Source organism: Cynocephalus volans, chromosome 12 (genome assembly GCF_027409185.1).
Source record: "Cynocephalus volans isolate mCynVol1 chromosome 12, mCynVol1.pri, whole genome shotgun sequence".
NCBI classification, from domain to species: Eukaryota; Metazoa; Chordata; class Mammalia; order Dermoptera; family Cynocephalidae; genus Cynocephalus; species Cynocephalus volans.
Genome location: NC_084471.1, coordinates 68,002,121 through 68,071,005, shown reverse-complemented (window position 1 = coordinate 68,071,005; position 68,885 = coordinate 68,002,121). Strand labels below are relative to the sequence as shown.

Here is a 68,885-nt window from a genome sequence, read left to right as displayed (position 1 = left end):
TTCCGGCCCGGCGTTTCGGTTGCGGGCCCCTCAGGGAGGGCCCGCGGGGCCAGATCTGATCTCTGGCGACGAGGAGAGAAATCTGGAAGCCGACACCAGAGGATTACTAAACTCTTATTCCTCTGGGAATGGAATTCCGGGCTTCTCACTTCGTAAATCACGCAGTTCTGTAACGTTTGCATTTGTTTACAACGAGGATGTTTGATTTTGTAATTTAAAAAAGTTACAGAGGATTTTATTTTGTTTTTAATAAAAAGCCCTGACTTGGACTTTAGGGGAAATCTTGCATTAATTCCAGTTCCGCCATTTCCGGCCTGGTGACCTTGGTCACTTTCTCGTGCTGGCCCTGGCGGCCTTCCATGGCAACCAGGGAGAGCGAATGTGGAAACACTTCACAGAGCACCAAGGGGGGCCTCGTCATCCTTATGTAATTCTGAACATGTAGCCCCATCCAGGTGGTGTCCCTGGATGGCCCCTGATCTCTGGGACAGCCCCAGGAAGGCCCTGTCTTTGTGCCCCCATTTTTTTTTGCCCTCAGATTGCTCTTAAATCTGGGGAGAGCTGGGGGACTCCAGCCAGGTAGTTCTTGATCCTCAAGATGAGGAAAGGAACCACGAAGTGAATCCCTTCCACAGCCCTGCTCCTTATTTGGCCCCAGGGCCTGAGCAGGGGAGCCCCTTCTGGGCCCAAATGGGCTAGGGAACCCCCTTGGCATCCTTTACCCCCACCCCCAGTGGGCCAGCATGGAGGTGGAGTGGAATGGTGTCTCCCTGACTGGGTGGAGTTGCATCAAGAGTTTCTGATACCGTGAGATGGAAGGGCATAAGGGGAAGACCGCTGAGAGGCTGGCTGATGGTCCTGTGTCCTGTGGCTCACTTCGGCTTACTGCTTCCCATCCTGAGGATTTCAACCCTGCCCCTGCTCCATACCTGTGAGCTTTGGGGGAAGCCTCTCTCCTCCATGGGATCCCTCCCTTCCCTCTACCCTGCCTTGTCCTGTCTCTCCTTTCTCACTGTGCCCCACATTCTCTTCTTCCAGGGAGGCCTCTGAGATTAATTTTCTAGATTCCACCCCAATGCCGGCTTGAGGCCTCTGAAGTCTGCTTCTTGCATCTCTGGCAATGCTTTCATATCTATTCTTGTGTCCTACCTTCCCATCAGACTAGGAACAAGCTTTCTGCTGCAGGACCTTGTCCTGTTCTTTTATGAATTTCCCAGAATGTGGAATAGCACTGGGCAGGGTGCTGTGTCTCCCCTACTCCTGGCTCATGAGCCTCTCTCCTCAGCTTTTCCATCTGCAATAGGGTCTGTGTAGTAGTTCCCCGAATTTGTGAAGAAAGAGAATGCTAGGTATGAAGGAGCAAGATGGTGGGTAGAAAGAGCACTGGTCTGGGAGCCAGAAAATGGCAGCTGTGGTTCTGGCTTGGCCACTGATAATCTAAGTGACCTTGGTTAAGGAGACCACAATAGGGCTGACATTTACAGGATATTTTTAGTGACACTAATAGGTGACATTGCCCCATCTGTGCTGCCCCCAAGCCCCCAATTAACATACCAGCTGAGCAAAGCTAGGGCAAACACCTTGTATGTACAGCTTCAAAACGAGGTCCCTAGTCCTGGCTCTCTCCCAAGTCCTCCTGTATGGAAATGACAGATCTGCCACTATGTGCCAGACTCCTTGCTGCCCGCTTTATGTTCACTATCAAAGATGCACTCTTTGTGACAACCCTGTGAGATAGGTATGTTACCATCCTTGTGTTTCAGATGAGAAAAGTGAAGTCCAGAGAGGTCAGGTAACTTCCCTAAGTCATACATTTGGTTAGATTTGGAACCTCTTGTGTACTGGGGAAGTCAGACTCCTAGTGGAGAACAAGGAGGAGAACTAACTCTGAGTGCCGCTGTACACAAGGCACCTCCATGCTGTTCAGTCCTCCTGATGACTGGTATCAATTCCAGGCCTCTTGAGCCTACGTCCTTCCACCACTTCATGCTGCTTCCACAAGCCACGCAAGCATGTGCGTTTTAGTATTAAACATTTTAACATGTTTTATTTGATTATAGGAAAGTGTATAATAAAGACAAGTTGTGCTAAAAGTATTTATGGAAGGGAGAGATCTCTGTGGGCTGGAAGCCTTCATGGAAAAACTGGTAATTGAGCCTTTTTTCCCCCTTCCTGTCTAAATAAATGTATTTCTCCTACACAAATATTTTAAAATGTGTTTCAAAAGTTAGACTTCTGGGAAGAGAAGGAAGAGGAGAGGGTGGGGTAGCTACTTCTTTTGAAAGGAACTGCTGGGGTAGGAAGGAAGGGAGCATGGGGCGAGTGAGGAAAAAGCCACTCCCATGGCCCCCCCTTGCCATCTTTGAAGCCTTGGTTTCTTTATCTGTAAATTGACCCAATACTTGTATCTAGGAGAGATATGCACAGGTTCTGAGAAGGTGATTTTGAGACAAACCAGAAGTTCTTGGGATCTTTACTTTAGGATGGGTCTAGAAAAGGATTTCTGGGGGTGGAGAGGGGGATGGGGAGAGGAATGTGGTCCCTGGAATGAGGGCTGAGTGGGGGTGTGGGACTTCTTTTGGAGAGTTTTGAATGCAGAAGAGATTCTTTGCTGCGTGGGGCCTGGCCTGGGTGCTGGGGATCGTATAGTATGTTCATAATTTAAGGTGACTCCAAAAATGAGCAGGGGCTGGTGACTGGTGCATCAAGGCACAGGACTGGATCTTTCCTAATGGCTGTTCCCCAATGGCTTTGCCTGTCTGACATTACAGGCACTGTAATCCCCAACCCCACTCAGCCAGACCCCAGCCCCATGCTTCAACCTTGACCTGGCTTTTCTGACCAGTGGCTTCCTGACCAACCACTCCTGAGTGGACAGCTGTTGTGGGAGAGGGATTTGCTCAGGACAAGATGGTTCTTGCATTTCCAAAGAGGGCTCCAATCAGGTGGGAGAGAGAAACCTTCCAAGCAACCCCAACCCCAGGAAGTTCTTATTCGGTAGGCCTGTGCTTGGAGACTATGGTCAGAGGAGTGGGGGCCTCCCAGGGCTTCCTGGCCCCTGTAGTGGCCTTCTGAGTGTCTCCTACATTAAGCAGTCCTGTGGATTGGGGAAGTCAGACTCCTAGAGAAGAGCAAGGAGGAGAACTAACTCTGAGTGCCTACTGTGTACAAGATATCACCACAGCTGTTCAGTCCTCCCGACAGCCAGAAAAGATGGATCATATTATCATCCTCATAGGTGAGGAAACTGAGGCTCAGAGAGGTTAGGAGGGTTGCTCTAGGTCACACAGTAGTATGGGAGCAGCCAGATCAGTGAGTTCATCACTTGGGCTTTGCCCTTGCCTGCACCCTGCCTCTGGGAGTGCATCTCTTCAGGAGAAATTTCACCCTCCCAAGAAGTCCTTTGCTGGAAGCTGCCTTCTTGTGTGGAAGCTGGGTGTCCTGCTACCTGGATTCCTTGTCCTTGGGGTGGCATGCAGATCAAGCAATGCCTGTGGGGGTGCTCGCACGCTCAGAGGTGGGGACCCTGTCCTCTCAACAGCCTAATTGCTGTGTGACTTTGAGGCCACCGCCGAGCCTCTCTGGGCCTCACTTTTTCCACCTCTTTCACAGGGGAAGCCCGGGGCAAGTTTATTTATAACCCAGGTGCGAGCCCGCTGCCTCGGGAGGTGTTAGCAAGGCCTCAGAACCCTCACCTGAAAAACAGCTCCCCCCACCCCGGCCGTGCTGAGGCGGGTTATGTAACAGGGTGTGCAGCGAGTGTGTGTTGGGGGGAGGGGGTGCCGCGGGGCCAGGCGCTCGCAGCTATTTCGGGCGCCGCTATTTTTAGCCCCATTGATGAGGCTGCGTCGGCCGCCGCCGCCGGGATTCCGGAGACGTCAATGGGCGCGCGTCACGGTCCCCGCCCGCCCGCCGGGGGAGCCGCGCCGGGCTGGGACTACGCGCGGGCGGCCGCGGGCTGCGAAGGCGGGGGGCGCGGCCGCGGCCGGAACTGCGGGGCGGGGGGCGTCCCGGGGGTGGGGGACGCCGAGCCGCAGCGCGAGGCTGCAGGCGCGCGAGGTGGCTGCGGCGACGGCGGCGGCGGAACTGGCTGGGGCCCCGAGCGGCGCCCGCGACCCCGGCCTCCGGCATGGGCGCCCTGGCGGTGCAAAGCAGCTCCCCGCCGGCTGGTGAGCGACCCCGGAAAGCGGGGGTGGTGAGGCGAGTCGAGCCCGCCGGGCCAGGTGAGGGGCTGCGTGGGGAAGGGGTGAGGTGGTCCCCAGAAGAGACCAGGGACTTCTTGGGGCCTTTGCGGAAGCCCTGGGAAGGGCTCGGGGCCACGCTGGGAGTCCTACTTGGAAACAAGGGAGATTCCCAGCGGAACCTGCTGGCTCCGAGTCAGGCCCCCAGTGCGACGGCCAACGCTTTCTCTCCCCAGCCCGCCAGGGGTGGGGTTTGGCCCGCGAGGGGCGCTGGAAGTGGCCAGGCCAGAGAAATTCCTTCCATTTCCCTGCCGGCTTCGGGGAACGGGTTCCAGGAGCCGGGGAACTTCGGGCTGGGTTCCAGGAGCCCCAGCCGAGAGGGACCGGCATTGCGCGGTGCACCCCCTTTTTGGGACTGAGTCGAGAAACCCAGCCTGGGGAGGGTCTCACGGAGTCAGGCGCGGAGCTGGGATTTGGACTCGGGTCCCGTGTCTCCCAGGCGTGTTTTCTGTCGCAGCATTTTCTCTCCTGACAGTGGCCTAATACTTGGGGGAGAGCAGTATTTCCAGAGTGTTGAGGGCAGGGCGCAGTGCCTTGACTTCGGCACATTCCCTTTTTACGCCTCCACTTTTGATGGGTGACTTGGTGGACGAGAGAAATGCTGCAGAGAAGGTTGACAGTGAATTATTAATTTGAGTTTGGGGCTAGTATTATGGACATGCTGGGAAAACGCAGACTAGGCAGAGGTAGGTAGGTTCACAACAGTTATACCCAAAAGGTGCTGATGGGTTAGCGGGCTGCTGTCCACCTGGCCTGGGGCTCTAGGGCTGTGAACGTTTAGATCAGTGACTTGGATGAAGACTTAAAAAGGAAGGCAGCAGACTCTGTAGTGACCCAGATCTGAGAGAAATGACAAGTGTATAGTATGATAAAATCGAGATTCTGAATGATGGCAATGGGGCAGAAGGATGGGCCAAGACTAACAATATGACTGTGGCAGATGATGAATGTTGAGGCCTGTGCTGGAGTTAAGAAAATCAGCTCAGGAGGAGTTCAGACCTGTGCCTGGCTCAAAGGCCTAGCAACCTAGGCTTCCCCCTGTCCTTGGGGTGGCGGCTGTCAGACTGCTCTGCGCACTATGCAGGGCCAAGGGGGTGGAGGTAGGAGGAGGATGCCTGGTCCTGGGCTCCCTGGTTGGGCTCCCTGGGTTCTAATCCCAGCTTTTTGAAGTTCCTAGCTGTGCGACCTTGGGCAAGTTGCTTAATATTTCTGTGCCTGTTTCCTCATTGGTAAAATGTGCATAATAATAATCCCTTCCTCATAGTGTTGTGAGGCTGAAATGAGAAAATGTGTGTAAAGTGCTTGGTAATGTATCTAGCACATGTTCAACAAAGATTAGCTGCTGTTGTTATTATTAATAATAGTAATATGCCCATTTCTGGGTGGGGACATTGGCCAATGCAGAGCTTGTGTCCAGGAGGCCACCAGGATTACAGAGGGTCTGTCAGCCATGTCCTGTTGCAAGGGGGAGTTTAGTTAAGAAAAGACTCAAATACTTGGCAGGAAAGACTAGAAGGAGGTTTCTAGTGAGCCCATGCAGGGGACAGAGCTGGGATCCAGGGCTGGGATCTTCTGGAGTCAGGGTTGTGATTCAACATAAGGAAGAACTCTCTGTTGGATCTGCCCCAAAATGGAAGGAACAGCTCCTTAGCTGAAATGTTCTCCCCACCTAGCTGACCCTCCTCCCAGCCCAGCTCCAATGCAGGCATGTGTGTGTCCTCCCCTCCCCTCATTCCACAAACACGTACTGAGCAACTGCTAGTCCCGAGCAGGGTTTAGAAATTGAAGACTCTGCAGTGATCGAGACAGACAATGTCCTTATAGTCTAGTTGGATAGAGAGGTGATAAGTGAACAAATGAACATCAGCCCTACAGAGAGAATGAATATGGGTTAATGTAGTGGGGTGGGCTAGAGGCTCTTTGAGGATGTGAAATGGGAGTGGAAACCTGACTGATGAGGAGGAGCAGCCATGCAGACCTGGGGCAGTGACTTTCTGGGCAATGGGAGCAGCCAGTGCAAAGGCCCTGAGTGGGGAAAGAAGGCCCATGTGACTGCAGTACAGTGAGGGGACTGGAGCACAGGGAAGGGAGGGGTGGTGGGGAGGAGGAGCAGGAGCTGGGTACTGAGGTCTGGCCTGATGCCCCTCCACATTTCAGGAGATCACCACGTTTTCCTCCTCCAAGCCCACTCATCCCTTGGTTTGCCCCTGCACAGGCTGATTGTAATTGACTGTGGTTCATTCCCCCATCGTAACCTCCCGGGGCCCCTGGATCTTGGTTTGCTTATTTTTGGATCTCCCACTGTTCATGGCATGCTGCCCAGCTCACAGTAGGTCCTCAGTAAATGCTTGTGGTATGACTGCTGAGAAGGGAATTTTGATATGGGACAGGAGATGGGATCAGATACCTATTCTGAGGTGTTATGAATCACTTTCTGGGCACCAACTGGTCTGGCTCCTGTTCTCAGACACAGGTGGGGACAACCTGGACACTCAGGTTGGGCCTAACTATGGTGGGTGGTATCTGACCCTCCCTACCCTTCCTCCTTAGCTGTGGGTTGGTAGGGAGAAAAGGGAAGGTTGGGTGGACCTTCAGACCTATTTCTGAGATATAGGAGGATGACACTGTCATTTGGGGAAGCAGGTGTAGTCCATGGGCTGGGACAGGCTTGAAGCCTCATTTGCTTTCTGTTTGGGGTTGGAAGTGCTCCACGTGTTCCAGTCTGCCCTACCTTCCCTCCTCCTGTGGCCTTCCCTTCCTGCTCCCCATATACCTACAGGTGTGTGAGGGATGCTGGTACCTCTGTAAGGGGAGACTGGGTTCTCTGGGCCAGACAGACTCCCATTAGCCTGTGGACCCTGGGGCAGAGGTTTGGAGGGCGAGGAAGCTCATCACCCACCCTCTGGGGCCCTCGTCTTCCTTGCTTCTTCTACCTCCCATCATGGAAACATCTACTTTCCTTTTCCCAGACCTGGTCTTGTCTGAAGGGCAGTCCAGTAGCCAGTGGAGGCCAAGCTTGGCTGGTCCTGCCCTCACTCCAGGGCCCTTTCAAGAGAGAAGAGTGCTGAACGAGGGTGGGAAAAGGGAAGGGGAGATGTGTGGTTGGGGTCCCTGGCTGAAGCGGCCTTTGGCACCAGTGGGGTCAGTGGGGAGAGCTGAATAGGCTGGGGGGAGGGGGCGGGGTACACAGTTGGTTTCCACTCTGGAAGGAGCAGCCAGATGCCCAGAAGTGGCTTGGAATAGGAACCAGGGTCTGGAGTTACCTTTTATGTGTCCTCATTTAATTTCTTCTGATAATGATATATTGCACGTACTTGTATCCAGCACTGTTCTAGTCCTTTACACATATTAATTCATTTTAAGCCTGATGATAACTCTATGATTGTTAATTTTAGAGATGTCGATTACAGATTGTCATTTTTACAGGTGAGGTACATGAGGCACAAAGAGATTATGTAATTTGCCCAAGTTAGTAAGCAATGGAACCAGGATTCGAATCCAGACAGTCTGGGATCCGGCATCTGTGCTCTTAACCACTCTACCTAAGTTGGGCCTTCCTGTTTGGGGACTGGAGTCCCAAACCAGAAAATTCCTGAGAGTCCCCCTTGTTCTGGGCTAGAAGGTTAGAAGGCTAGGCTGCCTGAGACAGGGGCAAGGAGCCTGTGCCGTATGGGGGCCTCTGAGGCTTCAAGGGCTGATCTGGAGCCCCTTAAGAGGAGAGGGGTATTTTGCTGTGTCCTCATGATAGAATGAATACGTTTTGTGTGCACCAAGGACTGAGAGCCAGGAGTGGGGTGTGAGGCCAAAGGGCCAGGTCCTGGCATGTACAAGTATCTTGATGGCTCTAAGATGCCCCAGATGCTATCTGGAGCTCCTGGCCGCACCCTACATCCCCCAGCTCTGATTGCCTGGGGCATGGGCCCCCATGCTGTGCCGCCCAGCCCAGGAGGTCCTTGTCTCCCTCTTGAGTCCTGAGTCTTGCCCCTGCTACCACTCCTGTGTTTCCTGGCTGTGCTGTCTCCAGGGAGTGACCCTGCTGGCTGGTTTCTCTTCACTCACACTGACTCTCCCTCCATAGGCCTCCACCATGGGCAGAGGCCAGCTCCTGCCCCTCCCTGGTGTCCTGGTGCCTTTTGCCAGGCCCTGAAGGCCGAGGGGATGGTATGAGTGTTGACTGAGGCCTGTCGGTCCATCCAGAGTGGTAAGTGCTCTGCTGTTGTCCTTTGTACACCCTGGGGCCCCCAAGCAGGTGGGGTTGGGGGGCAGAGGTGGGTATGAAGCTGCCGAAGAGGATGTGGTTTGGGGGATAGAGAGGGAAGCCCTCCAGAGGTGGAGGTGAGGTGCTGCTCAGTGTGGGGAGATCTGATTTCTTTGGAGGTGGGGGTAATGGGGTGGGGATGGGGAAAGCCTCATTTTCTTAACAGGATAGGCTGGAGGGCTCTAAGACCGGGTGATATGGGCTGGTGGGGTGGGGTGGTTGGTGGGGGATGACAGCTGTTTCAAAGGCAGCACGTGCCTGGTTCCAGGAAGTGCATGGGGTGAGGCTGGGTAGCCCTGGGCTGGGCTGGGAGTACAGTGGGGCATACATGGCGGGGGGGAGCTGGCCAGACTCTAGAGTGTAGACATCACACCAGGGGAGTGCAAGAAGAGAAAAAAGTCTGGACTACCCCCTCCCTCTGGCCCCCTCCTCACCATGGCAGGCCTGTAGGTCCTGGGGAGTCTATGGTATGAGGAGGTGGCCTTTGTGAATGCTGAGGCAGGGACAGACCCTCCACTAGTCAGCCAAAATCCTTGAGAGGGAAAATTCAAACTTGTGGCTGTGGCCAGAGGGATCCTGGGCCATCTAGTGCTTCCTCTCTTCTCATAGATGAGGAAACTGAGTTAAAGAGGAGCAAAGTGACTTTTCAAGCCCCTGCAGTGAGGAATTGTAGAGCCAAGCCTAGCATCCAAGTGAGCCCAGAGGTGTAGACTGATGGTGGAGGACACACCTATCTTGTCTGAAGGTGCTTCCAGAGAAGGCACAAGCTGATCCATGGGTGATGGGTATGGGGCGGGAATGGGATTTCCACCAGGCTGTTCCCTGGGGACCTGAGATACTGAGATGGGGGGATGGGGCTAAGGGCACCATAGTCCTGGTTACTGTGCTTGAGGGAGCTGGAGTTCAACCTGGCACCCTGGACAGTGGCCCTGTGATTCCCTTCCTCCTTCCCTGGACGGAGGACCATCTCTGAGCATCAGTCCCCTCAGGCCTTGAGAGATCTGGGAAGAAGCAGGAACTGGCTCGGTATCTCACCCAGTCCCCCAAACACTGTTGCCTCATGTGGAGTTGGTATTAAGGGTGCAGGGTCCCAGAAAGATGGCTGGGATGGGAAGACAGGGTGTCCGGTCTGAGCCTAGATGGAAGGAGGGAAGCCCTGGGAAACAGGGCCTCCTGTTCCAAGGGCTGGGCTGGGTGTGCACCTGGCCTCCTGCTGGTAGCAGGCTCTGTGCCACCAACCTCGGCCTGGGGACAGGGAGAGGGATTACTGTAAGTGGGAGAGGCAGGTGTCTCTGGTCAGCTGGAGATCTGGACTTGGGAAGCACGTGAGTGAAGATGACAGCAGGGGCAAGATGTCTTTCCCTCTACTTGTCCTCGCTTCTAGCCCAGCCCAGACCCAGCTTCCCGAGCACCCAGCCTTCCCTCTGGGCACCCAGCAGCTCTGGTGGGCAGAATTCCTTGTGTTTATCCCGTTGTCTGGGTGATGATGGTGATCGGGTGGAATTCCCATGCTGGGTACACTGCCAAGGCCACCCTGAGGGGCTGCCAATTGGGGCCCCATGAGTGTTGGAGCTGCTAGTCTTGTGACGTGGGCACCTGTCTGCCAGGCCTGGGCATGGGCCCAGGGTCACGCTCACACTGGGGCTCCCATCAGCTGACTATTTTGGTCTCTTGCTGACCTGGGCCAAAGTCAGGCCCCAGCCAAGAGGGCCCTGAGGCAGCTCCCCCCAGCCCCAAGGGCCAGCTCTGGTTTCTGCTATATAAACCGAGGAGGACACGCTGGCTTGGAGACAGCCCCACATCCAGAGCCTGCTCGGCTGGTGCACAGCCTCAGCTGGGGAGGACAAGGGGACTGAGCAGTCACATCTCTCCCTACAGAGCTCCCTGAGGCTGCCAGCAAGAGCCCCCAACCAACCCTGGGATTCCCCCTTCCTGTTGGGATCTCTGAGGGTTAAAGCAGATTGTGAGGAAGAAGCTGGTGAGTCTTGGGAATGGGGACACTAAGAAATGGGAGCGGGGCTGTTTGGATTTTTTCCATTGTGACCATCATGCCAAACCTTTGGCCCTGAGAGGAGGGGGAGAGTAGGAAGCAAGAGTGGCCGACTGTCCCAGCGAATGAGTGCAGCATGACCCCAGTTGGGAGCTGGAAGTTGGACTTGGGACCACTTTGTGATTTAGAAACGGGGATGTGGAAATAGGTGATGCTGTCTGTCTCTTTCCTCAGAGATCTCCTACAGAGTCTTGATCCCTTTCTCCCATCCACAGGGCCTGGACGAAGCACAGGTCTGCATGAGCAGGGGAGGGACGCTGGAGTGAGGTTGGTGTCCATCAGGGAACCTCAGGATTGGTCTCTGAAAGGAGTCCCTGAGCCCCCACTGGTCAGGACTAGGTGGCTGGGGCCAAGGGCTTGGCTTCCTGCTGAGCCTGCAGCCCCTGCCTGCTCTCCTTGCCGGGCCTCCCAGCTGCTTTGGGGGCCTGAGAAGCAGGGCTGGAGTGAGGTCTGGCAAGTCCGCCAGCCGGCTTGCCTCAAACACGCTCCTGGGACCAGGGCCAGGGGCTTTGGCCCGGCATGGAATAAGTGGCGGCTCCTGACGTGGGAGCCTCGTGTGCTCTCCTCAGTTCTCAAAAAAAATTTTTCCCCTTTCTGAACGTGAGTCTCTAAATGAATCCAGAGCCTTCAACTAAAAATACTTTAACAATAGGAAAGTACATCAGTCTTTCCGGCTGGGGCTTGTTATCAGAGGATTTTTATTTTGGAATTTGAAATTTTGCCTGCGAAGTCTGGGTGGAGACTTTGGGCAGGGGCAGGGGAATGTGGAGGGTGTCTGCATTCTGCAAGGTGGTAGGGGACCCTCTGAGGCAGGAGGAGAGGAGCTGGCCAGGAGCTGAGCAGACTAAGCAGCATGGAGGGAGATTTGAGGAGGGTGCAAACGAGGCGAGGGCCGACCTTTCCCACAGGAACTCCATGATCTTGTCTGTGTCTTCCAGCTCTGTTGGCTGTTCTTCCTGAAGTCTGATCTTATTCCTTTAGCTGTATGTTCATTTCTTCTGGTCTCAGAGGGAGGTGGAGGGAGAGACATCTCTGGACTGAAGATAGCATCTGTGGCCATAGCCTAAACTCCTTAATTAAACAGCTTTCACTAGAGTGTTGATTGAGCACTTGCTGCATACAGAGTCTGGAAATTTCCTGGTGCTAGGTGGATCCACATCTCTGGGCGCACTCTTATTTCCTCTCACTCAGCCCTGGAGGGGGAGAAGTGGGGATGGGGTTACTGTTTATCTCTAGTTCTTGGAGAAGGAGGACAGCTGGCTCCCTGGTCCACCTGAGGACCCTGGTGTTTCTCGTCCCTGCCTGCCCCTCACCAGTCCCAGGCTTCTACTGTAGGTCCCTAGAGCCAGGCCCCAGACAGTGCTCCATTTTGATGCTGAACCTCTCCCTTCCGTTAGCAAACTCAGTTCTCCCAACACTGGGACTGTAATGTTGTCTGCATTGGGTAGATGAGGAAAGAGTCTTGGAAAGGGCAAGGCACTGGCCCCAGGTCACACACCAGGCTTGCTGGCTGCTGGTCAAAGATGTCTCTGATAGCTCTTACATCTTTTGCCCTGCTGAAAGTTGGGGGGAGGGGTGGAGGACACTGGCTGACTGGCCTGTGTCCTTGGGAACCTGTTTCTGGGGAGGTGAAGATATGTGTGATCATGGCAAGGCCTGAGCAAGGGCCATGAGATCAGAGGCCTGGGCCTGACCCTTCACCCCAGTTCCCAGAGCTGCCCATAGGAAGCCCCTGGGGCAGTAGGCAGTGCTTCCCTGCCCACAGCACAAATCCCCCTGCACATTGCCAGGGCAAGAAGAGGAAGTGGCCGTGTCAGGGCGGGTGATAGGCATGGGGCTGGGGAGGGGAAGCTCCCGGGGCCACTTCTTAGTGGGAGGAGGCAAAGCTCACTCCCTCTGCCCACCCCGTGGGAAGGGTGTGGAGGCCCATGGGTGGGGATGGTCTCAGTGAAAGTAGGGCAAGTTCCTGCTCTGCTCAGCTGGGACGGGATGGGGCCCAGCCCAAGGTGGTGCGGGGTGGGGGGAGACAGTGTGGGAAAGGGCTGTGCAGTTCTACTTCCTCCATCCCCTATTCACGAGCTACACACCCACCCTCTTGGCTGGGGAGTGATGGTGGACAATGGCTGCCCATTTGGGGCCTGCCCTGGGCTACATACTGTTGAGAATGCAGAAAGGGTCCTTTTGCCAAGGTGGGGAGACTGTGCCCTTGCCCTCATGTTTACACACTGGGGAGGGATGGGTCTGAGTGCCTGATACATTCCCGGGCCCCGTAAGACTTGACTGAGAGGGGTAAGGCTTGGGGAATGGTTCAGAAAACTTGTGTTGTCAGCATGAGGACCCCTTTCTAATATCAGATGTTGCAGCCCCTCCTAACTGTAGTTGTTCTCTATCTGTTGACAGAACAAATACATAATGAGAAACAGCCACTGTGATTTCAGGAATGCACACTTGAGTGAATTTGTACTCAGTAAATTTCAGTTGCATCTTTATCCATTTGAATAGATGTCTCTCCCATTTAGGTATGGCTATTTTCTAAATAAACTTTTTTGGGAAAGTATAACATACATACAGAAAAGTGCACACACCATAGGGGTACAATCTTAAGAGTATAGTTTGATGATTTTTCCAGAATGAACACACTTGGATGACCATTGTCCAGACTGGGAACTAGAATGCTTCCAGTGCCACCAAAGACCCCCTGGTAGGCACCTCTATTTTCAATTTATTTATTTTATTTTATTTTATTTTTTTGTGACCGGTAAGGGGATCGCAACCCTTGGCTTGGCTTCACCCACACCGCGCTCAGCCAGTGAGCGCACCGGCCATCCTTATATAGGATCCGAACCCGTGGCGGGAATGCCGCTGTACTCCCAGCGCTGCACTCTCCCGAGTGAGCCACGGGGTCAGCCCTCTATTTTCAATTTAGAGGCCATATGTGTGTACCTCGTTCTGTGGTGCACTTATAAGAATCAAGGCCTATGGGGCCAGAAGCCACAGCCTGTGGAGTTCAGTGTCAAGGGCAGTGGGCCCAGCACAAAATGGGGAGTTAGGAGACCTGAATTTGAGTCCTGCCCCTGAGCCTCTGTTTCCTCACTTACAAGATGCAGGTTGTAATTCCAAACTTGGAAGGGAGGGGAGAATGTTAAATGGAAGAATCCATGTGATGCACCCTGCCCAAGGTCTGACCCTTGATTGGTACTCCCTCTCCCTTCCCCACCTTCTTCCCCACCCCCAACGAGAAGGTGCTTATTATTAGGAGTTGGACTGGTCCCGGGGGATGGCATGTGAGCCGGAGTCTTGGAGGATCAGCAGAATTAGAGTAGAAGGGAAGAAGAGGAACGATGTGCCCAGTGGGTGAAACAGTATGTGCAAAAGTGGGTGGTGGGAAGGGTCAGCCCAAGGTCCTTATATGGGGGTAGTGGGGAGCTGGATGATGAGGGCAGATGGGTAAGCCGGGCCATGGTGTGGTGGCTGACCGGGTGGGGCTGTCTCTTGTCTCCAGCATAACATCTCTCCCTGCCCTTGTGTTATCATGGCCTTGCCTTACCTTCAGGTCCTCATCTTTAGTTTTGGATACCTCTCCTATCATTGCCTGTTCTGGTCAACCCCCACATCCCCCCATGAGCTATTCACTCTGACCTGATTCTTGAAGGCTGGACTTGGGGGTCCATTGGAGGTTTGTGTCCAGTCTGGGACCAGCTTTTGCTCTAGGCCTCCAAAAGTCTGCATCAGTAATGCCTTTCCCCAGAGTTCCACCTTAGCTGGACTCCACCCCTGGAGAGCCCCAGGCCATCCTCCCTGGAGGGCCCATGAGGCCTGGGATCCCCAAGCCTCTCTGCCTTTCTCTCCTCTGTCTTAGGCTAGGTGCTCCATATGGGTGCCTGCCTGGGTGGCCCTGGCTGTATTTCCACGAAGGGACTCTGCCTTTTTCTCCTTATTTACTTATTTTCAGAGTGTGGTGTGTTCGAACCCCCCAGCATCCCTGCCTTCACAAGCATGGCCAGGTGGCAGCTGTAGTTTCTCACCCTCTTTTTGGCTTCGGGGAAGCAAGACTGTAGCCTCCACAACCTGTAGAAGCTTGGAGAGGTGGACCCTGGGCTGCAGGCACAAATCTAGAGACGAGATGCTGAGATGCTGGGGTTCAGACCAGGGTCCTGGACAGCTCCCTACCGTATTTGAGTTCCCTAGGACTCATGGGTGGACCTACCCCACAGGATGGTCTATGCTACTTTTTACGAATGCAAAGTTGTGGGGAGGGGAGGAGAATGCTAGGGCTCAAGGCTGGCTCAACTCTCTGAGTTGAACTAAGGCTGGGCTTGAGCACAGTCTGGTCAGCCACAAGTACTCCTGTTTTTGCAGGTTGGAGGGAAGAACATTGACTTGGCTAATCATCTTTTGGCTGACATATTAAAATTGGTCTTATTTTCTAAGGAAGGCCCTGCTGAGGTGGAGGGAGGCATCCCAGGGTAGATGGGGGGCTAGGTAGGGAAGCCAGCCTGTGACACATGGGGGGCCAATTTCACCCAGCACAGACTTGCTGTGTGCTCCTGAGCAAGTTGTAGCTCCTCTTGGAACCCTCAGGTTCTAAGCTGAAAAATGGGAGGTTTTGAATTATATTAGTGGTTTCAGACCTTTTTTTAGCTGTGGAATCATTTTCCACAAAAGGATTCCATAAAGTCCAAGCTAAATCTTATGCAAAAGCCTAAAAGAAAAACAAAACTTTGGCTGAAGTGGGGTGGGGATTCTGGATGGGTCTACTTGGCACCAGGGTCCTTCCTATGCTTCACCTTTACCCAGGTGGCCTTGAAGGTCTTTGGAAGGTAGCTAGGGAAAGCTCAGAGCTCTCTGCAGACTCATTCCATTCATATTGACATTGTGTGCTGGGGATGGGGGAGCTCTGGCAGAGTCTGTCCAGATCACTGAATGAGATTGGTATTACATGAAGACTGCTCCAGCCATGGTGGACAACGAGGATTTAGAAAGAGGAGCTAGATTGGTAAGGGGTGGTTTTCTTAATGGGCGTGGGCGAGGAGAAGGGTAGGTCATTGGGCGTACCCAATTGGTCTGCCGCACCAGTGAGGTGTGGGCTGTGGTTGGCAGTAGGAATAAGGGGGATCTAAGAGATGTTCCAAAAAAGAATTTCAGGAAAAAACGACAGGTTGCAAAGGGGGCATTAGGTGCAAGATGAGGTGGCAAGCAAGGAGTGCAGACATGCCAAGCTCTGTCTGGAACAGATGAACTTTGAGGTGCTTGTGGGACCTTTGAGTGGGCAGAAGTGGGAAAAGGTGTGGGAGGCTGTGTTGGGAGATATGAGCAGAAGTGAGGAGCAGGCAGTACCTCAAGGGCAAAGGGAAGTGCCATAGGGTGACCAGATGAGGTGGGAGCGGGCTTGGTGGATGCAAGCTCAGTGGAAGCAGAAACTTATGGATGTTGACTTACAGGGAAGTAGGGGAATGGGTGGGGGTCCCCGTGGGGTGGGGAGCTCTCTTCTCCTTGTCCATATTAGCCCTTCTTCCTTCCTCTCTTTCCTTGCTGGTGAGGGCTCCCCAGGGTTGGGGCGGGATGGCTGTGAAGGGGTGACAGCCAGACCAGGGAAGGCTGCAGGTGGTTGCAACCTGGTCTGTGCTCTGATACAGCCCTGGAAGGCTCTTCCCCTCCCCACGGGGCAGGTGACAACTGCTCAGAGCTGCTCTCCCCACGGCTGCTGGAGGTGGGGTGGGAGGGCCGTGCTCCTTCGTCATGGCCAGGGGGAGGGGGTATTAGTAGGAGGGTGTGAAAAGATTCCCTAGAGATGCAGTCCGAGGCCCTGGGTTCCACCCCCGTATGCCACCACCTCACTGTGTGACCTTGATTTGAGCAAGTGCCATTATTTTTCTGAGCCTGTTTATTTATAAAATGGGGAAGAGTTGGCACAAGTTTGAAAAGGTTTCTCAGACTCCACCCGGTTCTGAAATTCGGTAATTTCCCAACCAGGGTGCACTCGCCCTGTTAAGGGGCTGGGGAAGGGACTGGTAAGAACCAACTTCAGCGTGTGGGGCAGAGCTCACTGGTTGAGCTTGGGCCTGGAAAACCCCTGCCCTCGAAGGTACTTTGCTGGGACAATTGCCTGGAGGGACTACGCGGGGACTCTAACTGATGTCTCTGGGCTAACCTCTCAGCCTGAGACCCGGCTGGGGCAGACGCGTCAAGTGCACAAGCTGCGCCTTGGGCTGTGGTGGGGCGCAGGGTCCCCAGGCTATGTCCCTGGATTGGCCGCCCCGCACTCGGCCTGCCCTGGTCTCCCAGCAGCGGCAGAGGGCGACACACCGGGCCTCCCAGAAGGGTGCAAAGGCGGGGCCGGGTGAGCAGAGAGCGGGAGGGACCGGGCGCGGTTGGCTCCGGGGAGCAGCCGGAGGGTGAGGAGATCCTCGTCCGGGGAAGCCCCGCGACAGCGGCTCTGGAGCGCCCTCTTCTCGGGCTCCGGCCCTGCCGGCCGGTTATTTCGGACCTGGGGGCTCCCGGCCGGGTCCTGGGTCCGGCGAGGGGTAGCCTAGTGGGTCCAGGAGCTGCTATTTTTAGGTGGCGCGAGGCGGCTATTTATAGATCAAACAATCCGCGCTCCCTGCGTCAATGGAACCCCTCGTGCGTCACGCGCGCCGACATTCCAGGCCCCCTCTCCTCGCCCCGCCCCCTCCTCGCCCCGCCCCCTCGGGCTCCCCGTCCCCGCGCCTCCCCCTGGCAGGCTCCCGCCGGAACCGCGCCGCCCCCCGCGCCCTTGTATGGCCAAAGCTTGCCGGGCCGCGTGCGTCAGTGCCCCCGCCCCTCCCCGTGCGTCACGGAGCGCTTAAGAGGATGGTCTGGCTCGCCCGGGGAGCCCCACTGGCGGAGGCTGCGAAACTTGGGAAAGTGAGGAGGAAGGACCGCGGGAGCGCACGCGGGACCAAGCTGCGACTCGGGGCGCCGGTCCCGGGCAGGGGGAGCAGGAGCCGGCCGGGTAGGTACCCCCGCGGGGAGCGTGCATCTGTTTTTAGAGGTGGTGTATGAAGGAGTTGGGTGTACAGCGGGCAGAAGGGATGTTGCAGGCTCGGCATGCAGGAGGGCGCGTGTAGAGTGCAGTTCTGGCGGTGAGAGGTAGCGGTTGCAGCGGGATGAGGACCCAGATCGGACTGGAATCTGTGGAATGGGGGTGGAATGTCTTGCAAGGTGGAAGCCGCAGGGGGCTGGGGTTGGCGCCGGGAGTAGGGGCTTGTCCAGCTGTCTCCAGGGTGCCCAAGTGGGCACACGGTGCTCTGGACCTGGGTGCCGATAGGGGAGGGAGGTCTCAGTACAGTAGAGGAAAAGGTACATAGAGCTTTGGCACTGCTGGGATCAGTCCGACTCCAACCAGGATTGGATTTCCAAAAGGGTCTCCTTCCTCCCAGTCTGTTAGCCCTCCTTCCCCTCGCCCCTGTTGCTTTCCTCACACTTTAGAGGCTGTAGCTTAGTTTGCAGAGATTTCCCACCCAGAACTTTCTGCCTGAAGTATATTAAACCTCTAGATTGCCGAAGGAAATGGCTAGGCTGGTGGCTGAATTATGGAGGGTGTCTGCTGTGTGTTGGAATAAAGGAGACTTCTTGGGGTCAAGGGCAGGGTCTCTGGAAGCACAGGGAGGATTGTTTTAGCTGTGGTTTGGAGAGTGTGTATGTGTGAGAGAGAGCGCACGAGAGAAAGAGAGATGTGGAAACCCTCGATCTTGGGGATCCTGGATGGAAGCTGCTCATGTTGGAGTCTTGCGGTGGTCCTACCTGGAGGATAGTGCCGTTCCCCCTACCACCATTCCAGCTCCACATGCTGATCACCTCTGTGCCCCCTCCCCCAGTAGTCCCTGTTGGGTCTTACAGGTAGGGTGCAGTCTGAGGCTTGTTCAGCAGAACAGGTGCAAACCACATTGTTGCCAGGACCTGCCTGAAGCCGGATTCTCCCCACTCCCTTTTCAACCCCGCCTCTTCCTCCTCCTTGTGAGACTGCTCCCCCCCACCATGAGACTAAATAAATGTATGTCCACATTTTGTGTTGTTAAGTGCCTGCATGCAGGGAGGGGATAGGTTCATGGGGGTTGATCCGGATGTGGGACGTCCAAGTGGAGAAACAGGATTTGAATAAGGCTGGAACGAACACCTAGTTCTTCGAGGCTGCCACCTTTCCTCCTCCACCCCCAACCCATCCCTGCCCAGGCTGTTCTGGCGCAGGCAGACGTGGTCACCCTTATCTTGCAGGTGCTGTATGCCCATGGACGGATGCCACTGGGTGGGTGGGGCCTGGGCTTCGAGGGGCTCTGTCGTCAGGGTTGGTTGAGTGAGTGTCAGCTTAGGGGTGGAGCTACCCTGACCAGTGTCCACAGAGGTGAGAGAAGGGGCTAGGACCAGAGAACTTCCTGGGCTCTTGGCCGGGAGGTGGTGACAGCCTTGCCCCCATTGCTGTACCCCTTGATTATGGTACTCTCTGTTCCAGCTTGGTTTCTTATCCAGTTTCTTTCCCTGACTGGTGAGGCCAGAGTTATGCAGACCCCAGGCATGGAGATGGGGTGAGAGTGTGTCCCAGAGTCTCCTCTGCATTATTTTATTTTTTGACCAGCCTGTGAATTTAAGGATTTCCCCTGAAAGAAGCTATCTCTGTTCCTTCAGGCTCCTCAGGATTGGGAGTGTGTAACCTTCTTTGCCTGAGCCCCTGTATTCTTCAGGGCACAGACTCTCCTTTAGTAGAGGGACCCAGGCAGGGGCAGGACATCTTCCATCCACCCTCAACAGACTTTTCCTGCATAGCCACCTTAAGACCTCTGCAGGACTTCGTTCTTATAGAAAAAAACTGGGGATAGCAGAAAATTCCTCTTAGGGACTGTCCATTCTCCTGGAAGTCCAGGGGGCAGTTTTCTCTTCCTTCCTGCCAACACCCTCCCTGCCAACACCCTCCCCCACCCCCGCCTCCTTCCAGCATATGGCCTTTAGAGGTCTGGAGCCAGGTTACCTGCCCCTGGGGACCTGGGGACGGTGTAAGTAGGCCTGGGATCCCTTCCTCTTTGCTTCTGGGAGTGTCCCAAGCAGTGCAGAGTGGGTGCCCAGCCCCAGATGGCAGGACTGGTGTGCGCGTGGGATCTTCTGCCTTTGCTCAGTATGTAGGGTGGGGGCGGGGATGGGGGACAGGCTGGGGAGGCTGCATTGCTGTTTAGGTTGCCCTCTTAGACAGCTGGGCCCTCACTCCCAGCTCCTCTTCCATTTCCAGGATGTCGTTCTTCCCAGACACTGTGGGGGGAGGAGAAGAAGGGGTTTTGCAGAAGCTGGGGTATGCCTGGGAATATTCCCAGGAAGCGCCTGGTTGGAGAAACAACATATCTACTCCTGGGAGCTGGGCTGAGGCTCTGCTAGGCTGCCTCTCCCACCCACCCTTCTCCCAGCCCCCTCCCATGCCTTTCCTGGTGGGGGAGGGGCGGGGGGCTGGAGGAACACAGCTTCCCCCTGTTTCAGCAGAGAAATGCTGGCTGGATGCCTTCCCTAGGGTTCCCAGGCCGACTGGGGTGTGGCTGGCCTTCTGACTGAGCCCACTCACTGCCCAGGGGCTTTGTGGCTCATAGGTTGAGATGGTGCTCCGGCCAGGGGTTCCTGGGTTCTGTGGTGGGCCCTGGCCCTGATGTGTCAGTGTCCCGTCTCTAGGCTGGGATTCCTGCCACCTGGCTGTTCTGGGGCCTGTACTTTGAGATCAGGCTTCAGACTTATTTTATTTACTGCTCCTCTTCTTTGTTTCCCTCTCCAGAGATGCCCTGTATCCAAGCCCAGTATGGAACACCAGCACCAAGCCCAGGAGCCCGTGACCACCTGGCAAGCGACCCCCTGACTCCTGAGCTCAGTAAGCCCACCATGGACCTGGCCAGCCCTGAGGTGGCCCCCGCTGCCCCCACTGCCCTGCCCAGCTTCAGCACTTTTATGGATGGCTACACAGGAGAGTTTGACACCTTCCTCTACCAGCTGCCAGTAACAGCTCAGCCGTGCTCCTCGGCTTCCTCCTCGGCCTCCTCCACATCCTCGTCCTCTGCCACCTCCCCTGCATCTGCTTCCTTCAAGTTCGAGGACTTCCAGGTGTATGGCTGCTACCCTGGCCCCCTGAGCGGCCCACTTGATGAGACCCTATCCTCCAGCGGCTCTGACTACTATGGCAGCCCTTGCTCGGTCCCGTCGCCATCCACCCCCAGCTTCCAGCCACCCCAGCTTTCCCCCTGGGATGGCTCCTTTGGCCACTTCTCACCTGGCCAGACTTATGAAGGCCTGCGGGCATGGACAGAGCAGTTGCCCAAGGCTTCTGGGCCCCCACAGCCACCAGCCTTCTTTTCCTTCAGTCCCCCCTCTGGGCCCAGCCCCAGCCTGGCCCAGAGCTCCCTGAAGCTGTTCCCTTCGCAGACCACCCACCAGCTGGGAGAAGGGGAGAGCTATTCCATACCAGCAGCTTTCCCAGGCTTGGCACCCACTTCCCCACACCTTGACAGCTCAGGGATGCTGGATGCACCCATGACCTCAACCAAGGCCCGGAGTGGGGCTCCCAGTGGAAGTGAGGGCCGCTGTGCTGTGTGTGGGGACAACGCTTCATGCCAGCATTATGGTGTCCGCACCTGTGAGGGCTGCAAGGGCTTCTTCAAGGTACTGTGCCACACTGGGTGGGGCTTTTGATGGAAGTGGGGAGAAGATGGTCTCTCATCCCATTGGGGTCTGTAGTAGCCTCTCTTGGGTTCTCTTCCCAGCTAGTTCTGTCCTGCAGGAAAGGGGCAGGCTTGCCAGGTGGGCCGCCTTCCTAGGAACCCATAGATGCAGGGGCAGGAAACTTTCATTTGCTGGGGTACACAGAGACCTATGGGACTGCAGAGAGTTGGCGGCAGGGGTGAGATATGGGCAGAGGCTGTGGGCTGCAGGGGTGCCCAGGAGGGGAAGTTCTGATGGCCAGCTTCTGGTTCACCTCTGCCTGGGCTCAAGGTCCTGGTGGGAAGGGGTGCCCAGGCACTCATGTTCCTGGCATGAGATGAAAGGTTCTGGGCAGAGGGTTTGGTTCTTGAGGGCTGGGGGTGGACTTGGGAACAGGCTGTGTGTTTGTCCCAGCACTGGGTGCCTGCTCAGCTTCCTGTCCCCACCCCCAACCCCTTGCCCTCTCCTGACTGCCCTAGGGAAGGGGCAGGCAGACACAGGCACATTAAAAAGTAAAGGTGTCTGGACTGCTAGGAGCCCTGAGCCCGTAATCTTGTGTCCTGGGGTCTTCCTCCTGAGGGAGAAAACTCCCCCAATGTCTCCAAGACTTTTCTCTTTTCCCCACCCCTCCATCTCTCCCTCCCCGCCACCCAAATGTTAGAAAAATAGCTGTGAACAGAGAGTGCTTTTGTCTGTGATGGCAGCAGGATCTGGACAGTCCCCTCCCCTGGGCTTCCCCCCTCCCCACCCCAAACTCTGACAGCCTGTTCCGTGTTGCCCCCCCACCAGCGCACAGTACAGAAAAATGCCAAGTACATCTGCCTGGCTAACAAGGACTGCCCTGTGGACAAGAGGCGTCGAAACCGCTGCCAGTTCTGCCGTTTCCAGAAGTGCCTGGCTGTGGGCATGGTGAAGGAAGGTGGGTGGCTGGGATGGGCCCAGTGGAGCCAAGTGGGCCTGAGCGGGTTGTGGCAGGACAGAGACCCCCGGGCATCTTCCCTGAAGGGCCACAGGGGAGGACATGTCTGGACCTCATTTCCACCCCCACGTCTGGACCCCTGGGCCGGACAGGGGGAGGCGGCTTTCACCTTCCTGCACTGTGAGCGTGGTGGTAGGGGGAGGTCCCTATAGGGTACCTTGGGTTTCTGGGGCTCTGGGTTTTTGGGACTTGCGGGGAGTGCTTCTCAGCAGTGGTGTGCACAGCTTGGGCTGAGAGTCCCTTCCTTCCTCACCTTGCCCATTTCTTTGCAGTTGTCCGGACAGACAGCCTGAAGGGGCGGCGGGGCCGGCTACCTTCAAAACCGAAGCAACCCCCAGATACCTCCCCTGCCAATCTCCTCACCTCCCTCGTACGGGCACACCTGGACTCAGGGCCCAGCACTGCCAAATTGGACTACTCCAAGGTGAGGGCCCTCCCCTCCGCCCCCTGCTCCTGCTCCAGGGAAGACCACTGTAGGTACACGCAATGCCTTTGTGCACTTTAGAAAGAGCACCTCCTCCAGTTTGACAAATCGAAAAAAGAGGAGCCCCCTCTGGGCTGACCAGGTGGGAAAATGCACCCCCTTGGGCAGGTGGCCAGTTAAAAAAAATGTGTTCCTTCCAGCAGCTGCAGCCCTGGGTTAATATGCGAGACTTGGCAAGCAAGAGCGTGGGCTGAATCTCAGGTCCACTCTCATTCCTGGGTCTGGTGTCCAAGTGTCTGACACCCTACATGGTTGCTTGTGTGGGGCCCTGCCTGGGGTGCTGACCCACTGGACTGCCCTCCAGTTCCAGGAGCTGGTACTGCCCTGCTTCGGGAAGGAAGATGCTGGGGATGTGCAGCAGTTCTATGACCTGCTGTCGGGTTCCCTGGAGGTTATCCGCAAGTGGGCCGAGAAGATCCCTGGCTTTGCTGAGCTATCACCAGGTGACCAGGACCTGCTGCTGGAGTCTGCCTTCCTGGAGCTCTTCATCCTTCGCCTGGCCTATCGGTGAGTTGCTTGTTGTCTGCCCAGCCTTTTTTCCTGCTGCCTCTGTCCTTGGCCATCCTGACCGCTGTCCATGCCCCCCACCTGCTAGGTCTAAGCCGGGTGAGGGAAAGCTCATCTTCTGCTCAGGCCTGGTGCTGCACCGGCTGCAGTGTGCCCGTGGCTTCGGCGACTGGATTGACAGCATCCTGGCCTTCTCCAGGTCCCTGCACAGCTTGGTTGTTGACATCCCTGCCTTCGCCTGCCTCTCTGCTCTCGTCCTTATCACCGGTAAGGGGCCAGCACCAAGCTGGGCCCAAGGGGGTGGATGTCAGGGAGCTGATTGGCTCTCAGGAGGGCACTGTATCAGGGAGTTGGGTGGATTGGCATCTAGCACTTCCTCCTGGACCCCTACACTGCCCCATGCTTCTACCTGCCTTAAAAATAGGGACAATGAGAGTTGGAGAGGGGCTCTGCTGCATCTGACTCCAAAGCCCAAACCAGCCTTTGAATGCTCCCAGACTGCCCAAGGTACAGACTGCAGGTGTCATGTACGCAGCCTGGAATTTTGGTTTGTTTTTAAAATCTTCCTGCAGGGGGTTGGCCGGTTGCTCAGTTGGTTATAGCATGGTGTTGATAACACCAAGGTCAAAGGTTCGGATCCCTGTACTGGTCAGCTGCCAAAAAATAATAAAATAAAATATTCTTGCCAATTACGCTGCATACAGAAAAGTACACAAATGATTAATTTTTACAAACTGTACTTGTATAACCACCACCTTGGTCAAGAAACAGAACACCAGCACCCCAAACCCCTCCTTGTGCCCCCTTCCTGTCACTGCCTACCCCAAAGGTAACCACTATTCTGACTTTTTTTTTTTTGGTGGCTGGCCAGTACGGGGATCTAAACCCTTGACCTTGGTGTTATAACACCAATCCCTAACCAGCTGAGCTACCTGGCCAGCACCTACTCTGCCTTTTATTAGTGAAGATTAGCTATGCCTGTTTTGGACTTTATGTAAATGTAGTTATGCAGTGTGAGGTTTTCAGGTCTCTTTTTTTATTTTTTAAAGCCTCAGAATCCATCCCCCCCCTTTTTCCACTTAAATTTCACAGAGGACCAAACTGTGTAGAACAAAATCAGAGGTACTCAGGCTGAAGAGGGAGTGGTGGGTTCTGAGGCCACTCTCCTGGAGGCAGCCCCTAAAACACTGCTGCTTAACTCCAGCGCTGCTCAGAACAGTCTGGAAAAAACCACTGGCCTGTCCAGAAAACCTGGGTTAGGGTTTCTTTTATTTTTTATGACCTTGGGAAAGTCATTTAACCTCTCTGGAATATGAGGACAGGGAGTGGTACTGCCTCCTTAGACTTGCCATGAGGCTGGGACATGGCTGGGCTCTTGTGGGAACATGCTTTCGGGAAGTGCCAGACGAGTGTGGCAGCAGTTTGAGAGGCCTGGGGGAGGCCAGGTCTTGGGGAGGTCTGGTCCTCAGATGTGTGGCTAATCCTGCACTCTCCTTGCAGACCGGCATGGGCTGCAGGAGCCCCTGCGGGTGGAGGAGCTCCAGAACCGCATTGCCAGTTGCCTGAAGGAGCACATGTCGGCTGTGGCGGGCGAGCCCCAGCCAGCCAGCTGCCTGTCGCGTCTGCTGGGCAAACTGCCTGAGCTGCGGACCCTGTGCACCCAGGGCCTGCAGCGCATCTTCTACCTCAAGCTGGAGGACTTGGTGCCCCCTCCACCCATCATCGACAAGATCTTTATGGACACGCTGCCCTTCTGACCCCAGCCTGGGAACACATGTGCACACATGTATACACATGTGTATGCACTCTCTTATGCCACTCCACGTGCCTTTAGCCCATGGACCCCAGGAGCACCTCCCAGCATGGGCTTGAGCTGCAGGTCTGACCTACCTGCTCACCTGCTCTAGGAGGCTGGCAGGGGGCTGAGGCCCTGGGGGAGGGGGTGCATTCATGGGGGTGACCCCACTATTTGTCCTACCTTCCCCCCAGCCCAGCCCTAGCCTTCATGTTTTTTGTAAGATAAACCATTTTTAACACACACTGCCGTGCTGTAAATAAGCCGAATGCCACTGTAAATACAGGAAGGAAGAGGTTGATGTGGGAGTGGGGGTTGGGAGGGAGGGATGGGGCCCCCACGGGCCAGGGCAAGCTTTTCCAGCCTCCTTTACTTGCGCTCTCTTCCCACCCTCCTTCCACATGTACATAACTGTCTCTCTAGGAAAAAGACAAATGACAGATTCTGACATTTATATTTGTGTATTTTCCTGGATTTATAGTATGTGACTTTTCTGATTAATATATTTAATATATTGAATAAAAAATAGACATGTAGCTGAAACTGGGACTCTGTCTATCTCTGACCCCACTCCCCACCACACACACATACTCATAATTACATAAGAGAAGGGGTGGTTCTGGATAAATCTTGCATGTTAATAACTGAGCTAATAGGCCTTAGTTTTTAAAAGGTGGACAATAATGACACCTGCTTCCTAGGGTGGTTCTACAAAGCACTCCTACATGTACAAAGCCTCCACTAAACTTGCCCGGCCCACTGACCCAGGGATCAGAGCACTGTCCCTAGCAATAGATCTGGCTGCAGGTCTCAGGGTTGTCTCTTCCAGTTCCTAACCTGGGCAAACTGGTCTCTGGTTCCTGGTTTCCATATCTGTAAAACAGGAAAAGGAATAGACTCGGGCTCCCAGGGCTGTTAGGATTAGAGGGGCTTACATGGGGCTGGGTGTAAGCAAGCCCAAAGGGGTGGTAGCTGTTGTTACTCAGCTCAAGGGTTTTTCCATCACCATTCTCAACATTCCTCCCCACCCCGCTGCCACCCCAGCAACAGGATCCAGGGAGCTGGCAGCCCTTGCCTTGGCAAGAAGATTGTTCTGAGGTCCCCACCTGCGCCCAAGAGCCCCCACGCAGGATTGCCAGCCCCCAGGCTCGTCAGTTGTTTATAGTCGGCTAGCTTAAAATGCAGATTCTTGGGCTCCATGCCCAGAGACTCAGATTTGGTGAGGGGTAGGGCCCATGAATTTGAACTTTCAGCAAGCACCAGGTGTTTGTGATGCAGGTGGTCTTGGGGCCACCCTTTTGAGAACAAGAACCTAGGCGGACTCCAATCTGAGGCCGAGGTAACTGGCTCTGTTCAGGTTCTGCGCCATCCAGCCTAACCAGATTTTTCTCGGGTCTGGTGGGAGCCCAGAAGGCGGTGCCTTCACACCTGTTCCTGACAATCCTTGGTCTGGGACACCTAAGTCTGCACCTTTGTGGCTCCTGGGAGCTGGCTGGATGAGGGGCAACTCCTGCTGGAAGGGGGTGGGACAAAATAGGGTTCTGCTCTGGAGTAGGGGAGAAGCCAGGGCCTCCCCAGTGCTCCAGCCGCAGCCTGCTCCCCTAAGGAGCCCCCAACCACATGCCTCACTTGGGTTCTGGGAAGTCCAGCCTCAGGCCTTCCAAAGGGTCCCCATGTGGCTAGGGTTGGGACATCATGGCCCTGACACAGTGACCACTGCCCCCAGCAGCACTGTGGACTTCCAAGCGTGTATCGCTGGCCCCCCTACTGGAGCCCCTGAGTGGGCCTTTTGCCAGCAGCACCAGAACCTGCCAACATAGGGCAGTCAGGAGATGGTTTCCGTTCTCAGTCCTGCCTCCAACTCCATGCTGCTTGCTCTGTAGGAAGCCCCTCTTCCTCAAGGAGCCTCGGTTTCCCCGTCTGTTCAGTGGGGAGGTGAGTCTGGTGGCAGTGCTCTGGTTAGGAGCAGCGCTTGCTGGGAAATCACCCGCCAGCTGTGGCTGAGCTGAGTCCCTCTCACTCTAGGTCCCTGCCTTTAGCACAGACAGATGTGGGGACAGGGCAGACCCATGGGGGAAGGCAAAAAGACTACTTAGATGCTTGGGAATGGGGTGGGGGCAAGGGACAGTCTTGGTTCTTCAAGATCTCTAAGCCCCATGGAAATGATAACAGCTACCACGTATTATGGTCCACCGCAGGCTAGAGCCTTTTCACAGGATGTCTGTTATCCCCGGCCCTTGTTACCACCCAGGGAGGAAGGCACGGTGACCCCACCTCACAGGTGGGCACCTATGAGTAGAGTAAAGAGCAAGGACTCTGGAGCCTCATTGCCTGGGCTGAAATCTTGGGTCCAGCTCTTACTAGCTGTGGAATTTTGGGCAAGTTACTTAACCTTTCTGGGCCTCAGTGTCTTCATCTATAAATGAAAATAATTGTACCTATTTTATAAAGATGCTGTAAGGATTACATGAGTGAATATATCTAAAGTGTTTCGAAAAGTGTTTGCACATAGCAAACACCAATAAATATTAGTTATTGTTTATACAAAAGAGGAGAATTCATTTCAGAGAAAGGAAAAGACTTTCCCAAGGTCACTTGGTTTATAAGTAGCTGCGCTGGGTGTGTCCGGCTACTTAAACACCAAGTCTCCCTGCCCAGGGCCTTGCGAATAAGAGCAGCTCCATTGATGGTGGTGCCTTTCCAGGACTCTGGCAATTGGGGTATAGGGTGGGGGGCTAATTCCTCCAGCCCCGCCCCGCCCCACCCCGCCCCACCCAAGGGCTGGAGCCTGGAGGCAGGCCCTTTCTTTCCACTAAGCAACTGGAAGAACTGGCCTCCGAGTCTTGCTAGGGGCCAGGAGGGCAAACAAGGGGGCATTGAGCCTGGTGGGGGCCTCACAATGGCCGCTCTGTCCTGGCTGGCCGGGGGCTGGGCCCGTTTCCGACGAGGACAATAGTCAAAAGGCAGTGACGCCGGCAGGGCCTGGAATCCCGGGCAGGATTTTCCAAGGCCTCAAAGCCTGCTGTTTGTCCTCACACGGAGACCCAGGAAGCCTGCCTCCCTGTCTCCCCCAACCCACCCACGCTGGGCCCTGTGCCCAGAGGCCCTTGCCCCCTCCCCAGACCTGAGGTGCCACTGTGACTCAGTAGGGGTGGCTCTGAGGTCTAGGGATTGAGGGGGAGCTCTACACCCCAGTGGTCTGTGCCTGATGGCCCTTTACTGGGGCCTGGGTTGGAGAAGCTGTTTCACTCCTGAGCTCTGGCCATTAGGCCTTGCTTATGGAGGGAGGTGGCAAGGGTCAGCCTCAGGAGGTGAGAAGCCTCTGAAGGTCATGGGCAGCCAGGCTATAGTTGCGTAGTACTGTCTGCATGGTCTACCCTGAGCATCCAGCATGCTTTGCCATGTGGCAGCTGGCTCAGTGGCCACAGAGGGCAGCTGGAGAGAGAGACTGTGAGAGGTAGGAGGCCGCTGTGTGGTAACCAGGTAGTCAGCAGCGATGTCCTTCACAGCCATGAAGCAGTTGTGTTAGGCAAGTCAGAGTCCTGGCCAAGGGCAGTGTCGGGTTCCCCTCATGTGAGAACTGGGCCTGGGAGTCCCAGAGTTTTAGCTTAGAAATCTGAATGAGCCCCCAGCCCCTCTCCTGCAAGTACCTGACTGCAGTAGAGATTCCAGGGCCGCTGGGCCACCTCAGAGGATGACACTGAAGGGGCAAGCCTCTGACCACCGGCTTCCGACCCAGGCTGGGCCTGGCCTTGCAGCCCCACTGCTTGGCGGGCAGCTGCCCTGTCCTCCCCAGGGCAGATGGTACTCAGCCCCAGGCTGTGGTCTCTCCCCAACCTCTGCCTCCACCCCTGCTTCAGTTGCAGGCTCTCAGGCTTCTGCCCTGGCTCTTCTTGGCCCCAGGGTGGGGGGCTGTTTTGTTGAAGCCTAGGCTGGCTGGTGGGACTTTGAACCTCCGGTATTCTAGGATGGGTACAGGAGAGAGTCATTGCAAGGCTGAGGAAAAGCCCTCTTCACTGCTCCATGTTCCCTTTTCCTACACAAGACAGAGACCTTCTGAGGGCAAGGGGCATGTTCCAGGGTCCCCACGGGACTCAGAGCCGGCCTGGGGGCCATGGGCCCTGGAGGCTGGGGCCTTGGCTTCTGCCTCCTGCCTGCCACCTGGGTCTGGCTCTGCTTGTTCTCCACACCACTCTGGCTCTACTCGCCTCCTGCTGGGCCCTGACCCTGCCACGAGGGGGTGGGGGGGTTGGGGGGGGCACTTGAGGTCTCCTCAAGGTCTGACCCAGGCACTGGCACTGTCCAGCCCCAACTCAGGTCCATAAATCAGGCCTGGCACTCACAGCTGCGGGGGCTGGGGGTGGCAGCTGGGTGGGGGAGGGGAGTGTCCTGGTACATGCTGCGTTAGCAGGGAGCTGTGCCGAGCTGCAAACCAGGCGGGCGGGTGCTGACTCTTGCTGCCCTCCTAGTCCAGGCACATCAGAAGGAAGGGGCACCCACCTGGGGAGCCCAGCCTTGGGGTGGCCCAGCAGGAAACCTGGACCCCATCCCAGGGTCCCAGGTAGCTGGGGTACCATGAGGATAGATACAGTGATGCCCCCTGCTTGGTAAGAAACCAGGAACAGAAAAACAGCCCAACAGAGGCAGACAGAGACTCCCTTACCAAGGGTGGGTGGATAAACATCCCTCCCATTTTGCAAGGACAGTCACACAGAATCTTCTCCTCGAAACAATGACAGATATACACATGCCTCCTAAAGGAATAGATACGCAGACCTTGCAGGAAGGAGAGGCAATCCTTCACCTCCAGAGACTCATGCACAGAAGAAATAAAGCCCCATCCCCACCCCAACTTGGCCAGACAAACACAGAACCTTTCCTGGACAAAAAGACACACAACCCTTCCCCAACATGGAAGGACAGATCCCAAGATTGTCAGGAGAAGAGACAGCAGACGTGCCACGCCCAGCCCGGTCCAGGTCTCCAGGCTGCTTGAAGAGGTTGGCAGGTTGGGGATGGGAGGCACCTCTTTCTCACGCTCTCTGCCACTGTCCCATCCGCCCAGCCATTTCCTCTACTACAGAGGGCGGGGGCTGGGAGTGATATCCCAGAAGTGGTGGGAGGTGGAGGAGAGGACAGCTGGCCCCCTTGCCCCACGGCCTGGCCAGGCTGGAGGGTCAGCAGGCAGGGTGCTGGCTATCCAGCCAGGCTGGCCGCCTCCAGGAGCCCCCAGCCTGACGTCAGCCGTGCTCATTGTTGTTGCTGGGGCTTGAGTCACTCCCTGTGACGCCACTGGGGTCAGCTCTGGAGCGGCTGGGGAGGCTGCAGGGCCAGCTTCAGGGCTCTGCTCTCCCCTGGGTACACAGCAGGATGAGGTGGGGCCATCCGAGGCCACACTCCTCAGCAAAGCCAGCTGCCTACTCCCAAGGTCTTGGGTTGGCCTTCAAGGTCCCTCCACAGGCCTCTGCTGCAGGCATGGCTCACAGCCTCAGTCGGCTGCCCGTCTGCCTGGCTGGCTGTAGCTTGGGGCTCTGGCTGAGAAGTCTGCTCTCTCTGTCCTCGCTTCTCTCACCTGAGAACCCTCAGTATCCACCCTCGGTCCTCATTGAGACCTCTTCCCCCAGCTTTTTTCTTTCCCCTTTCCAGGAAGCTTCCCAGAATAATTCCTCATAAACCTACTTTTTCCTGGAATCACAACCTCCTTTCCTGCCCATCTCCTCAGGTTGGTGTCCTGTGCTCTCTGCTGCCATCTCAGTTTTCCTCTGGTGCCCAGTTACTTCCCAACCTGCTGAAAGCAGGGCTTGGGACTCCTCTTCACTCTGAACATGTCACTTTCTGTTCCAGGCTGCCAGCATCTCTGTGGGATGACCGCAGTAGCCTCCATCTGTGACTTCACTGGCCCCCAGAACCTGCCACCATTTCTTTCATACCACTTGCTTGGTTTTCTTGCCCAGGGGTACCTCCTGGTCCATCTCCTCTAGAAGACTTTAAGCTCCCAGAAGGCTAGAATTGTGACTTGTCCCCCTTGGTGTTACAGGGTATTAAATGGGCCTGGCACGTGGACAGTTACATATGTGTGGCATGAATGAATGAATGAATGAATGAATGAACAACTACATCTTGATCATCAGGGCTGGGGGCACAGGATGGAGAATTCATCCCATACAGTCTTGGTTTTTTGGCCACAGACCCACCACCCTCCCTGACAGGACTACTGAGATGGCGGGGGGTGCCCAGGTCTGAGTTGCAATGAGAACTGCCCTGTGAGAATTCAGGGAGGTATGAGGAGGCAAGGACTGGCCAGCATGTGAGGTAAGAGAGGTGAGAGGACTCAGTCTCACCCTCAGTCAGGACAGACTCCATGGAGAGGATGAGTTTGGAGTAGGGAAAGAGTGGATAAAAAGACTAGAGGAAAGAGGAGTTGTGTGGCCTTGGCCTTAGCCAGAGTTCTCCAGAAAAACAGAACCAATAGCATGAGTGTGCGCATACGCGCACACACGGTGCAGTGAGGCAGGTAGATTATAAGGAATTGGCTCACAGGATTATGTAGGCTGACAAGTCCTGAGATCTGAAGCCAGCAAGCTGGAGACCCGGAAAAGCCGATGGTGTAGTTCCAGTCTGAATACCAGCAGGCTCGAGACCCAGGAAGAGTGGATGTTTCAGCTGGAGTCTGCAGTTAGGAAATAACTGATGTCTCAGCTCTCAGGCTGTCAGTCAGGAGGAATTCCCCTTACTCAAGGGAGGGTCGGCCTTTTTGTTCTATCAGGCCTTCAGCTGACTGGATGGAGCCCCCCACACCCCCACTGGGGAGGGCAATCTGTTTCACTCAGTCTGCCAATTAAAATGTTAATCTCATCAGAAACATCGTCACAGATACACCCAGAATAATGTTTGACCAGATGTCTGGGCATCCTGTGTCCTAGTCAAGTTGATACATAACATTAACCATTATAGCAAACCACTACATATCACTGAGCCTCAGTTTCATTGTCTGTAAACTGGGTGGGTGAGGGTGGCATGGGGGTGGGGGTGGGAATTGTTTCTACCTTGAAAGGTAGCTTGAAAAGTCAGTGCAATAATGCCCGTTGCTGGCATGGTGCCTAGTGAGGCTCAATGATTGGAAATAGTGATGAGGATGATGGTGTCAAGATGGTGGCAGCAAAGGGCCCTGAGATGGAGTGTGGTAGGGGCTAGAGAGAGGTCAGTCACTCCCCTCATTCACTGGCAGGCTCTAGGAGTTAGGCTGATTCCAACTTCCCTGGGGTCCCCTCCTTCAGCTCCTCACAGACCCTTCCCTCTCAATATTTTCTCCTTTTTTTTTTGATCGTCTCCTGGTCTCGTACAGGCTCCAGAAGAGGTTGCTGGTCTATAGCGCAGACAGCTTTCTCTTTCTCTGAGCCCTGGAGGTACTCCCAGGATGCTCAGGGACAGGCACCCACACCTGGGACAGAGGCAAGGGCTCAACAAGGGTGGAAATGGGGAGGAAGGAAAAGGGATAGGGAACAAATGAGGGGGAGAAGGCCAGCCAGAGGAGGGGTTGTGCAGCTGTGTTTTGAAGAACTGGGTGGGAAGCCTAAAGGGTGGGGTAGGTGACAGTGATGTGCTGGAGCCAGCTGGTACTGGCACTCAAGAACTAATGATCAAGATGTAATCATTCATTCATTTCAGACTCTACATTCAGTAATGTCCTGTAGCTTGAAATTGGCTATGGTAGAAAATTGGCAAATTCTATAAATCAAGACATTTCCCTACCAGAGAGCAAGTGTTAAACATTTACCAGCCCACAGCTGGTGGGTGGGGTGTATTAGAGATGGTAGTGCATGGGGATGGTCCAGCTGGAGAAGCCAGAAAGAGAGCTTCTGTAATAGCGAAGAGCCCTGGATTTGAACCCCAGGCTCTGCCACTTACTGAGTGACCTTGGGCAAGTTACTTAACCTCTCCCAGGGTCAATTTCTTATCTACCTCGTAGGATTGACTGGTATCAGATTTAAATTTACACACACACACACACACACACACACACACACACACACACACACACGGGGTCTTCAAAAAGATAAAAAGATAATGGAAGGATTCATATTATCTTTAAATTCAATTTTTCCACAAACTTTTTGAAGTACCCTCATATATACATATATATGTGCATACGGAAGTTAGAATCATGCCCTTTCCATTCCACTCAATAGATGTTATCCATTATTGTTTTAGGAGATAAAGTGTGTGTTAGGAAAATGAGCATCTTAATCTACTTAATCTAAGTAAACAACTCAGGAGTGCCTCCTGTTGGAGGTGGGGCGTGCTAGGCTCTGCGGGCATTAACAGAGCTACTGACAAACCTGTGTTTGCCCTGGGTTTACAACTACATAGGTTGGAACCAAACACGCTCCCAGCAAGTTACACAACACTAAAAATGCACTCACATCCATATAACACTTTACAGGTCACAAAAGGTTTTCATATGAGTTATCTCCTGAGATCCTCATAACAGCTCCCTGCTTATGGAGGAGGAAATCAGAAAGGATGAGTGATTTCAAGCAATGGCAGAATTACAGAACTTACAAGAACTGTCACCAGGTCGGTCACGGTAGAGAACCAAGAAGTGCTGCTTGCAGGAAGATAACACTCAGAAAGATTAAGCCCCTTTCTCCAGCGTCTTTGTGTGGGTTGAGAGTCAGGGATCCCGTCTATTATGTACATTCGACAAGCTCAAGTTTTGCCATTCACTCGGTGTCGCGCAGCCCACTGGCGCGGGCTCACCTCCAGGACCCCTCTCCAAATGGTATGCTCCTCATCTTTCGGGGATTGGTGCTGCTTCCAGGCCTTTCAGCCCGGAGTCTCCGTCCCGGGGGCGGGCTCGCCGCCGATGACTCCTCTCCGCCTAAGGAGGCAGCGCAGATCCCGTCCGGCCGCTCCTTCCCTCCCGTCTCTATGGCGGAAGTGAGTTGTCCCAGGCGAAACACAACAACATTCTCGGTGGTGGGAGTGAATGGACTCGTCCAAATGAGGGGGATGCAGCTCACAATCAAATTTTAAGATCCTAGAGATACTTAAGGAAGTAGTAATACCCTAATTATAGAACAATATAAGATATATCTGTGCTCTCGTGTGAAAGTGCAGATGATCTGGGCAGCTGCACTCATGCCCAAGCTCAGCCGAGCTGGGCGCGCCCCTCCTGCAGAGGCCGTAGGGAAAGGTAGGCCCTTCCCTGCACGCTAGGCCGGCGGTATGCTCTTCCGGCCCGCTGCCGGCGCCGCCCTCTGCCGTGGTGGTCTTGTGCGCGCCGTGAGGGCAACCCCGTGGTCGGCGGGTCCTGGACGGGGATTCGGGGAGGTAGGGGGCCGCTCTAAACGTCGGTCCCCTTCTCCTGTGCAAGCGCGGGCGCTCCCCAGGCCGGCGGGAGTGAGGGCGCGCCTCGAACTCCGGAGGCCGGCTGGGCTCGGCGCGGGGCGCCGCCCGAGACATCCGAGGAGTGAGCTCTTCCCTCGTTCCCTGGACTGTGGAGGTTCGCGGGTAGTGGCGGTGGGAGAAACGGGACCCGGGCTGGAAGTCCTTGCTGCGTCCAGCCCGGGTGTCTCGATGCGGAGCCGAATAGCTCTCTGCTTTTGCTTTTAGTCCGTCTCTTGCGGCTCAGCGCCCGCGCGGAGGTTGGAGCGAAGCTGCGGAGGTCGTATCTGGACGTGAGAAGGAGGTGGAGATCCGAGCTTCAGTAACCCGCGCTTTAGCCTGTACTTGTAAGGTGGGAATGGGGGTGCCCTGGGCTCTAGCCTGACACTGAGAGTCTGTCAGCCTCTGTCCCTTGAGACTTGAGGGACGAGACTTCCCAGGCCTTGCTCTGGAACTCCCTGCTCTGGGGAACTCACCGTAGGAATGTGGGGGGACAGCAAGCTCTTCACAGATTAAATATGGCGCTATGGCAAGGAGGCTGGGGTTGGGCAGCCCCAGGCTGACTTCCTGGAGCAGTGGATACTAGAAGAGCACCAAAAATAAGGGAAGAGCCGGGCCTTGGGCCAAAAGTGAGGATATTATACGGCCTGTATGAGAGGTTGTGGGGGACAAAGAAGAGGGAAGTGTGGAAGAAAGGGGGCTAGACCAGAGGTGAGAGTCTGTCGATGGGAAACTGCTCGATGGAGTTAAACTAGACGGCAGAAATGAGCGCGAGAGTCCTCATCCTTTATCCAAGAGTGTAGGAGAAACTAATACAGCAACGCCTGGAAGGACCTGGAATTACTGAGTCAGAATGAATTCAGCAGTTACTTTGTACTAAGTATTAGGAACTGAGTTTATAGTGATGAATAGTGATATAGTCCTTGCCTTCAAGGAACTGTCTGCCTAGTGGGAGAGACAAGAATAAAACCTGATAGTACCTGATAGTACAGGTAGACCCAAGCCTTTTGCCAGCTGAGAGGCAGAGTCAGCTTGCTCTCTGAGCAGTCCACAGGCTGCTGCCTTGTGTCCAAGTGCTGAGCAGCACTGTTTAAGACGGGCAGAGACAAACAAGTAACACACACTGGAGAGCTGCTAGGACCCTGGGGAGGTAAGATGTGATGTCCAACAGGCATATTTATGGGGAGCGAGGACCTATAACCTATAGAGGGGGTAATGGGGTGATGGAAGAGCTGCCTCTGAGTATCTGAAAAGCTCACTGTGGAAAAGAAGTGAGACTTTCTGTGTGGCTTTGGCTATCAAAACTAAAACCAGTGATTTGGAACACTAAGATAGATTTTGTCAGTAGAAAGAATAGCTAAATAGAACTGTTTAATGATGGAATGATCTGTTGTGAGAGGTAGTGAGTTCCCTGTCAGGGGAGTTTGCAAGCTGAACACTCTCAGCTAAGAAATGTGACTGTTCCCTTTCCCTCTGGGCTTATATTTGGTTACTTACTAAGGCTGGGTTCTCAAGTCTGTTCTCTCCTTCCCACTCCCTCCACCACTGCTTTGGGAGGAACACTTGCCTCATCTCATGGCAATAACAATATAGTAATGAGTTATAGCAGCTAATACTTAGTGAATGTTTACTACTTGCCAGGTTCTGTTTTAAGTGTTTTATAGGTGCTAACTCATTCAGTCCTCCAGACATCCCTTTCAAGGTAGCTATTACTATCTCCTTTATATGTATATGGGGAAACTGAGGCACATAGGTGCTAAATACTTTGCCCAAGATCACACAGGGAGCAAGTGGCAGAGCTGGGATTCCAATCCAGACTGTCTGGCTTTCAAGTCATTGTTTTTTTTTTTTGTTTGTTTTTTGTTTTTTCCAGTCAACTTTTGTGAATTTGTTATTATTATTATTATTTTTAAGATGTTCAGTAAGGGGATCTTAACCCTTGACTTGGTGTTGTCAGCACCACGCTCACCCATTTTGCTAACTGGCCATCCCTATATGGGATCCAAACCTTTGGCCTTAGTGTTAATCAGTACCGCACTCTCCCGAGTGAGCCACGGGCCAGCCTCTGTGAATTTGTTTTTATTGGGGTATAGGATATAGGTTGGGAAATGTCACCATGGGGTATGCCCTCCCTCCAGGCAATGTCCATTCTAAGCTTCCTGGGATGGTTTTTGGAGCTTTTTCTTTTTCTTGGAGCTGCTCTTGCTGCCAGCAGCCTCTTCAAGGTCATTGTTCTTAACCACTATTGTACTGTGTTTTACATGTGTTACCTTAATTAATCCTTGATACAATCCCAATTTACAGATAAGAAAAACTGAGTTTCAGAGAAGTTGAGTGATTTGCTTGGAGTCATAGAGCGAGATGGAGGAGAGCTGGGATTCAAACCCCGGAGTGTTAGACATGAAAACTCTGTACTCTTCCCTTTACTCCCCCACACCTGATTGCTCTGCCTTGTAACTGCCACTACTGTAGTGGCCTCTAACTGGCCTTCCTGCCCAGCCTTTTTGCCTTAAATCTGCAAGTTTTTTCCCTGGAGTCTGGTTGGCCCTGGAAACACATGAGATTTGATGTGTATGTGCGTGTGTCAGTCAGGTTTTAAAGCCCAGCCTTCATAGTTTTCATTGACTTCTCAAAGCAGTTGTGACCCCCAAATAGTTAAGAGACATTCATTGCCCTTCAGCCAGTGTTAACTGTCTGATGCACAGACTTGATCTTGGCACAGTGATGCAGTGACTCTTCACTGTCCTCAGGACAGAGTCCAGATGCCTTAATCTGGTCATCCAAGGTTCCAAGAAATCAGACTGCATTCTTTTTTTTTTTTTGTGACCGGTAAGGGGATCGCAACCCTTGGCTTGGTGTCGCCCGCACCGCGCTCAGCCTGTGAGCGCACCGGCCATCCCTATATAGGATTCGAACCCGTGGCGGGAGCGCCGCACTCTCCTGAGTGAGCCATGGGGTCGGCCCAGACTGCATTCTTTTTTTACTTCTCACTCCCACCTTGTACTCTCGCCATTGTGGTAATGTTTCCTGCCTGTCTCCCTTTCATCCCTCAGCTTCCTAAGTGCAGAGCTATGCTAGTCTTTGAAAGGCCAGTGCCTGACAGGTGCTGTCCAGGGAGCATTTGTTGTATACTGCACTGAGTGCCATGAATGGAATCCAAGCCTTGCCTGGTTGTTTGCACTGGTATCTTTGAAGTTCTCCCCTTTTTGGTTTGAGTTTATGATTCTCTGATGCTATGTGCTGCCAAAACTCAGAGAAGGGCCAGTGGAGGCAGGGACTGAGCTGAGCCTAGAAGGAAGTGAACAGGTATCATGCAGATCATTCAGGAGGTGTCAGCATTCTGTCCTGGGCTCCTCTTACAGGGTGGTGTGAAGCTCCACGTTTTTATATTTACTCCCCACCCTGGTGTGGGCCACTGGCTGCAGGATGAACTGTCGCTCGGAGGTGCTGGAAGTGTCGGTGGAGGGGCGACAGGTGGAGGAGGCCATGCTGGCCGTGCTGCACACGGTGCTCCTGCACCGCAGCACAGGCAAATTCCACTACAAGAAGGAGGGCACCTACTCCATCGGCACCGTGGGCACCCAGGATGTTGACTGTGACTTCATCGATTTCACCTACGTGCGCGTCTCCTCTGAGGAGCTGGACCGTGCCTTGCGCAAGGTTGTCGGGGAATTCAAGGTAGGGGTGTGGCACAGCGGATGGCAGGTGGACCTTGAATACCCCTCCACCCCAGCTTGCTGTTGGACCAGCTTACCCTCCCTGCGTGTGTGAATTGGGTTTTTTCAGGTTCTAAGGAACAAGCTATGTGTCTGTGTGGCAGTGGGGGCTGGGGAAGGCAGGGAGCTCTCACAGCAGTGGTGGTCAGGTCCCCTTGAGAGATCATTGCTCTTGTGGTCTTGACCTTTCCTCTGGCTCCACAGCTCTCCTCCTCTCTGCTTCTGCTTTCACTTTCCCTTTTATCAGTTTGCTTTCCCATACGAAACGCCCTCAGAGGGCGGATTGTGGGCTCGGGCAGCTGCCATCCAAGGTGGAGTGTCCCTTTGGACAGGGTGGCATGTGTTTGTGTATTCCTGTGCGGGCATGGAGAAAGGGATGGAAGGGATACACCAGACTGCTCATGTTGGTCACCTCAGGAGGTTAGAGTGGTGGTATAGTTTTTAATTTGGTCTTCATTCAGAGTCATAGTGTTTCACTATTATAATGCGTGGGTATTTTTAAAGTTTAAAGTAACAAAGGGAATTTATTTCTTTTAAGGCGTCAGCTCTGGGGTCAGAACAGGAGGGCCGTGTGTCTGACTTCTGTTCCACAAATGTTTGCAGAGCTCCTCCACTGTACTGGGCATTATGTGCTCATTGCAGAGGGATGCGTAGTGTCAGGTAGGACCCTCTCCCAGGCCAGAGCATTCAGAAAGCCACCCCCCACCATCCCTCCAAGCCCAGAAAGGGCAAGTTCATAAGAGGTTTCCCAGTCACCCTTCAAGAGAGGCAGTGGTAGGCAGCCCTCTGTCTTCTAGATATCTATGAAAGACATGTAGAGCAGAATGGTTCCATGGACTCTGGATCCAGGCTCTGCCACCCAACAAGCATGTGATGTTGGGCAAGTGACTCTACTGTGCTGGGCTTCAGTTTCCCTGTAAGTGAAATGGGAATGATAATCGTAACTACCTCATAGGGTGTATGTACTGCAAGGATTAAAAGTCAGATGTGTCTAGTGTTTGGAACAGGGCCTGGCACAGTAAACGTCACAGAATTGTTAGCAATTATCGCTGTCATTCAAGGTCACATGACCATGGTTTGTCCATGATACTATTCCCTGATGGTTCCAGGTTTGAGGGAGGCACCCTTACCCTCTGGATTGCCACTAACTCAGATGGAAAGGTGCTTCAGGATCCTTGCTGTCCTAGCAGGAGGAGTATGGGGCCACCCACACCCATGGGGTGGGATAGGCCGAATTATTGGACTAGATGGCCCCATTTGCTTCTCAGAGAAGAGGGAGAAGCAGCCAGGACTGATCTGTCCTTCAACTTCCTTTCCCCCATTCTGTTCCTTGGTTTCCTTCTTTCTAAATAAGGTTCACTAGGCTTTACAGTCACCTCTTCCTTTTTAAAAAGAGACTATGAATTTGGGTTGTCATAAAATGAAGTAGAGGAGCTGTGTTTAATTGGTAGTGGAGGAGGCAAATAGGGGTTTACCTGGAAGAAGGAGATGTTGGTGAGAAAGGGATCTTGGAGAACATTTTGGAGGATGCGGCCAAAGGCGTGGGGTTGTGGAAGGAGAAGGCCCTTAACACAAAGGTGAAAAGTAAGCATGTTGAAATCAGGCAGTCTGGATTCAAACCCTGGTGCAGCCGTTCACAGGCATGTGACTTTGGCAAATTACCTTTCTTCTCAGCCTCATTTTGCCTCAGAGAAATGGAGGTAATGTACCTACCTCATGGGGTTGTAGAGAGGAGCCATTGAGATTGTGTGTGTAAAGTTCCTGGCACAGAGTAAGTGCCCACAGGCCAGGAGTTATTCCTTGTAGCATCCATTCTTATCAAAGCTGAAGGAGTTGCCCTTGGAGACAGATTCTGTTGGTTTGCTCTAACTGCTTAGTTTCAGTCTGGCAGTTGGTGACTTCGCACAAATTCTTTACCCTTTCTGGTTCTCTCCCTGCCATCCCTGAAGGACTAATTAGAGCTAGGAGAACGTAATACCCTGGTGCATAGGAAACGAGTCCTCAGGGGTGGAAACTCTTCAAAGGCCTTGGCTTGCTCACCTGTTACCTCTTCCTCCCCAGGATGCATTGCGTAACTCTGGTGGCGATGGGTTGGGGCAGATGTCCTTGGAGTTCTACCAGAAGAAGAAGTCTCGCTGGCCTTTCTCAGATGAGTGCATCCCATGGGAAGTGTGGACGGTTAAGGTGCACGTGGTAGCCCTGGCCACGGAGCAGGAGCGGCAGATCTGCCGGGAGAAGGTGGGCGAGAAACTCTGTGAGAAGATCATCAACATCGTGGAGGTGATGAACCGACATGAGTATCTGCCCAAGATGCCCACACAGTCAGAGGTGGACAATGTGTTTGACACGGGCTTGCGGGACGTGCAGCCCTACCTCTACAAGATCTCATTCCAGATCACTGATGCCCTGGGTACCTCTGTCACCACCACCATGCGCAGGCTTATCAAAGACACTCTTGCCCTCTAGGCCTTGCTGGAAACTTGGGAGCTCCTTGATGGCTCCCAGACCTTGACTTCTGGGGATTGTACTGTTATACAGTTGGGGATCTGGGACCTGCTCTGGGTCCTTGGCGAGTCTTTAGAAAGGGCAGCCCCTGGCTTCCTTGTTTTGTGGTTGCCAGTCTCTGATCATCCCCTTAACCCTTGCTGACAGTCAAGTCTTGCATACACTGTCTCCATACCCCTGCTGGGGTCCTTCTTCCTTCTCCATTGTACAGAAGAGCCACCACTAGGATGGTGAATAAAGTTGAGAATGTGAGTTTGGGCTGAGCCGTCTCTCCCTTGGCTGTGTTCTGCCCTGAAACGTTAACACTTTCTGGCATACCTGTGAGGACACAGGTGTGTGTGGAGAGCATTATTCCAAAATGGGAGAGTGGGTGGGTGGGATTAAAGATAGATTAAAACTGACAGATTTTGCACTGTTGGATATTCACACAGCAGATGTTAACCATCCAGGTGTGACCATGGCCAGCCCCATGAATGAGGGCATGGGGTAAGGGTCTGTTTTATGATGTGATTGAACTATTTCTCCTCCCTTCCCAAGGAAGCTGTGGCATCCCTAGCCTTTATGTTATCTGGTCTTGCTTCATAGTGGCCCCAAAGGATATCTTCTCTGTCTTCATGTAGCGCACACAGGTCCCCATGTGTACCAGAAAGGTCACTTGATATGGGGTGTCTCTGCAGAGAGATTGGCCAGCTTGAGACTGTGATATCTGGTGACACTTTTTCCAGGTTGGGCTTGTCCTTGCTGGTTGTTAGAACAAAGCTTTGGTAACTCATACTCACTTCCACACAAGCATACTCAGATCTTCCTCAGATCTTCACTGTGCTATGTTTTCATTGATTTGTTCCATATTTTATAGTGCTTTTTGGCTACCTCTGGGGCAGTTCTAACCAGATTAAATGAATTGTATGTAGGGAGGGGTACCAAGGGAGAAATGGGCGTGGGTGTGCGGGGTTGCCCATGGTCCTGGCGCAAGGTGAGTAGCCAAGATGGCCAGGAAGTGTTTGTACTTTTTTCCCCATTCCAAGCCCCTTTGGCCAAATGATATTTCATGACTGAGGTTTTGTTATGTTCTCCTCTTGATCTCTGAGACTTGGAGGACTCAGAAGGGTTTGTAGATGGGCAAGGCCCATTCTCAGCAAGTCCTTGATAACGTGACCCCACCTGGCCTGCTGCAGTCTGAGGAGACTTCCTCTTTTCCTCCCAGCCGGCCATCAGCTAATCTGATCTCTTCAGAGGGGTCGACTGGTACAGGTTTTGGCTAGCAGTGATTTTATTTTTAAATAGAGGACTCAAGGCTTGCCACAGGATTTTTCAGGAGACTTGGCAGGAGGGTTTGGCTTCCATCTTAGCCTTCCCAGACTTTCTACTTTTCTGTAGCCAGACTGCTCCATTCTCCCACTCTGGCTTGGCTGTGGGACACCCAGCTGGCAGTGGGCTGCCCTTGGTGAAGAGGATAGTAACATCTCCATCCTTTCTAGCATTGTGATTTCCCTGAGGAAAGGGACTGATTTAATCATGGTTAGGACAGGAGCCTGGTGGCTCAAATCTATGCTCTCCCATTGGTCTGTAAATATGATTCTCCTTGGCCTATGGGGCCTGAGAAAAGGATTAGGCCTTGAAATCCCAGTGCCTGCTCTACCCTCCACCTCTCCCTGCTGTGGAGTCTGAAGGAGGCACTGGCTTGCTTATCAGCCCAGGAGGCTCCCAAAGTGAATGATGGAAGAGGAAGGGTATGAATCACTCAGATCCTAAGGTTGCCATTTGCCTCCTTTCCTAGCAGCCACTTAAGGCCATCTAGCAGTGTAGTCCAGGGGCAAAAAGCCCAAGAATGGGTATCGCCCTTGTTTGTTCTGTGTCCTGCACAGAGGGGGGCATCCCAGCCAGCACTTGAGAGGGAGTCTGAGGATCTTTTCAGGGCTAACTAGGTGCTACTTCTTGGCCTTCTTTGCCAAGGGACAGTGAGAGTCTTGCGGACTGGGCGCCTGTGCTCGGCTGGCTGGATTCACATGGGTCGGGGTTTGCATGGGTGGATGTGTGGGCCTTGGGGACGAGAAGAATTTCACCGGGCCTGTCCAGAAGGGGCCGTAGTCCACACTTGGGGAACCATTTGTCCTAAGAAGGGTCTGAGCGCCCTGTGCAAGGGGTGGGGGCATAGGGCGCCTGGGGTCCGCCCCCTGGATCCATCCCCCGCGGCGCATCCGCCTTCCCGCCCTCCAGCCGCGGCTACTGCACATCTGGCCGTCCTGGGCGCATCTGGGTAGCCGGCGCCGGAGCATGAACGGCTCGCAGGCGGGCGCCGCGGCTTGGGCCGCCTGGCTGAGCTCCTGCTGCAACCAGTCAGGGGCGCCTGTGGAGCCCCTTGAGGGTCAGCGCGCGGTGCAGGCGGCGGTGCTGGGCGTGTTGTCGCTGCTGGTACTCTGCGGAGTCCTGTTCCTGGGCGGTGGCCTCCTCCTCCGCGCCCAGGGTCTGAGAGCGCTGCTGGCCCGCGAGTGGCACGCGTCCCGCGATGCCGAGCCCGGCGGCGCCAGCGGAGGCGACGACGACTCCTAGGTGCCTGGTTGCGCTTGGGGGTCGCGGCCTCCAGGTGACTTCGGACTCCCGCCGCCCAAGCGCGTCCGACGGCCGCTGCAGTCCCGGTGTCTTCCCCTGAGGCGGGTGCGCCGCGCACAGGTGAGGGCCGGGAGCGCAGCTGGGCTGGGGGTGCGGGGAGGACGGCGGTGGCCATCCTACTGAGGGCGCCTCTCTGGGCGCAGCCAAGGCGACTGGAGAACCAGCGACTCTGGTTCCCGGCTCTGTAAGTCCACAGGGGGTGCAGCTGCAGCCCCACGTCCCAGGTGTGCCTGGATCACAGGGAGGAGGCTGTCCCTCCCTCACTCCCCGATTGCCTCTCCTGTAGGAGTGGCCCCCTCCCATCTTAAGTGTTCCCACCTTACGTCCTTTTTCTAGGAACAGAAGGTCAGTGTGTAACTTTGGGAGAGGGGAAGCTGACCGATCAAAGAGGAGGGCATCTAGAGGGCCGCAGTGCTTTGGTGCCCTTCCCGGGCACCCACACCTCTCCCCACGTTCTGCCTCTGCCCCAGCCCCACCGGGTACTAAGGCCCACCTCAGCGGTGCCCCAGCACTGCCCATTCTGCTGGAAGGCTGGGGAGAGACACGCCACAAAAACGGAGACAATGCAGCTTCTGGCTCAGCTTCCTCCCCTTCACTGCTTCCTGAAGGCTTTTCCCTGGAAGGGGGTTCGAGTAGGATTCCTCTCTGTACACCCCCCCCCCCCAGTCAGGGAGTGGGAGGATGTGTCTGAGGGCAGAGCCAGGGCCCTGAGGACCCTGGGGAATGGGGAGATGTGCCAAAGCCCCCTCCATGCCCCTGTGCAGGTTGGGGGGTGGGGGGAGGCCCTGATGTAGCCCAGAGCAAGGGGCTTTGTGTGTGTGTGCTGGGAGGGAGGGTGTGATGGCAAGGTTCCCAGCAGCTGGGGGGCCTCAGGAGCATGTTGCTCCAGGAAGTGTAGCTGAGGAGTCCCAGCTGTGGGGGCTCTGAGTCTCCTGCCTCTGTCTTTCCAAGGACAGGAACCATCTGGAGAGAAGGGCCTGGGTGGCCCCAAGGACAAGGTAATTCCAGGCCAAGGCCACCTGGGGCAGAGCCACAGGAGCTGGGTGAGGAGAAGCCTTCATTGTTCCTTCCCTCTCTTCAGCTTTATACACAGGAGCTCATGGGGGATTTCTGTGGGTGAGGGTGTCTTGGAGGTGACTCTGACCTCTCTTGCTCCTCCCACACTGGTGCTCCACCCTGGCTTGCCCAGGTGTGGGCAGGGTCTCAGTTTTTCTCTGAGAAGTAGTCCAGCTGGGTACATGGGGGAAGTCAGAGCTGAGAAGGGGCAGGGGAGGGTGTGGGCAGGTGCAGCTAAACAGCTGTGAAGCTGACGATGTGTGATCCCTGCCGAGCAGCCCAGGATTTGGCGCTAAGCCTGGGCAGCCATGCCACACTGGCCTTGCTGAGCCGTGACTTCTCACCTCAGGGACACTGCCCCACCCCCTTGGAGAGAGCTGTCCAGGGCAGTCAGGGTGTCTGTGTGTGTTACTGTTCCTGGCATAAGGGCGGCTGGTTGGGCACAGGGGATATTCCCCACCTACCTTGTTGTGTCCTGGGGGAAGTGGTGGGGAACACCCTCTGTTTATTGTATCTAGGTTCTCCCAGCCCTCTTGAGCCTGTGCTCTCCTTTCCTTCCCCAACTGGGATAGAGGGTCATTCTACAAATGAGGAAGCTCAGAAAGAACTGACATGCTCAGGTGGATGACAGATCTGGAACTGGGCCCTGGGGTTGCTGACTACAAGCCAGGGCCCATTCTCCCACTTGGTCTGCTCCATGCCCTCCCCTGCTTTCCTGCCACTCGTTGAGGTGCTGATGCAAAATTTGGCCTCTCTCCCCACATTTGGCATGCAGTTCACAGTTTGGGTCAGGGACTCAAATCCCAACCACCTGTGTCACTGCCTCCCTCCTGTCCTTACTTTCCTAGCGGCCTTATTAGATTCCTTCCTATTGCTGGAAACAGTCTTCCAGATGCCAGGAAGAAGCTCCCAAGCCAGCTGGTCTCAGCCCTCCTGGCCTGAACCTGAAGGGTGGGGATGGGCTTGGAGGGTCAGCTGAAATAAATGTCTATGGGAAAACATCTAAGTGGTCAGAGCAGAGAGACTGGAGCTGAAGGGTGATGACCTTTGGTTTGGCCTTTCACCTGGGTTCAACTCCAGGTTGTATTAGGGTGTAGAGTGACTCTATGGAGTGAAGGGCTGTGTCTCCAGTGTTACCATGTCTGCTCACAGCCAGGACCGGTTGGGCTGGGTGGGGGGAATAGAGGAGTAGGGGAAGGCTTTCTTCATGCAACTTTCTGCCTTTGCTGTCCCTTCTGCTCAGTGCTTGGAGAGCTGGGTGTGGGGTATGCTGGGGACCTCGATGTTCCTGGTGGAAGATACTGAGACATTTGCTATGGAACTCTGACCCTGGTCAAGGCTGTCAGGCTAAATGGGGAGGAAAAGAATTTGGAAAATTGGGAAGTGTGTGCTGCTGTCACCCCCTCTAGTAGGCTCCAGCTGGAAGTGAGCAGTGGGCTATGGATGCAGATCTGGTGCCACAGAGAGAAGCCAGGCATCTGGACTCCCAGCAAGTCCTGTTGACCTGTGCTGTTCATGGGGCTGGGGCCACTGAAGGGTTGAGATCTTGTCTTAACCTTCCTGCAGCCCCTGAGTTTACCCTGAGATGAAAAGGCTGTCAGGGGTTTATCCAATCTATTCTTCGGCCTCCACACAATGCAGCTTTCTTTCCAGCAAAGATGAGCTGGCTATCTCTTACAGATTCCTGAGCATTGAATGATCTGCCTCCCAGAGAGCCCTCTCTCCAGCCGCCATACTGGGGAACCCCTGCCACCTTTGACCCATTCACGGTGCGGATGACAGACTGGGAGACACCTGGACTATGGTGAGACCTCTACCTGGGATCCTTGCACCCAGTTGCTGCCTCTGAACTCCTCCACTCAACCTCCTGAAGTACTCCAAGATGTGGACTTGGGAGGTCTGCACTCCAGGAGGGGATAAGCCCATTTGGCGACCACTGTGTGTCCTGGGCACTGAAGTGGCCGCACACCCTGGATGCCCAGTGCAGCAGATGCTGGCTGTGCCCTTTGCCTGCTGGGCCTCTGAGAACATGAGCACAGCCCCTGTCCCATCTGGTGCAGGGCACAATGGTCTGACAGGCCAGTGACCTGTCCCTGTGGAGGGCTGTGGGTTGGTGACACATATTTGGAAACCTAGAATGCCCCAGCAATCCAGCAATGCCTTGACACTTTCTATGATGTGTTATTAAATATGCTGGTAATGTGAGTTTTGGGTATACAGTTTGTTTCTAGCCCTTGACTCTTAGAATTAGTGGTTTGTTTCCCCACTCCACTCCAGTTTGACCTGTTTCTAGAAGATACTGAAATAGCAACCCCAGCCATGGCCCCTCCCCCCTGGTTTCTCCCTAGTGGTGGCCATTCCCCCTCCCACCCTCACATCCAAATCTTTCTGAGGGTGCATATGAGGAAGGGTGGAAAGTGACTCTCGCGTCAGCACTTGACTGCCCCTTGTGGCCAGTGTGAGTGAACAGCACCGATTCATTCGACCAGACACTGTTGGGGTCTGATGAGAGTCCTCCCGAGCCCTGCGCTTTCAGATAAGAGTGGATTTTGTGTGTGCACCAAATTCCAGATTGTAAACCTTCTTGAACCTCAGTTTCTTCATCCATAAAATGAAGAAGATGATGTTGTTGTGAGGATCAAATATACAACGTGCTTGTCCGTTGATAAAAGGCTTTCTGCACTCTGATTGTCAAGTGATGTTATTATTTTCCCTGAGCCCAACCATCCCCAGAAGAGAGAAGAGAAGAGAGGAGGTGCAGAACCACCTACTCTGTTCTGTTCCTGGGAATACTTCATTTGTTCATCTTTTCCATGAGTACTCATTGAGTAACTGCTCTGTGCCAGGCAGGCTCTGGGAACTGGGGAGGAGGAGATAAATGAGATGAAGCCCCTGCCCTCAAAGAGCTCACAGTCTAGGAAAGAGCTGGGCTTGTAAAACTGAAGTTAACTATACTGGCCATCCACCAAAACAAAAAAAATTGAAGATAACATAGACAGTGAAAGGGGCCTAGTTTGAAAGAGCCAAGGGCAGAGAGTCAGCACTCTTCTGGGGAGCTGGCAAAGCCCAACTCATAGAGGAGGTGGCATAATGACTGGGCATTCACCTGGAGAGAAAGGAACCAAGAGCATTCTGGGCAGAGGCACTGAGCAGCCTGGAGTAGGGGTGCTTTAGAAGCAGGACAGTTAGAACAGGAAGTGTGAGGGAGAGGACCTCGGGCAGTGGGCAGGGGCCAGGCTGGACAAGGGCTGGAGCTTATCCTGGGAGCAGTGAGGTGTCTGGAGGATTTCAAGCTGGGAAGTGACATAGTAAAATCTGGATCTTAGGGAATTAGAGTGTGTGGGCTGGCCTGTTAGCTCAGTTGGTTAGAGAGTAGTGCTGATAACACCAGGGTCCAGGGTTCAATCCCTGTACTGGCCAGCACCCCTCACCCCCAAAAGAATAAGGTAATTGGGCAGTCAATTTGTGGGTAGGAGCAGTCTGGAAGTAAAGAGGTGGCAAGGAGGCTGTTGTCAAAAACCAGCACAAAGTGATAGTCACCGACGATAGGAGGAAAGAAAGAGGCCAGATCTGGGGATCCAGATCTTGGGATACAGGCTTTGGTCACCAGTTGGGTGTGAGGATGAGGGAGAAGGAGGAGGGGAGGTTGATGTCTTGGTTTCTGGTACTGAGTGGGTGGTGATGCCATGCACCGAGATGATGTGTTACCAGTTAGGACTTCTTTGGTCTGAATTTGCAGAACACCCGATCTATATTTGGCTTAAGCAGAAGGGAATTTATTGGCCCAGGTAATTGAAAAGTCTGGCAGTAGTTCTGGCCTCAGGCTTGGTATAGTTCAGGGCTCAAATGATGAAAGCAGGCCTCAGTTTCTCTTCCTGCCTTATGTTGGTTCTGCTTGCCTCTCAGTCAGTTTCTGGCAGTATAGCCTAATGGTCAAGAGCAAGGGTTCTGGAATCACATGCCTGGACTTGAATTCTGGCACCACATTTGTTAGCTGCGTGACCTGAGCAAAATACTTAACTTCTCTGTGGCTTGATCCCCTCATGTTTAGAGTGGGGAAAAATAGGATCTGGCTTGTGTTGGTTTTTGTTAGGATGAAATGAAACTCACATATATGGGCTTAGCATGGCAGCTGGTACAGAGTAAATACACAGTAAGTGTTGATGTTATTAGTTCTCGGTCACCACATGAGACAGGATGTTATCTCAGTTGCCTTTCAGGTTCGAACCTATCACGAAAGAGGGGGTCATCTCTTGGGGCACTCAGGCCAAACCCCAGATTTGCTGCGATTGCACCTCTGACTTTGTGCTAACCCTGAAGTGGTACTACGCTGAAAGCATGGAATATTCTAGCCCTCAATCACATGCTCTTACTTGGGTTGGGGGTGTAGGGGGGGACACCCCAAACCACAGGGCCCAAAGCAGAGGGATGTCTGTTCACCAAATTGAGGTCTGTTTAGTCCTGGGGTGAGCCGATGCCAGGTGGCCATAAACCAATCCATGGCTGCTGCAGATGGGGGACCATAGGCAGAGGGGGCTCCTGGTGCGTTCAGTTTGAGGCATGTCAGGGACGTCCAAAGGGAGCTGTCAGGTGGACAATTAATATATAGGGCTGGAGCTCAGCACAGAGAAAGTTCTGGGCCATGATGTCGCTAGAGATGAAAAAATGAAGCTGTGGGAATGGATCAGGCAGAGGGGAGAAGGCAGGAGACAGAAGCTGCAGCCCTGGTAGATCACCACTTAAATGAAGGTGGGGCAGGAGAGGAACTGGCAGGGAGACAGAGGAGGAACACCCAGAGAGGTAGGAGGGAAGCCGGGAGTGAGCTATCTTGGGAGTCAGGATAGACAGGATTTCAGAAACTGAGGGGTTGGCCAGGAACATCCATGCCCCCAGCAGTTCTGGTGTGCTGGGAAGGAGCCTACAGCCTGGGAGCTTGGAGGGAAGAAGTGGTGAAGGCTTCAGCCCACCTAAGCTACCCCCACCACCACCCCTCAGCCTTGGAAAAAGAAAGTGGCTTTATGGTTCCCTCTGTGCCTGTGAACCCATTGCAGGGAGAGGAATGGATTTGTTTTTTATAGTATGCTCCTTTGTACTATGTGAATGCACGATTCACTGAGGCAAAATAAAACAATAAAAAATAAAAGAAACCAGAAAAAGTAAACTCATCCTGCTCCACAGCTGCCGGGCTTCCCTTTCAAGCTGCAGCAACTTCTGTGAGTCCTGCCAGGAGGAATGAGGCTTCAGCCACACACCCCACGCCTGTGGTTCCTCTGGCTACCTTGTCCCTGCTCAGAACTACTCCACTTATGTGATACCTACTTAAGATGCTGTGCCTTAGGATTATGCCTTCTATTCTTTCAACCTGCTCATTCAGACATTTTTCACTATGGTCCTTTGACCCTTCCTGCCCCCTTCTTTCCTCCTCTAGTTTAGATTCCATGGTCCGTTGCCTCTCGCCCATGCCCTAACTTCACCCTTCCATAGAACTGTCCTGGTAAAACCTCAGCCCTGGGTGACCACAACTCTGTTCTTTGAACTTGCACCCGGGCTGCTGAGTGCCCCTAAAGAACATCACACCCCTGGGCAGACAGGTGGCACTAAGCATGGTCACCAGCCCTCCTGGACCCTTTCCACTGCCCGGTGGTGGCTCCAGCCAGCTCTCTCTCCTACTGCTGCATAACTTCAAGCTTTCTCCACTCTCTCAAACCCTGACCCTCCCACCCTCCTGAACTCTGCTCAGATGCCCTCATCTCCTACTTCTCACAGAAGAGAAGCCAGCAGAGGAGGGCTGCATCCCTCATCTCCACATGCCCTCCCACACCACATCTGTGCTGCCGAGTGTCCATCTTTACTTGCTCCTCTGCTGGCTTGGATTTCTTCCACCTTAAAATAGCCCTCTTTTGCACCCACTGCCTCCTCCAGCCAAACTTCTTGGCAGCCAGACTTCTCACAAGAGCTTCCTGCACTTGCTGGCCATCCCCACTCCCTTGCTTCCTCCGTGTCCCCAAGTCCTCTCCATCCCAGGCTGACCAGCCAAATCACCAGCTCCTGGGGCACTTGCTCTAAAGGCTGCTTTCCAGTTCTTATATCGGCCACTCTCCTGGCCACTTCTGCTCTCTGGTGATGTGGGCAGGAGAGACTAAGGTCATGGGCTCCAGAACAGTACTGTCTGGGACCCAGCCCTGGGTCTGCCACTTTTTGTGTAACCTTAATTCTTTCCCTCATTGGGAAAATAGAATGATGCCACCCCCTGCCCCTTGGTGAAACTCACACGAGGTGATGTGCACATCACCATTTGGGCACCTGGGTTCCGGGCACCTGCCTGGGTTTGCATCCAGGCTGCCCAGCTCCCAGCTCTGTGCCCTTGAGGAGTTTTGGTGGCCTCTTGCCTGTCCCCCCCCACCGAATCCTTCGTCAGCATCTCTTTCCTCTCCCAACACTTGCATGCCAGCTCAGGCCTCTGTCTTCCCCGGGTGCTCTCCCTTCCCTGGAGCTGAAATTGCCATCTCTATTCCCATAGCTCTGACATCAGCCCCCGCCTCACCTGGCTCTGGAATGCACCACAGAAGTTCATCCACCAATTCCACAAAGATGTATTGAGCAGCTGCTCTGGGTAGCCACTGTTCTAGGCACTGGAGAACATGTTGCACTCGAGACAGGGAGGTCCCTGTCCCCCACTCCCTGCTGTCCAAGCCAGTGTGCGTCCTGGCAAGAAGGGGCACTCAATGGACCTGTGACCATACATGAGGTAATTGCAGATCGTGACAGTGGGATAGACACTTGTGGAGTGACTTCCGTGAAGGTGGTCAGGTAAAACCTCTCTGAGGTGATGACATTTGAGTTGAAATTGGACCCGTGAGGGGACCCAGCGAGGGAGGAGCTGGGCCCCAGTGTTCCTGCCAGAAGGATGACGGTTGAACAGGTCCCACAGTGGGAATGAGTTTGGCGCATCTGAGGGACCGAAAAGAGGCTAGAATGGCCAGGGCTTAGTGAGTGGGAGGGAGAGCCGTGTGGGACACGGCGAGGAAGGCCGCCAGGGCACAGCGAGCAGCGGCTTTGGTTCCAGGCACATCTTCCTCCCCAGGGGACCATCCCTGCTGTTCTTTCTCAGTCCTCCCCAGCAGTTGTCCTGCATTCCCCTCTCGCCTTCCCCTCCACAGCTAGCCCATCACGAAACGTGGTCACTCTGTCTCTTAGAAAGCTTTGTTCCGTCTCCCCGGCCAACACCCTCACCTCTCACCTGGTGCTTATGTCCAGTGGTACTTCTCAGCCTACCCCTTCTCCACATGGTCAACTGAGTTGTCTTTAAAAAAGGAATATCCCATCAAGCCACTTCCCCATCATGGCTTCCCCCTGCTCATAGGTTAGAGTCCAGAAATCTTCCTGCGGTCCCCTAGCTGTTGCCCTCTCGGGTCTCTGCTCCTTCTCCTGTGTCTCTCTGGGCTTTTGAAAATGCTGTTCCCACCCCCTCTGCTCATTGCCTGACTGACCCCTCCAGCTTCTTCAGGTCTGAGAGGTCCACTCCTCAGAGAAGCCTTTCCTGGTCCCCTGCCAGCTAACCGGGGTCCCCGTCAGGCATTCCCATAGCACGCTGGGATTGCCCCATGGGTCTCCCTTCATGTGTTTAGTTACACACTGAGTGTCTATTCTCAGATGCTATGTAAGCTCCACGAGAACAGGGCCTACGACTGTGTTCATTCACTGATAGTGCCTGGCACATAGTAGGTGCTTGTATTAGTCCATTTTGTGTTTCTATAACAGAAATACCTGAGGCAGGGTAATTTATAAAGAACAGAGGTTTATTTGGCTTACGATTCTGGGACAGCTGCGTCTGGCACAGGCCTCAGGCTGCTTCTACTCATGGCAGAAAGCAGCAGGCAGCTGGTGGGTACAAGCAGACCACATAGTGAGAGAAAGCAAGAGAGAGAGGAGGTGCCAGGGTCTTTTAAACAACCAGCTCTTACAGGAACTAATAGAGTGAGAACTCACTCATTAATCCCCCTACCTAGGGATAGCATTAATCCATTCATGAGGGATCTGCCCCCATGGCTGAAACAGCTTCCAGCATTGCTACATTGGGGATCAGATTTCCACATGAATTTTGGTGGGGACAACACATCCAAACTCTATCAGTGCTCAATAAATATAAGTTGAATGAACGAAGGGTTGAGCTCCACAGAGAGGCTGGGAGGGGATGATGGAGAGGCGTCTCCCTGGCCTGCTCCTGCCCCTTGAGGCTGGGTCACACACCCACACTCATCAGCCCTCACCCAACAAGATGAGAGCTCACCATGTGACGTCTTGGCAGCCTCTGTTCTGAGCCATCTGGCCTTGACGCCTCTTCAGCTCTGAGCCCCCCACTATTCCTGATCTCCCTCATCTGTCTTCTGCCTTCAGACCTGTGGGTGAATGATGCTGCTCCCTGGCACAGGTTTTGGGTTCTTTCTTTGACTAGTAATTGTTCTCATTTTCTGGATCATAACTGCCTCTAGCTTCTCTGAGAGATTTCTGCACCCAAGATAGATGGCCCAAATGCCTGGCCCAGGTGGGCTGGTTCCAGGTGATGCCAAAGTTCAAGGGGGTGGGGTTGAGCAGAGCAGAAGTGACTGGAGCAGCACTGAGGGCAGTGTGTCGCTGGAGGGGTCACCTGTCCTTCACCAAGTTGCCCAGGAGTGGGGAGGGAGTGGGGAATCAGCAACCAGACACTGAGTCCTCTATGGACGTGGAGGCATGTTATGCTTCATTCATTCATTCACTCATTAATTCAGTCCACCACTATTTATAAAGCACTTACCATGAGCCAGACGCTGCTCTAGGCACTGAGGAAACAGCAAGGAACGAAACAGATGGGCATCCCTGCCCCTGTGCTGCTTGTGTTCTCACGAGGCGAGACAGATGATCGGCTCTATATAGAAAAAAACCAGAGTATATAAGATGGTGTATGAGTGTCTTAGGGCTGCTGTAACAAATACCACAAACTGGGTGGCTTAGAACAACAGAAACTTATTCTCTCACAGTTCTAGAGGCTGGAAGTTTGAAATATAGGTGTCACAGGGCCATGCTTGCTTGCTCTGAAACCTGTAGGAGAATCATTCCTTGCCTCCTCCTGCATCCTGGTGGTAGCTGGCAATGTCTGGTGTTCCTTGGCTTGCAGCTGCATGACTCCAGTCTCTACCTTGTCGTTACAGTGTGTCTTTGTCTCCAGATTCCTTTCTTCTTATAAACACCAGTCATTTTAGATTTAGGGGCCCACTCCATTCCAGTCCAGTATGACCTCACCTAAATTTAACTAATTACATTTGCAATGATCCTATTTCCAAATCAGGTCACATTCTGAAGTACTGGGGGCTAGAACTTCCACATATCTTTTTTGGGGGGACACAATTCAACCTGTAACAGATGGGAACAAGTCCTGTGGAGAAAAGTAAAATAGGGAGGGTTCTGGAGAGTGTGCGAGAAGGCTGCAGTTTTAAGTGAGGTCACCAGGGGAGGAGTCACTGAGAAGGTGACATTGAAGCAAAGACCTGAGTGACAGTGGGCAGTGGAGAGTTGGGGAAATGCTCTCTGGGCAGTGAAATGCGTGCTGAGACCCTGGGGGTAAGCACACCTGGCTGGCTAAGGAATAGCAAAGAGGCCCAGGGAGCTGGGGCTGAGCAAGGGGGTGCAGCAAGGAGAACACAGAGGGCAGGAAGGTTGGGACTTGGGGACCCTGGGGCTCCCACCCTGGGAGAATGAGTGAGAGTCTGTAGAGGAAGTGGGTCTTCCATGGAGAGCCAGAAAAATGACCTCTCCTACATTTTCTCGGGAAGCCACTGAAGATCATGCTCTGCCCACACCAGAGAGTAAATAAGAAACGATGGCAGCATGGGGTCATCTCCCTTCATGTCCTGGGAAAGGAGAGATGGGCAGGTGGTCCCATGAGCTCTCAGGCTGGTGTCTGTTGGCTGGGGATCCTCTTGTCCAAGAGTCTACAGATGGCCAGCAAGGGGCGCAGCTGCTTCTTAAATACTGGCTGCCGTCCTCCCCTGGCTGGATACACACTGAACTTCACTGGACACCCAAGATACATTTTAGAGAAGGATCAAGGAAGGGTTCCAAAGCTGCGGGGGGTGACTTGACTTAGCCATCCTGCTCCCTTTTTTCTACCACGTAAGCTTCTCTAACATCTTGCTTCACTATCACCTCTGTGTCCCCCTCCCAGTCACCTTGCCTCATGCAAATCTGCCACTCAGGCTTCAGGGCGCCACCTATGGAGGCACCCTGAGCCTGGGCCTCTGCTGTTTCCACAGGGGGAGCTCCTGGGGACTTCAACACCAGCTCCACCTTCTCTACCAGAGTCTCTCCTCCTGGGCAACCTAAACCTCTTCACCCCTATGGGAGCTGCTCCCCATCTGAAGTTGACAGTCTATGTGAACCCTCCTATTTTCATGACTTTGAACCCATTCCTTGCAAAACAACTGAGCTACAGATGGATTGGCCTCTGCCTTGGACTGGTTTTCATCATAAAAACCACTGTATTAGTTGGAAACTTCTCTGTCTGAAACATATGCTCCAATGCCAGCTTCATTAGGACAGGGGTTTTTGCTATTTTGTTCACTGCATATAGAGGCCTGTTAGGAAAAATACTTTTGAATGAATGGCCACATCCCTTAAATTTCTTCCTTGTTCAGAGGATGGGGAGGAGGGGAATAACTGTAAATGCGTCAGAGCCCCTTAGCTTTCAAGCAAAAAAGTGTTAACTCCCAGAAATGTGCTAGAACTTAACAGAGGCACATTGGAATTGGTCATATGATATGCTGCTGATGTGAACAGAAGATTTAGAGAAATGTTACAGCAAAGTTTAAGGAGGACAGTTGGTAGACTTATAGGTTCATCTTTTAGAATCAGCAAGAATGAAGTTTTGTGAGGAAATAAATTACTGAAAAATGTTTTCAATGCTGTCAATTCTTTAGACACCACTCTAGATGGATTCGCAAAAAGAGATCGGCACATTTTTCCCAGTGTGCAAGCTGGGTGGAAGGGGACATAGCTGTGTAATTGGTTGCAAATTTGAACAGCATGCTCTAGTACCTGGGAGGGTGTTCCAGAGGTTATGGAAACATTGGGAGCAGAATACCACTTAAAACACACAGGTGGCTAGGGAGTGGAACAGTTTGCTCCCTGTCTGTTCCCAATTTTGAATATATCTTTTTGTTTAAATGTCTTTATCACATACCAAATGTTACAGGAATTGTAGGGGAAATGAATTAGAAGTAGAAGCAATATTTCATCCTTTGTCATTTGAGAGTAGTGATTAATATTTCAAAACCATTTGGCAGAAATCAGGGAATTACATCCCATCTCCTTCCCCCAGTGGCTAAGGTGGTGTTTCTTTTTTTTTCAAAGATGACCGGTAAGGGGATCTTAACTCTTGACTTGGTGTTGTCAGTGCCACGCTCTCCCAAGTGAGCCACGGGCCAGCCCTAAGGTGGTGTTTCTTTAAGTGGGTTCCAAGGTCCTCTAGCCCCAGGGGACGTTAGTGGGTGTTACTTGAAAAAAGGTTTACATAGTCTAATAAATGGGAGGCTTCTTTTTTTTTTTTTTTTTTTTTGGCAGCTGGCCAGTACAGGGACTGAACCCTGGATCTTGGTGTTATCAGCACCACACTTCAACCAACTGAGCTAACCAGCCAGCCCTAAACAGGCTTCTTTGCTTTAGTTCTTTGAACAGGCATTACTATGCCAATCTGATGATGAATCTAAAAGAGAGATAGAGGATTTCCAAGCAGATTTGACCAAAGAATTCTTTTCTCCCCTCCTCCTCTTCCTCCTTCTCTTCTTTTTAAAAAAGGAGCTTCTCATGGGACCACCACTCCAACAAACATGCTTTGTGAAACATTGTTCGAAAACCTTTCCTTTGGAACAGAAAACAATTTTAGAAAAAAATTAGATCACGCCACTTCCTATAATGCATTTCCTTTACCTTGTCAGAACAACAGCATAAAATTAATTTTATTTCCAAGGATTGTAATGCCACATTACTAAATTTAAATTAACTTTTTTTCCTAAGAGTGATTTAAAAAAACACATTTTGGAACCACAGCTTATGTGAAACAAACTTCTACATGGAGCAATGGCCAAATATGTTCAAGAATTTTATACAGGATGCAAATATGGTCCCAGAATTTCAGTTTTGCCACAACTATTTTACCCAAAGTTACTGTGGACTCTGTGGTTCCAGAATGCAGTAGATCTTGGCTGGTTTTCCTTTAGCATGGTTGTCACAAAGAAAACCCATTCCTTGCAGAGCTATTTTTTTTCTTTTGTTTGGCCAGTCTCTATGGAAGCCCAGCAACCTTGTTGCCTAAAATGAACTGACCCAGAGACTGGGGTCAGGGGCCTGGGCTGTTGGTTGAGCAAGGACTGGGGGCCAAGCTGAGGAAGATTGAAGGTCTGACTTACAGGCTCTGTAGGGAAGTTGGCTGTGTTGGCTGAGAAATTGGTAATGTTTTACTAAATTAATCGGAGCTTACCTCAGCATGTTTTATCATGTTATACATTCTGAACTTTAATTTCTGAGTTGTAACACTGGCCTCTGTTCTCATGGCTGGAAGGTTTCATGTGGGCTCTGTTGCTGGACTAACATAACGGAAATTAGCATATTCCTTTTTTTTTTTGCTGGCTGGCCAGTATGGGGATCTGAACCCTTGACCTTGGTGTTATAACACCATGCCCTAACCAACTAAGCTAACTGACCAACCCAAATTAGCAAATTCTTTATGAAGCTGTTTTATCATTTAAAAACAAGTAACCCTTTTGGAACTTTCTCACTTGAAAATTTCTCACAAAGCTTTTCCTTGTTAAGGTTCACTCAGAGGGACCTCTCCTTAGCCATCCAGATAGTCTGTGACTTTGTCACCCCCTGGAGTGTTGGTCATGGTATGGCTTGGCCTCCAAAGGCAGTGGCCACTGGCATTGAACACTGCCCACTCTTTCTTTGACTGCTCCTCCCTTCCTGGGCTCTGCACTTTCTCCTCTCTAGGCCTTCTTGCAGAGCTGGGACTAGGGTTAGGCCAAGGAAGCACTTGCCTTGAACGCAAAACACTCAGTGATCAAGATAAAAAATATTCTAATGTAATGTTTTTAAAAATCAAAAGTAAAGCCAAAAAAACAAAACCAAAACCAAAACCAAAAAAAACAAAAAACAAAAAAACCCCCCATGATGAACAAATATCAAAACTGCCGATAGAGGCAGAATCCAGTCCTGTGCTTGCAGGACCTGCCTCACCCTGAGCCCAGCGCCACCTTGTCCTTGCTCTCCAGCTTTCTCCTGGATGATCTTGTCCAACCCATGTCTTTAACTAGTGTTTCTGTTTTCTATCACTGCATGACAAGCTACCCCCAAACACGTGGCTTGAAACCACCACCACCATTGGTTTGCTTCTGACTCTGCGGGCGTGATTCTGGGCAGGGCTCTGAGAGGGGCGCTGAGCTGGAGGAGCCAAGATGCCAGCACTCCCACGGTTGGCACCTCCGCTGGGGGCTGTAAAGGTCGGTGTCTTTCTCTCCTCTGGTCCTCTCATTCTACAGTCTAGCCCAAGTTGCTTCAGAGTGCTGGGTCCCAGGAAGTTACTCGGTGTCATTTCCACTGCAGTGTATGGCCATCCCAGGTTCAAGGGTGAGCATAGATGGCACCTTTTGATGAGAGGAGTGGCAAAGTCACCTTGTGAAGGAGCCTGCGAGTGTGTGTGTGGGTTATCGTGCACCTCTTTTGAAATAATCTACCAGGGCTGGCCCGTGGCTCACTTGGGAGGGTGTGGTGCTGACAACACCAGGTCAAGGGTTAAGATCCGCTTACCGGTCATCTTTAAAAAAGAAACAATCTACCACAACTCCCAGTATACTGTGGGGTGGTCAGGGGCAGGGTCCACAGGTGAGCTCTGCTGACTGGGTATCTGTCTGAGGAGGCCGCCAAGCAACTCCAGATGGCTGTTGCAGGAGCAAATTCAGGCCCAAAGTTGTCAGATCTCCTGATTTCTCAAGAGGAGATGGAAATCCAGATTTTTATACAAATTGTACCGATTTTAAGATGTAGTCTCCAATAGAAAAAAATGATGTGAGCCAATCCACACTTCCATCTGTGACCTGAAGCTGGCCCATGGGGTGTCAGCTTGTCACCTCTGATGACTACCAAATCTCTGTCTCCAGCTTTAATTCCCTTTTGAGTATCAGGGCCACACACAGAATGACCCACCAGATTCCTCCACCAGGATGTCCTGAGGCATCTGTTTCCACACATCCAAAATTGCACCCATTGTACCGGCCAGCCTCCAAAAAACAAAGAAAAACCAAAAAACAAAAAGAAAATCGCACGTATCACCTTCCCCCAGCCAGTTAGTCCTGGGTCCTTTTCCTAGTGGTGATACATGAAGCATCCAGTCATCTAGGCGAGGTACCTGGAGGTCCTCCTCGACTCTCCGCCTTCTCTCCTATGTGCAGTCTAGCTACCGACATTTCCCAGCACCCACACTCCTCTCTGTTTCCTTTCCTTGACCTCAGGCCCTTGTCCTGCCCTACCTGGACATTTCCACAGCCTTCTGATTGGTGTCCTGTCTCCAATCTTTTTCTTCCGTCTTTCCTCCAGAGCTGCACCATCCGATATTGTACCTATGAGCTTCCTGTGACTGCTTAAATTTGAATTAACTAAAATTAAATAAAATGAAAAAATCAGTTCCTCAGCCTTACCAGACACATTTCAAGTGCTCAGTAGCCACGTGCAGCTAGTGACTTCTATACTGGACAGGGCAGATCTATAACATTTCTCTCACTACAGGGAACTCTGTTGGACAGTGGTGCTCTGTGATCATGTCTACTTTCCCAAACCTCTTCCTGGTTGTCATTCCTCTCTGTGTAAAATCCAGTCTTGTGACCCTAGCTTACACTCCTGCCTCGCCTCACCTCTCCAGCTGCACCTCACATCTTGTCCCCACATGTGTCCTCCTGGGAGCCCTTCGTCCTGAAGCTTGGAACCCCTCCTTTTACCTGCATCACCCAGGCTCAGTTCAAACACTGTTCTGTTTGGGGTTTTGCTGCACCCTCCTCCTGGCCTGCACACCTGCCTGCATCACAGCACAGTACCCTAGGCAGGGCTATACTCTAGCACTTAGCACCCTGGTGATAATTTGTCTGCTTCTCTCTGGGTGAGGTCCAGATCTGTTTCCTTGTCTGCATTCCCCAGGCCTAGTACAGTAGGCTGCCCCCGGGGGTGGTGGTGGTGGTGGTGGTGGTGGTGGGGACCACATCTTGAAAAGTGACCCAGGGACAGCAGCAGGCTTTCATGTGCAGGGAAACACCGCCCTCACACTGGGTTTACTAGCCAGTGCAGAGGAAGGGTGGACCCCAGGTTGATGCGGCTCACATCTACAGGTTCTGTGGTCTCCTCCAGGCAGACATGGTGCAGCATCCACCTGAGACTGGCGCCCTCGTGTGGCTAAACTACAGCAGCTCCCAGGGCTATGGCTTCCTGGTCCAGGTCCCAGGAAGGAGGGACGGGGCTTTGGGAGGCTCTCCTCGGAGTGCGAAGAAGCAACTTTCCAAGAAGCCCACAGCAAAATTCTCCTGGGCACAGATGGGGTGACAGACCCATCCTGACTGCATGACTGTGGTGGGGATGGGCCTGGAACCCTTGGAGCAGTTAGTTCCCAATAGAGCACATGGCTTGCATGGGGAGGCGTGCACATCGGAAGTAAAATTAAGGCCGTTACTAAGAAAGGGAGAGTGGTTGCTGGGGAGGTGTTTGAAGGCTATGCAGCCCTCTAGACTTCTCCTGGTGGTGGGCCAGAAGGCAGCAGAACCCCCCATCTTGGAGTGGGTGAAAACCCAGAGGCACACATTGTTTCCCTCCCCCAGCCTCAGGGAGAGACGGTCTCTGCCCATAGCTACTTAATGGGGAAGGCTGGGGAGGTCATGCCTGGGAGCAGATCAAAGAGCTTCCCCGCACCCCCCTGAGCTCCAGCCACACTGGTCCTTGTCTCCTCCTCAGCGCCAGGCCCAGCCTCGGGACACTCCCCCTTATGGTGTCCTCCCCCTCCTGTGCCCCCCTTACCTATGCAGTGGGGTGGGAATGGGGGGGATGCATCTCAGCTGGAACATCCTCCTCTAAGCTCCCAGGGCACTCTGAAGTGAGGTAAGGGAGTTGGAGAGACTGCTCCTTTCTTCACAGGGAAGCTCTGCATCAAAGGTAATCCCGTCCAGAGCCTTCTCTCAGGCTGATTCCAGCAGGTCCTGGTGGACCAGGAAGAAGTAAAGGGTCTGGACAGAATAACGGACCTCCGGAGCAGGCCAAGCGCCTTGCAAATGTGGAAATGCTGTTTCCTCAGTCTCATGAGTCTGAACTTCTCGTCCCTGGAAGATGCTCTGATGGTCACCGAGGCTAGAGCCACCTGAGAAGGAACTGCTGGGGCTGTCGTGCCCTCTAGTGGCAATCCTGAAGAGGCACCAAATGGGAGGACTGGTAACTGGGGACTGCAGGCCACCTCCTCTAAGGCCACTCCCTCCGGGCTCCTGAGGGTGGCAGCAAGGGGTTGCATCTTCCTCCCCTACCCTTCACCCTGCTGAAGTCTGGGGTGCTGCTTAGGCTGCAGGACTCAGGCCTGAGGTGTGGCATGAAGGAGAACGTGAAGAAGGGAAGACGTTGGGAGCAGGCAGTTCGCTGGGGGTGGAGTTGCTGGGGGTAGCTGGGACCCTGGGGGCAGGAGGGCAGCTGGGAGTGGAAAACTGTGTGGGGAGTCCTATCCTTGGAAAGGCCCTGGCCCTTAGGTACCTGCTTTTGTGAAACTCAAGGGAAAATTCAAGTCAGTTGCAACTTTAACGGGTTCCTCTCAGAAGAGGTAATTCCCTTTTGAAATTACTCAAACACTTCGGGTGAAGAAATTTGCATGTGGAGATTTAAGGGATGCGATGGCAAAGGGAACCTGTGTCACTGCACTGTCCAGCAGAAAAGATGTCAGCCTACTGAGTGGCCAAGAGGTTTATGGGGGTGACCTCTGGCTCTAGAGGTGGCAAAGCAAGAGCAGGAGAAGTAAACCAGAGGGTACATGCTGGAGAGACAGGAGGCCGAATCTTCTGATGGCTCCCAGAGAATAGAGAATTCTGCCACCCCACACGGAGAGAAGAGGACTGGGCCGGCAAACTCCTGACATGTTCATGGGTGCTGGGTGCGGCGTGTTGGCTCTCAGCATCCCTCCCCACCCTCTGCGTGCCTCCCTGTACTGCGGAGACCAGACACCAAACACTGCACTTCTCAAACTCCCTGGCAGCTAGAGTGTTAGGTTCCACCAAACAGATGCGGGGTTTTGGAAGGTGGAGGTGCGTGGAGACTGTCTTCCTGTATTGCTTCTGCTGACCAGCAGGTTGTGGAAAGGTGGTTATGGCCTCTGGACTCTGTGTCCTGGTGTCTGGTCATGAGTGTCCTGGGTGCCGATGGTAGCTGTGGTGGTGGCAGCGTTGGCTGCAGTGACTATAGATCCACAGATGGCAGCATGGTGATGTGTTGGTGTGTCCTTGAACTCAACAGTCCCACTATCCAGCTGCCACTTACTGTCCCACCTGTGATATTATAAGCACCCAATGTCCTGTCTCAGGTCTTTTTCTTCACCTAAAACGGTTTGTTTTTTGCACTGCTGGTGCAGTAGGCACACAGTGAAAGCTGGGACGAATGGATGAAACAGAGTTTTTAATCTGCTTCTAAAATAGATCTTTGGGGCCCCTGGCTCTACAAGGGAGGTCCGCAGTAGATTGGGGGTTAGGAGGTAGGGAAGAGCCCTCAGAGGTACAGGGCTGGATGGAGCCCTGTTTTACAGAAACCAGTGCAGGAGGGGCAGGGAAAGTGTAAGCAGGGGGTGAAGCAGAAGCTGCTGGGAAGGACAAGCCTCTGGCTCATTGGTGACATTGGCCAAGTGGCCCTGCAGGTCCTTAGACTCCCCTTCTCGACCCTCCCCCTTCCCAGGCATCCAATCAGGATGGACTTTCAGTCAAACACAACGTCCCAGTGCTTAGCCACAGCTGCTTTCTGGAATGGTCTGGTGAGTCCATTGACACTGAGAGGGGTTGTGCCGATAATGCCAGTCCCAAGGTGGTGGTGGGGGTGGGGGCTGGGGCGAGCTGTTTTAGAATAAAAGTCCCCTCAAGATCAAAGACTAAAGCTCTCCCTGGGAGTTTCAGGCATCAGATGTGGGAAGGGAAGTGTTTTTTTTGACATCAGGACACCCTGAAATCATATGGAAGCCAACTGAGGAGATACCTCAAGGGGCTGTCACTTAAGGTGTTATGCGGTGTAGAAGTTTAAAACAATGTCCCCAATTCTTTGACACCCCTCTCATGGAAGTGAGCTCTATGTCCCCTCCCCTTGAAACTGCGTGGGCTTGTGACCACTGCCACCAATAGAGTGCACTGGAGGCAAGGCCATGTGACTTATAAGGTTAGGTCATAAAAGACCAGGCAGCTTTGGCCTGGGTCTCTTGGAATGCTGTTCTTCAGATGTCCCTCCCTGGACACTCCCTCTTGAACCAGCTGTCAAGCTTTGAGAAGCCTAAGCCACATGAAGAGGGCCCCGTGGGTGCTGTAGTTGACAGTCCCAGCTGAGCTGCCATCCCGTCCAGATATGTGAGTGAAGAAGCTGGAGCGGCGATTCCAGTCCCAGCCATCTGAGTCCTCCCAGTGGAGGCTCCAGGCTCCCTGTCCCAAACCCGTAACCCCACAGATTCTGCAAACATAGTAAAGTGGCTGCTGTTGTGTGCTGCAAAGTGGGAGGTGGTTTGAAACATAGCAGCAGCTTGGTGCAACATGGCATCACTGTCCACGCAAGGGCCCTTATGTGGGATCACTGCCAAGTCCAACATTCAGTGGCTTGTGGTGGGGACAAGCCCTCCTTACAGTCACAAAGCTCACCATGCACTTTGTGAGACCTCTGACTGACATCATGGTGGCAGGGCTGGGCACAGACTGTTCCCTACGTGGCCGCCGTGGCCTCCCTGACCCTGAGTCAACCCTATCACAGGGCTCAGAGTCTTCACCTGTGTCCACAAGAAATCCAACGACTTGCAGTGTTTTGTGGTGTTTGGGGAGACCTTACTGAAATGCAGCGGCGAGGGCAGCACCCTGCCTCATTCTCACTGGACTTGCCAGTGTCCCCGTGTCCTCTTCCCCCTCCCTCCCAGCCTCTTCCCCTCTCCATTCCCGGTGTTCTCCCTTATAATGCAGAAGAGCTTCCCTCTGAGTTCTTGTCACAGCCTGTCACGCAGACCTTAGGGGTCTGAGCTTAGACTCCAGGCAGGTTTGTCAAAGTTGCGAACAGCTGGTCTGCACTGGGTTGAGCAGGTCAGCAGCAACACTTGCTTCTCTGTGGGGGCAGAGACTGCGGAGCAGCCTTCACCAATTACTGCCTCTGAGTCCTTAGGCAGGTTTAGTCATGTCTCTGAGCCTCAGTTTCCCGATCTGTAAAACAGGGATAGTGTTAAGTCCCTTGCAGGGGTGCTGTTCCCCTTATTGGAACTGTGGGAAGTGAAATAGCCCCAGGGGAAGACCGTGCAGTTGCACACAATGCCCGCGTGCTGGGCAAGGGGCTTTTGGGAGGAGAGGCAATGGCCTTGCGTTGCTAGTTCCTGGGGCTCACCAGGATGTTAGCCAGTCTGCAGAGCAGCCTCTTGTATTAGAGACTCAAAATAACAGTGGCTTATACAAGATGGAGCCTTAGCTTTCTCTCACGTAACTGTGCTGGCAGGAGCCTTCCAGGACGGGAACAGCAAGCAGCTCCGCAAGGTAAGGGTTTCAGGCTTTTCCTATCTTGTTGCTCCAGAGGATACAGAGGATGGTGGGCAAATTTGACCCAAGCTGGCTGGCCACCACACCTCTGTGTTCCAGCCAGAAAGAGGGGACAAGGCAAGGAGAGTGTGTGGCCCCAACCTCATCCCTCCCGCTCACATCTTATTGGACAGGACTCAGTCACACACTTCCCCCAACTACGAGAGGTGCTGGGAAACACCATGGGCAGCCATGTGCCCAGCAGCAAGTTAGGGCTCCATTACTTCTACAGGACAGCAGCACAGATACTAGTGGACAAAAGAAGCATCTGCCACAGGCCTCCACCATCCATCTGCCCATCCTTTCCAATCATCTCAGCGGTTGAGGGGTTGAGACAGGGCTGAGTTACAGAGGTGGAGACTTGGCCCTGCCCTCAAGGAGCAACTGGTTCCTTGGCCAGCAAAAAGGCCCAAAAGCTGGTGGAGGGTGTTTAGGGCATGGCTTTGAAGGGCTGAGTTGTGTAACCAGTCTCTGGGTACTCTGTGTTCTGGCTCTGACTGGATGATCTTGCCCTGGGAAAGTCTGTCCTTGGACCACGCTGGGCTCTCTTCTGGAGAACTCGGTGTCCCTGAGTGTTGTTGGTGCTGTGTCCTCAGCATTGGTCAACAGTCACATGAAATATGCTCTTCTTTTGGTGCAAAAATGCTTTTTTAGGACATAGCCAATTGATTGCATCACTAAGAGTTCCTTATATCAAGGCCATGTGAGCCATTTGTATTGGAATGTATTATAAGGGGAAAACTTTGTCCCCACAGAGCAAACAGCCTGCTTCCTGCAGATACTAAGGGGTCAGATTTCTTCTTCCGCCCTGGCCGCCTTGAGGCTTAATCACAGCATCTGTTGCCACTCAGATCAGCCTTTTACAATCTCTGTTTTCTGTGGCCTGTTAGTTCTCTATGTTAGGTCTCTGTGTTGGTTACATCTTTGAAGCATGTTACCTCCCACATTCTCTCTGGAAAGAAGCACGATATCATTAATGGTAAAATAGAAAATGAGGGCTCCCAAACAGGGAAGAAAACAAAACTGGTGGCCATGAGAGGTAGTACCGCTACTGTACTTGAATATCAGCAGCTGCGGCAGAAAGGGAGGGGTTAAAAGCCTGTCTTAGAGAAAAGGAAGCAGAGTAATGTTCTGAGAGAAGCAGAGCAGCAAGCCCTGAGCTGACAAGAGGGGCCCCTGCTGCAGTTCAGGGTGCAGACAGACGGGGAACCTGGTCACTGGTCCCAGCTCCACTACTTGGAAGCTGTGTGACCCGTGGCAAGTTACCTAACCTCTCTGTGTATTCATATAGTAATGGTAACTGCCATATACATTGTTGGGAGAGTTAGATGTTTAAATGAATACATGTAAATGGTGAGAATAGAGCCTGGCACTTAGTAAGTGCTCAGGTAATGTGAGCTTGCATTATGCTCATTATGGACGCGGGAAGGATAGGCAGATGGAGGAACGAGCATGATGGAGGCCTCAGCTTGGAGTGGACCCAACAAAACTGTGAAGGCAGAGTGTGAGTGTCATGAGCACTGATGTAAAACTACCAGTTGTGTTCTGTCTCTCTGAAGGTGGAGGTTGGGGTTCACTGGAATGGAGGACTTCAGGGTTGGAGCTCAGCTGCTCTGCACCGGCATGTCTATGGTCATCCTCACTGTGAGCAGAGGTGCACCCCTGGGGACCTTCTTGATTCCTTGGGAGGCAGGGGTTGATTCACGTGAGCTGGACAGGCTGGAAATGGGAGAGTTTCTTCAGAAACCCCCAGAGGACTTTGGGGTGGGCCCTGGCAATGGCCAGACCTCCTGTTAGTCATGTGTGACTGTTGGACTGTTATTATTTGAACATGAGATGTATGCAGGAGCTCTAGAGATCAGAGATGTTGGGCCTTTTGAGATCAGAGTGGGAAGGTGGGATACAGGCTGAGAGGAAGGGACACTAAGAAAACTGTTGGAGGTGATAGATAGTTTATCATCTTGATTGTGGTAATGATATCACCGGCATATGCATATGTCCAAACTCATTAAATTGTATATGTCACATGTGTGCAAGTTTTTTGAATATCAATTATATCTCAATAAAACTTAAAAAAAAAAACTCCTATAAGCCAATAAGAAAATGATAGACAGTCCAACAGGAAAATGTGAACAAGATTTGAACAGGCACTTTACAAAGGATAATAACCAAAAGGCCAATAAGTATGAAAAGTTGTTCACTCTCATTAGTTATCAAGGAAATGCGAAATAAAACCACAATGAGATAGCTGGCTCTACATTTCCACCAGCATGGCTAAAACTAAAAAGTCTGGAAATAATTAGTGTTGGTAAGGATTTGGGGCAACGGAATTTCCCGTACACTGCTTGTGGTTGCATTGGTAAAAGCACTTTGGAAAATATTTTCACATTAAGTATTAAAGATGGAGATACTTATATGCTATCATCCAGACATATACCCCACAGAAACGTAAACATATGAACACCAAGAAACATGGTCGAGAATGTTCATGGTAAGTTTATTTGTAATATCGAGAACTAAAACAACCCAAATGTCTGTCAACAGTAAAATATATAAATCAATTATGGTGTATGTTGACAATGGAATACTATATAGCAATGAAAATTTATAAGCTACAAGTACACTGAATGAGTGACAGCAACCAGACACAAAAGAAAAAATACTGTATGATTCTAATTAGATAAAGTTCAAAACTGGGCAAAACTGAACTGTAACACTAGAAGTCAAATAACGGTCAACTCTGAGGAAGTTTCTAGTGTGGGGATAGAGGGGTGGGCATGAGAGAGGCTTCTGCGGCGCTGACAGTGTTCTCTTTCTTAACCTGGGTGGGCCTGGGTGGGGTTACACAGCTGTTTGTGAGCAAATTTCCTTTTTTTTTTTTTTTTTTTGGTGGTTGGCAGGTATGGGGAATCTGAACCCTTGGCCTTGGTGTTATCAGCACCACACTCTAATCAACAAATTTACTTTTCATGTATGTTTATGTGAATGTATGTATATATATAATCAGTATGTGTTATACTTCTTAATAAAAACATTAAAAACAAATAATATAGAAGAGAGAGCCTGTGAGGAGCTGCCTACCTTTTTCTGGGGAGGAGGGGTCTCAGCAGTCTGGCATCTCACTGGGGGTCCTGGGAATGGAGGGGTTGAATTCTGGTACTGGGCTTAGCCCCCGGCTCTCCTCATGGTCCCACATACACCTGCCCAGTCCCGACTCACCACGCTGGTCACCTCCCTGTCTCCTACTGTTAAGTTTCAGGTGGCCCTGCATGAATGCCTCTCCTCCTAGCCTCTCTGCAGACAAGCCCCAAAAGGCCACTTTCTCCCAGACAGCTCAGAAACCCGGGCTGCATGAAGCCTCCTCCCCATAGTTTCTGCCTTGCTGTCTGGCTCTGGCTGTGCTTCTTCCTGGCCAGAACATTCATTCAGTTGTTGGTTGGTTGGTTGATCGATCGATTGATTCATTTATTCCTTTAACAAATCTTTTTTGAGTACAAATCATGTACCAGACACTTTGCTAGGCACACAGGATACAATGGTGAACAGTCCTGCCCTCATGGAGCTTACAGTCTGGCAGGAGAGAGAGACATTGATCAGATAACCCCTCAAATGATGAAAAATTGCAACAAGTACTGCAAAGGAGGGGCACAGACTTAGAGGGTTGCTCAGGGAAACGGGATGTGTCTGTGCAGAAGTGACGTGTGGCCTTAGATCTGAGGTTGGAGAAAGAGTTAATTGAAGAGTTAAGTGCAGATGGAAGAGCATTCTAGGCAGAGGGAACAGCATATGCAGAGACCTCATGGTGGGGACAGCGTGAGAGTACTGAGCATCAGTGACAGAAAAAAAAAAAAATGTCACCGGAGTGGCTGCAGCAGTGAGGCTGATTGGCTAGGGAACAGTTTCTTGACTTGGGACCACATCCCTGAGATGCAAGATTTAACCCCCTGCCAAGGACTTGGGGATGTTGCCAGCTTGCTCCTAAGGATGGATTCTAGAGCACATAAAGAGAGAAGGCTCACACTAAGTGAGGCTGAAACACCAGAGTTGCTGTGGCAGAGAGTGGAGGAAGGGAATAAAAGGCTCTGGGAGGGGGCATGCTGGAGTGGATACACTGTGTATGCTGGAAGATCATCCAGATATTTATGTTCTTGGGGAAGGACCAGAGAACACACCATTTACTCACCAAGAGCAAAAGGAATGGGCTGGTGAGAGGGGCACTGACCCCCTAAACATTCAGGGGAGGCTCTCCTCTCCAGGCCAGGCTGATGGTAGGCGAAGCCATTGGAGAACCAGTCTTGGTGACAGCACTGGGGGCATGGGACTCTGTCTGTGGTGGCCAGTGGTGTCACTTGACTGAGAGAAACTGGGAGGACGTGATCATTGTAATGGGCACAGGGTTGCAGCCGAGGGGACATAATGTATAGAGAGCTAGGAAAATGGTTCATAGAATATATGTTCCTACGGGCAAAATAAGTAAGCGGCCAATCCAGACACTGCTCAACTTGTACCATTAGGAGAAGCCAAGTATGGATGACCGAGAGACTAGGCAGTTATGATCCTTCATCCAGTTTCTGGACCTGGAAGCACAGGAGGAGAATGAATGGGTTTCCGTGAAAAGGAACCCACAGCACCAAACAGAATTAACAGAGATGATTTCCCCAGCCCTTCTCCAAAGGGACTTGTAGCCATTTACTTGGAGAACTGTATTCTGGGGAAAGGGGAATACCCTGGCATGTGAGGACTATTGGAGACAGAGCCTGAGTTGACATTGACACC

The 68,885-nt window shown here is 53.0% G+C and overlaps 3 protein-coding genes across 8 annotated transcripts; all 3 read left to right on the top strand.

Annotated features, from left to right (window-relative positions):
• The first annotated feature begins 8,348 nt into the window (after positions 1-8,348).
• NR4A1 (nuclear receptor subfamily 4 group A member 1) lies at positions 8,349-25,540 on the top strand. Of its 3 annotated transcripts, XM_063075891.1 has the most exons (8): positions 8,349-8,442; positions 10,378-10,477; positions 20,316-21,193; positions 22,022-22,151; positions 22,484-22,635; positions 23,000-23,202; positions 23,291-23,469; positions 24,703-25,540. In XM_063075891.1, the coding sequence occupies exons 3-8, from the start codon at positions 20,318-20,320 to the stop codon at positions 24,957-24,959; spliced, it is 1,797 nt and encodes a 598-aa protein (XP_062931961.1). In that variant the 5' UTR covers positions 8,349-8,442; positions 10,378-10,477; positions 20,316-20,317; the 3' UTR covers positions 24,960-25,540. The 3 variants fall into 3 exon arrangements, with proteins under 3 accessions (XP_062931961.1, XP_062931959.1, XP_062931958.1); XM_063075889.1 differs by lacking the exon at positions 8,349-8,442 and having other exon boundaries at positions 10,293-10,477; XM_063075888.1 differs by lacking the exons at positions 8,349-8,442; positions 10,378-10,477 and adding an exon at positions 17,414-17,522.
• An 8,677-nt stretch (positions 25,541-34,217) lies between these two features.
• On the top strand, positions 34,218-40,857 carry ATG101 (autophagy related 101). 4 transcript variants are annotated; one of them, XM_063075799.1, is made up of 4 exons: positions 34,218-34,469; positions 34,613-34,736; positions 37,747-38,062; positions 40,162-40,857. In XM_063075799.1, exons 3-4 carry the CDS (start codon positions 37,811-37,813, stop codon positions 40,564-40,566), a joined length of 657 nt encoding a protein of 218 aa, XP_062931869.1. In that variant the 5' UTR covers positions 34,218-34,469; positions 34,613-34,736; positions 37,747-37,810; the 3' UTR covers positions 40,567-40,857. The 4 variants fall into 4 exon arrangements, with proteins under 4 accessions (XP_062931869.1, XP_062931870.1, XP_062931868.1 ...); XM_063075800.1 differs by having other exon boundaries at positions 34,218-34,502; positions 37,810-38,062; XM_063075798.1 differs by having other exon boundaries at positions 34,218-34,502.
• A 2,022-nt stretch (positions 40,858-42,879) lies between these two features.
• SMIM41 (small integral membrane protein 41) lies at positions 42,880-43,155 on the top strand. Its single transcript, XM_063074682.1, has one exon. The coding sequence runs from the start codon at positions 42,880-42,882 to the stop codon at positions 43,153-43,155; it is 276 nt and encodes a 91-aa protein (XP_062930752.1).
• The last annotated feature ends 25,730 nt before the right edge of the window (positions 43,156-68,885 follow it).

Excerpts from the sequence above, each read along its gene's own strand:
- NR4A1 (XM_063075891.1), top strand. The coding sequence starts at position 20,318 with ATGCCCTGTATCCAAGCCCAGTATGGAACACCAGCACCAAGCCCAGGA. Across the intron at positions 21,194-22,021 it reads GCTGCAAGGGCTTCTTCAAG|CGCACAGTACAGAAAAATGC; the intron begins GTACTGTGCCAC and ends CCCCCCCACCAG. Across the intron at positions 23,203-23,290 it reads ATCCTTCGCCTGGCCTATCG|GTCTAAGCCGGGTGAGGGAA; the intron begins GTGAGTTGCTTG and ends CCCACCTGCTAG.
- ATG101 (XM_063075799.1), top strand. The coding sequence starts at position 37,811 with ATGAACTGTCGCTCGGAGGTGCTGGAAGTGTCGGTGGAGGGGCGACAG. Across the intron at positions 38,063-40,161 it reads AGGTTGTCGGGGAATTCAAG|GATGCATTGCGTAACTCTGG; the intron begins GTAGGGGTGTGG and ends CTTCCTCCCCAG.
- SMIM41 (XM_063074682.1), top strand. The coding sequence starts at position 42,880 with ATGAACGGCTCGCAGGCGGGCGCCGCGGCTTGGGCCGCCTGGCTGAGC.